Source organism: Papio anubis, chromosome 2, assembly GCF_008728515.1.
Source record: "Papio anubis isolate 15944 chromosome 2, Panubis1.0, whole genome shotgun sequence".
NCBI classification, from domain to species: Eukaryota; Metazoa; Chordata; class Mammalia; order Primates; family Cercopithecidae; genus Papio; species Papio anubis.
In genome coordinates, this window is record NC_044977.1 from 108,187,495 (window position 1) to 108,259,583 (window position 72,089).

At 40.0% G+C, this 72,089-nt stretch overlaps 1 long non-coding RNA gene and 1 pseudogene across 1 annotated transcript; one reads left to right on the plus strand and one right to left on the minus strand.

Annotated features, from left to right (window-relative positions):
* The first annotated feature begins 15,190 nt into the window (after positions 1–15,190).
* Positions 15,191–24,682, plus strand: LOC103882157. Its single transcript, XR_002520459.2, has 3 exons — positions 15,191–17,178; positions 20,668–20,806; positions 21,422–24,682. It is a non-coding gene; the product is annotated as an uncharacterized LOC103882157 (long non-coding RNA).
* Positions 24,683–42,153: 17,471 nt separating this feature from the next.
* LOC116273793 lies at positions 42,154–42,910 on the minus strand (annotated as a pseudogene).
* Between the last annotated feature and the right edge of the window lie 29,179 nt (positions 42,911–72,089).

Consider the following 72,089-nt stretch of genomic DNA (forward strand, 5'->3'; position numbering starts at 1 on the left):
TATATATGTATTTTTGAGACAGTCTTTCTCTGTTGCCCAGGCTGGAGTGCACTGGTGTAATCTTGACTCACTGCAACCTCCATCTCCGGGGTTCAAGCGGATTCTCCTGCCTCAGCCTCCTGAGTAGCTGAGACTACAGGTATGTGCCACCATGCCTGGCTAATTTTAGCATTTTTAGTAGACACGGGGTTTCACCATGTTGGCCAGGCTGGTCTTGAACTCCCAACCTCATGTCATCTGCCTGTCTTGGACTCCCAAAGTGCTGGGATTACAGGCGTGAGCCACTGCTCCCTGCCTATTTATATGATTTTTTGATGATTAGTAGCTTCTTTCCTAGCAGACTATAAGTTTCACAAAGGCAGGGAACCTGTTTATATTATTTCCCATTGCATTCTCAGCACAGTCAGTGCCTGGTGCATAGTAGTTATCAGTAAATATTTTCTGAATGAAGAAAAGAATGAATAGATTAATTGTGGGTTACAGGAGTAGTCTTTAATAAGTAAAGACATTCAGTGCCACTACACGTTCCTATGGGATTTCTCAGAAGACAGTTTGGGGTCACAAATTCTCTATATGGATAGTTGTATACTTTGGTGAGTTAGATAAATGGGAGGAACAAATGAGGGCAGAAAGAATGTTTGTAGAGATTAAAGGTAGATACTTTACATCAGATAACTTTTGGATATTCTTATGAATTATCAAGTAATGGGTTATTTTGGACAGCTTATGGGAATCAACTCATTTGTCTTTTAAACTCATTTCCTTATGAATTAATTTCCCTTCCAATTATTAAAATGAAAATTCAGTTTTCTTATAGTGCATTGACCCTTCTTCCATTAATCGTTTTCACATTGACATGTAGGCAGTATCTGACAAGGCCTGGGCTTGCTAGAAGAGTTCTAGCAATTTTTATCCACTGACACAGATATCTCCATTTGTCGTTTCTGTCTGAAACCCAAGATTCTTATTCATTTTGGTTCAATGCTATTGGTAAGCATTAGATGACATTTATTTATACAAATGAAAGCTAGAATTTCAGGAAAATCTAATCTAACATCCTCCAGCATTTATCTTTTGAAGTGACCCACATTGAAGAGTAGCATGCATGCCTTAGCACTCTGACACTCAGCGGGGATATTAGCTAGCAGTTAGGAGCCTTCACTCAAAGGCATTGTATCTAGCAAAGGAAGAGGCTGAGCAGTACTCCTACCTATCAACAAACAATGACATCCTGAAGCCTAATGACCACAACCAAGTCATTGACTGCCACCTCACCTGTAGTCAAGTGCAGCCTTAGGTAAAAAAGATGGAAAACAGCAATACTAAAGAAAACATAACCATTAAAGGGGCTTTTACTAAACTGCGAAAGGTGTCAAGCTCCTTTTCCTTCTCCCTGTTAGTAAACTCTTCATGGTTGAAGGCATGGAGGCCTAATGACAGGAGATGGACATGTCACAGACAGAAGTGGCCCTTGGACCCTGGAGGTCACAGTGTGACGGTGTGTGTGAAGGAATGCGAAAACCTTTTTGCGTCTTTGTTCCAGTGGATATGGTCCACTGGCAAATCCTGTTGCACTAAGATCGGAGGGTGCAGATAACCCAAACATAATCCAGACATGTGGACATTGTTTTTACGACATGGCGTTCCGAATCCAAAGTGTACCACCCCCCTCAAAAAACAAACAAGACTTTGGATTCTTCCTGAATGAAGAGCTCTATCTCTGAAAGTGTCTCTCATGTTCTCTCTTTCTCTCAATCTCTAACTCCTAGTCTCTCTGTTGCTTCCAGTCTCTCCTGTTTCTATGTCTTTCTCCTTATTTCTCCATCAACTAAAGACTTATACCTATAGATGTGTTATGTATATATCTCTCAGACTTTGTGTGTACATTAGTTATAGATATAGTTGACTTATATATATAAAAAATATGTAGGATGTGTGTACAAATCATGTATATGTATATATCCTGAATGCTTACAACTCTCAAGTGAAAAGGAAACTCGATTCAAGCTGTCATTGAATGGGCATACATACGTCATGTTATCTACCTTCTAAAGCCAAAGACAATATTAGTTTTGACAGAAATAGTGTGAAGATGAATTAGCATTTATGATTACTTGTCTGAATAGACTCAGTGTCCTTAACTGGGCCACAGTCATCCTATCAACAACTTTGGTTGTCTGTATCAACTTTTTGGATTAATCTGGGCCTCACCTTTGGAACCTTTCCCTGGTACTGCCTGTTATTTGTTGTTAACTTTGCACTGTGGATTCTGTCCTGTTCTCTACTTGCTCACCTAGACCTGGCTGTTTGTCCCTCCCTGGCTCCCTGTGCCACAGTCCCTAGACCTCAGCCAGTGCAGGCACCTTGCTCCCTGTGGCATTCTCTCCACTACATGTGGCTCTGACGATCCCTCCCTTCTTCCACTGCCCTACCCTCGTTAGTCACCACACTCCTGTTCTGGTCCACTGCTCGCCTGGCCATTGCACCGCTCCCCTGGATGAGTCTCTTTGCAGTGGTCCCAGACACAGTCATTTGGGGTGAGGTAGTACAGTTCTCTTAGTGTTACCTGTGGGCTCCATTCTCCCAGGGCATGCATACATCATTAGAGTGGCTGAATCTTGTGATTCAATGGCCACTATGTGCCAGGCCGCTGTTCTACATGCTGGGGCAAAACAAAGACAGGAGAATCCAAGTCCTACCCTCAGAGGGCTCACATGGCAATGGAGGAGGCTGCCCATCAACAAGTCAACAAACAAACATAAACGATGTAATTTCAGATGGTGAGAAGTGCTGTGAAGTACATGGATAGTTAGGAGAGTCGGTAGTCAAAGCAAATACTTATGAGAGAAAGGATAACAGCCTCACACATCCAATTGTCACCTGGAGTGGCCTTCTGGTGAGAAAAGTTTTTTATATTGCAATGGATAATAAATTAGGTCAGCTTTGTGAAATTCAAGGTAGAAATGTTGCAAATGTTTATTCTTTTATATAAGTACCACCTCTTAGGAAAATTTGATGTCAGTGCCTAGCAATTTAGACACAGAAACGTATATTACAGAGTTATTGTTCTGGAATAATTTTAAAAGCTAATTTACTGTTGGAATTCCAAATTCACAATATTGCCGAGTCAAGCTGAGTGCTTGTAGTCGTAGTTCATTACCTGTGTTCCCCTTTGTGTTAATGATCATGTTAATTACCTGCAGGTGTCTTTATTTCTCCCCCATTAAGGAATAGGGATTTCACTTGACTTAATTCCAATTAAAATATTTACCTTTATTTGGCCAGGTGGCAGTGGCTCACGTCTGTAATCCTAGCACTTTGGGAGGCTGAGGCAGGTGGATCACTTGAGGTCAGGAGTTTGAGACCAGTCTGACCAACATGGTGAAACCGTGTCTCTACTGAAAAAAAAAAAAAAATTAGCTCAGCGGGGTGGTGTATGTCTGTAGTCCCAGCTACTAGGGAGGCTAAGGCAGGATAATTGCTTGAACCTGGGAGGTGGAGGTTGCAGTGAGCAGAGATGACACCATTCACTGCACTTCAGTCTGGGCGACAAGAGCGAGACTCTGTCTCAAAAAACAAAAAACAAAACAAAAGAAAAAAACCTTTTTTTCTATGCAAATTCTCCCTGCAACTGGAAATATTCAAGTAAATTTTGCCTCCATTTGAGACTGTGCTACTAATATTTAGATTTGAGGAGTACAGACTTTGCTACTATTGTTTTACATTTTTCTGCACGAAGAGAACAAACATTTTCAAGATGCTTTGTGTGTAAACTAAAAAATATGTATAAGATAATAATAATGGGAAATACGAATGCAGTGCTTTTAGTTAGAAACTTCCAAACAAAAAAATATAGTTCAAAGGTTGGTCCTTGTGATATATACACCCCTTATGATACAGTTATCTATAAAAATATGCATTTCTTCTACAAAACGAATTTTCTTAAGATGGGTTGTAGACAATGAAATTATCACCGACATAGGGATACACTTTAAAAATTTATGCGCAGCTAAATGCACTGGTTTTAAGTCAATCAATGAATTTGGATAAATGTGTTTACTTATGTAACCACCAACCCAATCAAGGTATAGAACATTTCTATAATTTCAGAAAGTTCTCTCAGGTAGGGGGCGTAATTTGAAGTATGTAGACTATTCTGATTCTAAAAATAATTACAGTCAGGAATCTGGCTTATTCATGCCAATAAGTTAAAAAGATATGTTTCATTAATACATTTTACCAGCATCTTAGTTGAACAAGTCATTTTCTTCAACGTCTGCTGGCAGTTAAATATTGTCCATTGCCCATGGGCTTATCAGCAGTGCCAAAATCATTTGGGAAATTAAACTTTATTCTGAAGGTAGCAACAGCTTACTGATTAATTTAACAACGAGCTAATTATAAATAGCTTCTTATAATTAGTCCAAGGCAGGAGGTTTTGTTTCATTTACATCAAACATGTCCATCATCAGGTATCTTTTGGGCCCAGAAGGCAATCTCAGTTTTCTAGTTGAAATGAACCAAAGCCACCTGAAGAGACATGGTTTGCAGCAAGAACTGCTCCAATTTTATTTTCATTCATTCATTCAACAGATTAAACTCTTACCATGTGCCAGGAACTGCTAAGTACTGAGGTTACAGCAGTGATCAAAACAGACAAAATCTTAGGGGTGTAGCTCAGGGGTAGACCATCTGACTGCAAAACAGACAAAATTCCTCTCCTCATGGACAAAAGAAACAACAACAAAAAAAACCCCACAAAAAAATCCAAAAAAGCAAACCCAAAAGAGTCTATAATATAATGTAATGTCATGTAATGTGAAGTATGAAGAAAAATAAAGCAAGGTAAAGGGGTAGGCAGTGTTGGGGATGACGGTCAGAGTGTTATTGAAGTGTAGTCATGGAAAACTTCTTTGAATATAGCCAAGCAGGAGTTTGTTTCCAAGTGATCCGTTGAACTGTGTAAGCATTTTTGTTTATTTCAAATAAAATATATTTGTATTATTTCTCATTCATACTGTCCATCCATACCGCACTATCTTCTGTGTCAGGTAGTCTAATAGAAATATACATGTTTTGTTCTTAAAGAAAGAAAAATTGATATTTGAGTAGAGGTTTGAGAAAAATGGGACCATGTAGGTTTCTAGGAACAAATGCAAAGGCCCTGAGGTGAGAATGTGCTTGAAGCTTTTCAAGAACAGTAAGGTGAGGAAGAGGCAAGGATGCTGGAGAGGGAAGAGTGGCCAGCCCCATCAGGTCACCTGGGACATTCTAGACCTTGGTAAGAATTTTGGAACTGAGATTGTCAGAGATGTGTGGAGTCTTTTGGTATCTTTTTTTTTAAAAACTAAATATGAATAAATGTTATTCTGGAAGTATCTTTGTTGTACTGAAATGATAACACTGAAGGTTTTTTGTTGTTTATGAAAACGGGCTATCAAAAACTAAAGTTCATTACAGAAATATAAAGATAATTACATTTCTGCATGAATTTTAAAAACAAAACTTTTCATTTTGGAACAATTTAGATTTACATAAAAGTTATAAAGATAGTCCAGAAAGTTGTTGTATATCCCTTATATAGTTTCCTCTGTTAATATCATACATTACCACAGTTCATTTGTTAAAACTAGAATATTGACATTGGTTTATTACTATTATTAAACATCAGGTTTTATTTGGATTTTGCTAGTTTTTCCATCAGTGTCCTCTTTCTGTTCCAGGATTCAATATATGGTACCACATTGCACTTAGTTGCCATGTCTCCCCAGTCTTCTCTGGTCTGTGGCAGTCTTCTTGTTTTTCATGACCTTGACTGTCTTGAGGAATAGCAGTCAGGCACCCCATAGAATGTTCCCAATCTGGGCTTGTCTTTTGTTTTTCTCATAATCGGACTAGGGCAATGAGTCATCAGAAATAATACAGAAGTGAGTCCCCGTCTTATCACATCATATGAACAGGTACCTGCATCCACATGATATCTCTAGTGATGTTAACCTTTATCACTTGGTTGAGGTAGGTTTTCCAGATTTCTCCACCACGAAGTTACTATTTTCACCTTTCCCTACTCTATTCTTTGGAATCAAGCTCACTCTTAAGGGAAGGATGGTGAGACTTAAGCTACTTAGGAGTGTTTTAAGGGGAAGAGTAACATAATCCTATTTATGCTCTTAAAAGGGAAGGGCCACTCTATGTTGAGAGCAGACTATAGGGATAAGAGCAGAAGCAGGAAGCCTGGGTAGTGTCCAGGTAAGACATGGTGGCTTGGATTGGGGTGACAGTCAGGGAAATGATGAGAAGTGGTTGAGATTTGTGTATGCTTGGGAGATAGAGCCTATGGGTTTTATATTGCTCTTCTGCCTTCACCACCATGAGGGCAATGGCCGTTAGTAATGATGGACATTATCTTGTTTTACTAATTACAGTGTCACTTCCTGGAAGGACAGTGCTCTTCTTCTACTGTTGTTGGATGTTATAAAGATTGTTGGTTGATTCATTTGCATTTTCAAAGTAAGCCTTACTCATTACTGGAGTCAAGTTACAAATGTCTCTGATTTTAGAGATAAGTATTAGCATAAAAACTTAGATAATCCAGCTTAGGGAAGCTAATTTATTCAGAACCTCCTATGTACAAGGCCCCTTTTTAGATGTTTCATATTTGTTGTGAGTGTATTTATATTTTTGTAAGTATATTTATATTTCTGGTGAATTTCTAAGCCCACAAAAAAAGCAAGAATGTAGCTCTCCCTATTTTTCTTTTCTTTTTTTTTTTTTTTTGAGGCGGAGTCTCGCTCTGCTGCCCAGGCTGGAGGTGCCGTGGCACGATCTCAGCTCATTGCAAGCTCCACCTCCCGGGTTCACGTCATTCTCCTGCCTCAGCCTCTCGAGTAGCTGGGACTAGAGAAGCCCTCCACCACGCCCGGCTAATGTTTTGTATTCTTTTAGTAGAGACGGGGTTTCACCATGTTAGCCAGGATGGTCTCGATCTCCTGACCTCATGATCCTCCCGCCTCGTCCTCCAAAAGTGCTGGGATTACAGGCGTGAGCCACCGCACCCGGCCGCTCTCCCTATTTTTCTATAAGTGAACTTAAATTTTATCATAAACCAACTTTTTTATGACATAAAAAACAGTCCAGTTATATCTGTGTCAGCTCTGTTCCTTTGGTGATCACATTAGTCATTTCATATTTACACCTATGTAACTGTGGGCTTTCCTCTTCTTCCTTTTCTCCTTCCTGATACTGATGTGAAAACTGTAGAGATTTGTGAATATGCCACTTTGGACTTGGAGGAGAGCATGGCGTGTACTTCTCAATTTTGATTAGTTGAGATCTCCTTCTGTCTCCCACGAGATGTAGCCAGTCGGTTTGGTCTTTAGGCATGTCCTTGACAGGAGCAGTCTCCTAAGAAATAACTGCATTCTTCTTAGCTCCCCCAAGGGATGGTGCATGCTGTATGTATCCTTCCTGCAGCACCTCCTAATTCTGCCTTGACACTCTACAAGTCTACCAGCAGACTCTCTCAGAACAAGTGAGATTCAAGTCCTCTTTCTTTAGGGAGGCTGAAACCTACACAGGTGTTCTATCATCTCCCTTCTCCAGCACCAGCTCTTCTTAATGGGAGTTGGCCCCAAAGGGCAGGAGCTTGGCTTCCAAACCAGCATCTAACTTGTTCGTTTCACTCTCTCAGCTTGTAGAAGGTTTTTGTTCCTAAAGGGCTTGGAGGCAGAGGTGGAAAGTCCTCTGCAGAAAGAAGGGATCACTCAGTTTTTCCAAATCTATGGTTTATTAAAAATTGGGCCTTTGGAAACAAGAGAAAATCAATAATTATTTTGTTTCTCACTGTATAAAGCACTGGGAATGGGAGGCTGCAGTAGAGGTTGGGGTACAGGAGCTTTTGAAGAGTTGGGTAGAAGAGTGCAGGAGTGGAAAACAGACTAGCAGAGCAATGCATGAGCTAACACTCATAACACCAACAATTGCATGACTATTTCACATATCTTTATATTAGTTCTGTTGTACCTTCTTATCATTTGGTAAATGAGAAAGTTAATTAAGAGAATTTACAAAAAATTATGCAGGCTTATATGGAGAGTATGCATTGGTGGAGCCAAGAATCAAAGCCAGAGCTGTTCTAGCATCAAAGCCTCTGTTTTGTCTACTACAGCTCATAATCCAACTCATCTACTAACATTTTCCTTGCATGGGAATGACCCAAAGTCTTCCAGGGAGAGCAAGGACTGGCCTGGGCAGTGGTTAAGCAGGATGGAGGGCACCTCCTTGGTCAGTAGGTGTCTAGCATCTCTCTTTCTCTTTTTGGATTTCAACCTTTAACCCATAATGATTGAGTGCTTATGCTGTGGTGCAGGAATACAATGGTGAACCAGCTAGTTCTTGCCCTTAAGGAAGTTAGAGCCAGGGAGAGGAGAGAGACAAGTGAAAAGATACTTAAAATTCAGCATAGTGAAGCACCACTAACAAAGTGAAACAGATGGCTATGAGAGACCCAGAAGGAGCCCCTAACTCTGCCCTGGGAGATCCACAAAGGCTTCCTGGAACAGACAGGGTTGAAAGGACAGAGCTATATCGGTGGCTGTGGGATACAGGGTGATGGAGGAGGGAGTGTGATAGCCCATTACAAACCTCCTTTTTGTGAGTAATGTTCTCCTCCTACTCCTTCAAAGCAGAGTGAACTGAGCTCCAGTTGAGTCAGGGACAGGGGGAGGCCACCCCTTCCTGGGTCCACCCTCTAAGATAATGGAGAACTTGTCAGTAACCAAAGGCTGGCTGTCCCTATCCATCCCCCAAACAAGCACTGAATGCTCTGCAGCCAAAGCTACTACTACCTCTTATTGATTGCTTCTGAATAGGCTTCCACTGCTGCATGTTCAGCCTGCTCACCTTCTAGCCCGTGGAGCTCTTTTCACTGGCTTTGCCTTCCCTCTGGCCTGAATTAGGCAGCATTTGTGAGGTAAACACCACCAGGGCAATCAAGCACCACAGAAATACAGCAGAAACATGCAAAGCAAACTACACCATTTCCTCCTCCCTGGATTTAGAGGCCTCAGGAAGAGCCAAGGCGAGGGTACTTGTTGGAGACTGCTTATTCTCACTTGAACAGGCAGTGTTAAAAAAAAAAAAAAAAAAAAAAAAAAGAAATAAGAGAAATGTAGTTATTTTCAAAATGTGGCCTTTTCCCTCCATTCTGTCCCTCCTGCAGGCTTCTATTCAAAGACTCATTTCTCCCTCAGACATTTCAGCTTCTGAACTTATTTCACATAAAAAATGCATGACATGTGGGCTTTTTTTTTTGTTATATATTTTTAAAGATGACAGTGAATTTCCCCAATTCTCAGTGTTTTCTGCTGTTTACTTCTGCAGGGGAACACAGAACATGCTTTTAGCAGTCGCGGCTGCCAGAATGAAGCCCACAGGGCTGATGGCAGATGGATTGTGATGCTTGTCCTTGGGGGTTTAAATGCTCTGGTGGAACATCTTACCCCGATGTGCGGGCTTTTATGCTTCTGGGGACAATGGAGTCCCTGGGACCTGGGAAAAAACAGAGTGTGATCCAGTGGCCTGCATGCTGGGCTGGGCTTCAGGAAGGCCAGGGTCTAGTGCTGCCTCCGGGGAGGGGTCCTGGAGCAAGTCCCGTCCTGTCTCTGGCCATGGGAGTTTGCATCTGAGCCGCCAGATACTGTTGCCTTCAGAAATGTGATGGAGAATCTGTGCCCTCCACTCCATCACATGCACATAGTCTGGAGGCTACAGATTAAGTTGCCTGCCTTAAGAAAACTCTGAAGAGAAAATTGAAACCTGTGAAAATGATGGTGGGGAGACAGGAGAGGCAATGTTGAATATTCGTGCAACCATACCGTGCTTGTTCTTCTATAAAACAACATCTAAACTATAATTTAGTTTAAAAATTCAGTGACATACACTTTCTCCAAGGGCAGGCACATGAAGTTGACAGTAAAAAGGAAACACAGAATTCGCTGAATGGCCTTTGTCCCCTGTGACCTCATCAAGCGCTTACAGCTAGTGTATACTGCAGGTATTATCCCTATTTTTGAGGTGAGGAAATTCAGGCAGAGAGCCCGTATCATCAGCGAGTTAAGTAGTTTCTAATTGGCTAAGCCAATATTCCAACCAAGGCCAGGTCAGGTGCAGTGACCTTCCTTAGAGCCTTGCTCAAGTCAGGACCCCAAGGTTTGAGCCTGGGCTCCCCTGCTAGTGTCCTTGGCAGTCCCTTCCGTCCTCAGAGTCTGATTCTCAGGAGAATCCTGTCTTTCTGGCTTCCCAGGGTTGTTGTGACAACCATAACCAAGAGACGTGTTTTGTAAGTGACAGTGTGTTATACAAATACCAGAGAGAATCATTATTCCTCTGTTGCCACTGAAGGAGGCACACCTATTGATGAATGACTGAAATATTTAGCTAAGGACTTGCCGAGCAGTCTTGTCTTATGTAGCAGAGTAGCAAGTGGGGCCTTTTGTCACCGGGACACATTCCACATGCTGGTTTTTTGCTTCACATGGATGCAAAGTGCAGGCCATATGGTAGGCACATAGTACTCGCCAAAAGGATGTGTGGGGTAACCCTTAGGAGCAAGGCTGCTGGAGCCAAATTGCCCGCCTCTGCCACTTGCCTGCTTTGTGCCTTTGGGCACATTAGCCTCTCTGTGTCTCAGTTTTCTAATCAATGAAATGGGGATAAGAATAGGCTCTATCTCATAAGATTATGTCACATACTAGATGAGTCAGTTCATGCACAGCTCTTAGCACCATGCCTGGAACCATATTAAGTACTATAGAAGTGCTGGCTATTGCACTTGCTTGCGGATTTTGACCAGCCTTGATAGAGGTGGCAGGAGCCACGTGTTGATGGCAATGGTAAGCTCCACGGTAGAGTGCCACCATGACAAAGCTCCAGGTCAGTGCCTTTCCCTACAAAGAACATTCTTTAGGGCTCACAAAAAATAGCCTCTCTGTCTAATATTTCCTAAGTGGAACAAGTGCTGGTGACAGGCTTGGTGAGGGGCTAGGAAAGACTGTGCCCTATTTGGCCTCATCTCCATCTTCATTTCACATCATGCATCTTCCTGGGGCTCCACATCTACATGCTGAATCCTTTTAGGTCCTAGAAAGTGGTATGCTCTCTTCGCTCTTGCACACACTATTCCTTCTACTGGAAAGGCTCTTTCTTTGCTACTATAGCCCCAGGCTAGCCTGTCAACTTGCTCACACCTGTCTGCACATCCCTCAGGTCTCAGCTTACATGGCATATCTTGGGGAGGTTTGTCCTGATGTCCTTCGACTGGTTTGAAAAAAAGTGTTAGGATGCAATACAGACTCTAATAATGACTGGAGTGAAAGTTGTTACCTGGAAACTCTGTAGAGTAATAGCATTTGCTTACGCAATTGTACACTTGTTTTATATATATAATATGCTATTTTTTTTACATAAACTGAAAGTAATTTATACATTATATTATTTGCTTATACAAAGTAGTTTACTCTTTGTATAAGAGTTTTTGGATTGGACAAATTTCCTTTTTTATCCTCTTTCTCTCGTTGGCTATCTCCATTCTGGTGTCAGCTCTTGACAAAATCAGAGTTGATGCTCCTTAGTTGTTTTTTTTTTTTTTTTTTTTTTTTTTACATAAACAATGAGTTAAAGGTTTTATATCATTGAGAAGTCTAGAAAATGTCAAATGGCTTCTGCTCTTTTAAAAATTTATTTATTTTGAAACAGTATTGTGCCACATTCAGATATTGTTCATTGGTTTCAGCCCTCATTTTGTAAATGAAAACAATGGTAAAAAGACAGGAATATTTATACTTCAGCCTAATAGTGTTACCTGTGAGAGGAAAGTAAAAGTGAATTTTATTTTACTGTTTCTGTTTCCTCTGTATTCTCTAAATTTCCTCCAATTACCATACAATAATAAAAAGTTACTAAAATTTAGAAAATAAAACAAGGAGAAATTCAATATTCTATAAATTCAATTCCAATCAACAATATTTCAAACCAATGAGACTAGAAAATGGGAACATTAAAAACAATTAAAAAAAAAAAAGATTTCCAAGACAATCACTTTGAAATCTTTTCTCTATTCCTCCTCCCACGTGGTATTAAGACTCACCACTAGCCTATTTGCCATCTCCTGGGCACATCCCAGTGTTTGTCCCCCTGCCTTTGAGGAGATGAACACCCAGAAGACTAATTGCTCGTAGAAAAGCCCCAAGAGAGATTGTCCTTCAGCTGTTGTAGAAAAGCCCCAAGAGAGATTGTCCTTCAGCTGTCATAGAAAAGCCCCAAGAGCGATTGTCCTTCAGCTGGCTGTACTGAATTCATTTTCATGTTATTTTTCCTTCCAGCTTTCCTGTCTCCTACTTCTACTTCCTTTTTAAAGACACCTTTTGGTTCTTTCCTTCTACTTTTAACCAACCATCCCTGCCTTCCTGATCATCATCCCAGTCACTATAGTCCAGTAGTGTCTCTTTCAGGGAAGATTTTTCCATACTTCATCTTTTCATGCTTTCCTTATCACAATGTTTCTTCCCTGTTTTCCACTCAGTTACCCCTGAGTTTTTCTCACTAGTCGGGGAGAAGGAAAGCACAAGGGAATTTTAAAGATATTCAGGGATCCTTTTCCAATTAGTACCTCGAAACGTTCCTAAACCAAACTTTTCACATAAGTTTTTACAGGCATCAAAATGAAATTTGAGTGTGTGTTTGTTTTTTTAAAATCAACCATTTGAAATTGCGTTTCAGAGACCCTTGGTCATTTTTCCTGTCATGGACCTAAAGGGCCCTGAAACTTACCATACATTTAATAAAATATTTACCTCTGTCTTGCAAAGAGCTGGAAGTAGCAAATTGTGACTCATATCTAGGGTTGTCTGGTATGTTTCACCAAGACCTGTCTGCACCATTATCAAAAAGGTAAATTTTACATTTCAGCAAATAAAATATGTAATGCTTATGATGAGGTCCTTGCAAGAAGTCTCTGCAAAAATTGTGCTGGGTTCTTTTCTAATGCTGCAACTAAAAACCAGAAAAGAGTTCAGCCACTGAATCCATTTCAAATGAATGATAGAACTGTGCTTGAAATTTTCCACTGCCAACTGTTTCTGTCTAAAGGGAGATTATACTTTAATATATTACTTTAAAGGGGTCAGAATGCTCCCCACTTTGAAGCAAACACCCTTGTGTAGAAACCCACTGTGTTTGTTCACCCCCAAAATAGGGATCCAGATCTGTTTGAATTTTTAATAAAAAAGTGAAAACCAGTATTGTAGGTGCAATATAATTCTCTCTCTCTCTTTTTTTTGAGACGGAGTCTTGCTCTGTCATCCAGGCTGGAGTACAGTGGCGCAATCTCGGCTCGCGGCAACCTCTGCCTCCCGGGTTCAAGTGATTCTCCTGCCTCAGCCTCCTGAGTAGCTGGGATTACAGTCACGTGCTACCACGCCAGCTAATATTTTTGTATTTTTAGTAGAGAGGGGGTTTCACCATGTAGGTCAGGCTGGTCTCGAACTCCTGATCTGATGATCCGCCCACCTCGGCCTCCTGAAGTGCTGGAATTACAGGTGTGGGTCACCACACCTAGCGTCATTATTGTTTTAACTGGCATTTCTTTGACTACTTTGAACATTTTTCATATATTTATTGGTCATTTATATATCTCATTTTGAATATTTTCTATTCATACCCTTTGCATTTTTTTCTATTGCTATGATTGTCCCCATATTGATTTATATAAACTACTCATATATTTAGACACTATTCTTTAGTCTCATTTGTTTCAAAATGATCATTTTCCAAGGCATTTGCCTTTTAGTTTTGTTTTCTGTGTTTATTTTACATACAGAATATTAAAATGTATGTAGTTGAGTCTTGAGCTTTTAAAAGTGTATTTATCACTTCTTGATTTCCCTGTTTCCAACACACTAGAATTTGAGAGAGAGAGAGAGAGAGAGAGAGAGAGAGAGAGAGAGATTTGTAATGTAGCATTTTATTTTCAAGGAGTTAATAATCAGCATCTAAATGTTATTGAATCTGAGGGTTAGAGAACAATTATGTCCCCTTGACTTATTTAGAAAAAAGCCAAGTGATGGGAAAAGGGGAAGACACATGAATCAGTATTTATTCTAAATAAAAGTAGCTCTAGGTGTGCTCACTGACTCACCCCATTTTACCAGTGTTGGAATTGAAAGGGACCTCAACAGTCAAAGGTCAACTTTACAACCCCCATACCCAACGCAGGAATCCTGCCAGTACTATTTCCATCATCTCCTTTATAACCGCCAGGAGAGCTCAACTTTCCCACTGGAGTCCATTACAACTTTGAATGTCAGCGGACACACCTTTCTTATGTGGTGCTGAAATTTGCCTGCCTGTGAGTTCCATTCTCCAAGCCTCGCTCTGCCCTTTGGAGCCACATTGACAAAGTGGGCCTACCTGGGAAAATATCAGCTATTCAGTGAAAGCTGCCATATCACACCGAGAAGTCTCATCTCTTTAACAATCACCTTGAAGTCTTTTCTCTCCTCTCATATGGTATTAAGACTCACCACTAGCCTGTTTGCCATCTCCTGGGCACATCCCAGTGTTTGCCTCTCTCCTCTCTTGTAGGTGCCCAGCATGGAACATAGAACTTTGTGTGAGCCTGATAGGGGCAGAACTGGTGCAAATATGACAGCTCAGGTCTTTCTTCTCTGCTCAGACTGGTGTGGCTCATCTTCCTTTGCTGCTTTTCATTTTCTGAACTGCTGTCCCCATTTCTCAGGAACCCTGGAGCTGATGCCCATTCCTTTGCCCTTCCCTTTGCCTTTCCTTCACTTCGTTCCACCCTTGAGTGAAGGTTTATCTGTCTTTGTTTTGTTTGTTTGTTGGGCTTATTATTGTTGACAGAACCCTGGCAAACTTCTCACATAGCTTCTTGGCAAGAGCTGGTTGGGGCACCACCTACCTGCCTGCACTTCCCTTTCTCCTGGTTTGGAAGCCCGCACCTTTTGCTTACCATGGCAGCAGTTTTCAATCTGGGTTTGCGGGACAAGGCGTTGGTTTTGGACCTTGGCCTCATTATCCTGTTAGACTGGTGCTCAGGCTTGGCTGATCCAGATCCTTCTACTGAGGCTGATCCAGGGTGGCTGGGGGAGGGCAGGGCAGGGTAATGCAGAACAGGGCATGGCAGGGCAGGGCCCAGGGTAAAGGTGGGGCCAGTAGAGCTAGGTGGGGCTGGGCTGCATGGAAAATCAACTTGTTTCCTTAAATCAGTTCACCCTGGTGATGGCAGAACAATGAAAGAAGTGGGCTTAACTGAGTCCCAGTCCTGGTTAACCAGCTGGGAGACATTGGAGAAGTCATGTGTCCTCTCTAGGAGCATGGCACTGGATAGCAATGCCAACTTCTGCTGTCTGTCAAGCCATGACGCCAGCACTGTGCAGGCAAGAGTGTAATAGGCATCATCCCATTCTGTCATAGCAGCAAATTCATGAGGGAGGTCCTATTACTGTGCTCATTTTACAGATGAAGGTGTAGTAAAGTAGGTTAAAAAATTTGCCCAAGGTCACGGCATTAGTAAGTAGCTGAGCTGGGTGGAATTTGAACCCCAGTGACTTGAACACCTGTGCTCCTGAACACAAAGCTATGCACCCCCCAACCCAACAACTCCTCCTTCTCAATTGTTTTTACTTCTATGGCTTGTCATAATTCAACAGCATCTCTAAGGTCTGGGAAGGACCATGTTCAGGTCATTTGTCCTTAGTGTAGGAGCAGCAGCCTGGAGACCTGTGTGTTTCTGCTCTTTGTTTTTCTGCCTCTGAGCTAAGGCCACCTACACCCTGCCAGCTTGTCTGAAGCATCCTGCAAGCAGGTAGAAAGGGCAAATTTCTACCAGAAATAGGTTTATGTTAGTTTTGATATCACCATCTTTATATTCAGGAATTAAAAACCCAGAAACAAAACCAAGCTTGGGTTTCCTTGAGTGGAATGCCTCTCTAAAACACGGTTGTTAATTATCCAAGTTGGCTGAGGTTGTTTGCCTAAAATATTTTGTCTTCTTGTAGACATAAGAAAAATTAATTGCTCTGACTTTTTTTTTCTCTGTAATGTTCTGATGTCCCGGCATGCCAATGCCTGAGAAAACCTAAATCACAGAATGAGTAATATTCTGTAGCTGAGGACTGGAATTTTGATTGCCCAAGGTCATGGAAGTCTTATTGCAGCATAGGAGTCAACCCCAAATAAACAAACAATCCAAGCGGCCACCTGACCTCTCCGGAAAAAAAGTCCTTCTCTCTTTAAGGAGTTTAACTTGCCTTCCCTCAATACAACAGGTACGAAACTTCCGTTATTGTCTCCTTGGATTACACACAACATCAGCAGGATACAGTGATTTTTGGGTTTGTGTAGTGCCTTCCTAAGCGTGCAACATTTTCATTATTATTATCACAATGTGTGTGTGTGTGTGAGAGAGAGAGACAGAGAGACAGAGAGACAGAGAGGAGAGAGAGGACGAGAGCACGCCAGGATTAGGGGGAGGTTTTCACGTTGAAAGATAGCAGGTCTGTGGCACCAGGAATTGCCAACAAACTGGTGAGGGGCAAGAGAAGATACCAGAGAGCCTTACTTCTGTAGATTCATGTATTTTGTGTCTGGGAGAAAAAGCGCACTCTTTTAAGAAAAACACGTAGAGTCTTGGCATAAATACTACATGGCACATAATAGATGTATTCAATACATGTCAATTCTATTCTAATCTCCTCCTCCAATAATATAATCATATTTACCATAGAATTTTTATGGGCATAACAACTAAAAGTAATTGGCGCTGTCACATAAAAGTAAGATTTCTGAGCCTCTGTTTTTCTTTTAAAGTTTATTTTGAGCTCAGCTGCATCACCATGAACCCTGCAGTAGCATTTATCTAAATGTGGTTATAGCTTACATGGCTTCTCCTGGGTTCTCTCTCATCTGTTTGTACCTGTGTATAACTTAATCTTCTGCCTTTTTGTTTTCTTTCTGCCTAAGTGAAGAACAAGAATGCTGAGATTTCTCCAGGACACACCTGTGCACTGTTGCAGAGCAGCTGATCTTGGGGAAGGCTGGTTTTGCCACACAGGTGGTGACAGGGCAGTCTCAACAGGCTCCCAACCCAACCAAATAAAGGTGTGTGGGGGTTGCAAATCCAGTGTATGTGGAGTTGGGGGCTGGAATGAGGGAAAGGGACACCTTTGTCAGGGTTGTTAGCAGGTGTTGCTTAATTAGTCTGAATGAAAAATGTAGCTAGAAGACCAAGCGTCACATTTTAACATCCGTGTGCATGCTCACACATGCACACACACACACACACACACACACACACACTTTCTCTCTGAGGTGCACCCTTTCCTACATGTTCTTTCCTAGGTTAAATCAAGGGGCCTACATTTTGGGATTTTGGAGCAAAAACTCAAATGCTTTATCAGTTAGGTTTCTTTTTTTTTTTTTTTACATGCATTTGCAATTCAACGCTGTCTGGCTTGGATTAGAATAGGGATAAATGTGAGTTCATTTCTGTTTTCTACATCCTATCTAGGGCACAGAGTATGCTCCATCTTGGTTATTGTTGTTGTTTTAAGAAGTAGTATGTGAACGCTTGCCAACTACTTACTTTCTTTTAACCATCTACTTTTTTTTGGACTCAGCTTCTTCATCTATAAAGTAGGTATGATTCCTTAATGCTGTGATAGATGGATAGAAGTCTATAAAAGCAAGGGGTAGTTTTAATCTACAAAATAACGTGAAGAATTTTAACCTTAAAAATTAGATTTCATCATAATATTAATGAAATAGTCATCTGAAAAGATTTCATTTTATTAACAATCAAGGAAATTCACCTGAAAAAATAAAGGCATTATATCTAATAAGTATCTATCAGATTGTCAGAGACAAAAAATATTGATCATATGTAGTGTTTGTGAGGATGTGGGTGCATTGGATTACCTTTTCTGCAAGGTGTATTGTCAATACATTTCAAAATTTAAACTGTGTTCATGTCTTTTGATGAGGTGATCTCTTTTCCAGAAAGTTATTCTTAGGAGAAAATTAGAAAGGTATTCAAAGATGTATTTATAAGTTTTTATTTCTCCTCCTCCTCCTCCTCCTTGTTCTTCTTCTTCTTTTTTTTTGAGACAGAGTCTCACTTTGTTGCCCAGGCTGGAGTGCAGTGTGGCATGATCTTGGCTCACAGCAACCTCCACCTCCTGGGCTCAAGTGATTCTCCTGCCTCAGCCTCCTGAGCAGTCTGGATTACAGGCATGCACCACCACACCTGGCTAATTTTTGTATTTTTAGTAGAGATGGGGTTTCATCATGTTGGCCAGGCTGGTCTCAAACTCCTGACCTCAAGTAATCTACCCGCCTTGGCCTACCAAAGTACTTGGATTACAGGTGTGAGCCACTGCACCTGGCCTGTTTTTCTAAGATTTATTGATAAGAGTGAAAAATGGGGAATAAAATACGTGTCCACAAATAGGAAATTATTTAAATTAATTATGATATAACTCCAAATGGAATAAATACTCAGTGGCTGTTCAAAAGGAGATTGTAGCTCCATATTTTTCATATGGGAAGACAGCTGTGATACACTGTTAAGTGAAAATAAAATGACAGAATTGTATGTTTCACATTATTACACTTAGAAGGACATGTTTATGTTTATATCTATACTTAGATACATAAAGAATGTATTTGTATATAATGGTCTCTGGTAGAAGAAGTTAGCGGGGAAGAACATTCACTTTGTACTTGATACACTTTTCACTTGCTTAAACATATTTTTAATAGTGAATGGTATTATGTTGTATAATCAGTGAAAACAATAATAATAAAGAAGAAAAAAAATCCAAGGGGCATTACAATGAAACTCTTAATTCTATTGCTTCTACTAATTTCTCTCATTTGTAATATGACCATTGAATGGGATACCCTCAACTTCTGATCAACTAAGTAGGGACACGGGCCTAGACTATTTACAGTGGGTGAAAGAAACAGTAAAAGATAAACAAGTAAGAGATAATGTGAAGATATGATATAACTGGATGAGGCCTGCCATAAATAACACACTAATCTATTTAATGAAATAATATATGATAGGCACTTGATGGGCTTTGTGAATTGAATATCATGGGAAAAGGAGGTCGTTGAATGTTAGAGAGAGCGACAGGGAGACAGCTGGCGGAATGATAGGCGCTGTATTCAATGCTGTGGGAAGTACGATTCCCTCCAGGCTCTTTTCTTTCTGAGAGACCCAGTGGTAGGCAGTAGAGACTTTCAGTCTACTTTCCCTTTATTTTGGACTGAGACCTAGATGCTATCATGTAAAAATATCCCTGCTAATGCATATTAAGATGTGACATGCTTCCTTTTTAAAATTTTGTATGCCTTTGTATCATTAACCTGAGAAGAAAAAAAAAAAAAAAAAAAGAGAGAGCCCATATCCCTGTGTGTAACTAAAAACCTCCCGGTGGGATTTGTTTAGTGTGAGAGAGTGATTAGTAATTTTTAGTGATTAGTAATTTTCTCCCTCAGGTGGTTTTTCTGCATTCCTGTAGAGATCATGTACACAACAGGGCTGCCAAGTGAGAAGAAAAGGCTCAGGCAGAAAATATCACGCTTTAGAAAACAGTGTGTGTGCATGCGTGCGCATGTGTGCGTGTGTGTGTTTTAAACAACTATTTTAGTTACTTTGACAAATAAAGTGCTTTGATTTGGAATCATGTCTTTTATGTCTTATATAATCTCTGGTCTTGCAGCCGTCTCATTATGTAATAATTTTATTCAAGAAAATTGTATCTGTGGTCCCATCCACTCACAACCCAGTCTCTCTCTCACACCGTTTCTATTCCCCCACTGGTTTTGGAAAAGCAAGCCAATTCTAAAAGTCTTAGCTTAAGGACGCCTTTGGGTTTTATTTGCAGTTTCTTAGAGCCAACTGTGGAAATCATAAGATTGAGGCAGAAAGGGTATAGCTTTTTCAACTGGAGAAAAAAAAAAAAAAGACTGCAGATGTCTACAATGAGCGCTCCATTAAGGAGGGCCATTTTAAAATGTCTCACTAGGTCAACCCATTCTCCTTCCCAATAAAGGGCACTCACATGAACTGAAAACACACCTGGCAGCTGGGTCGCTAGCAACAGTATGCAGTTGTTTTTCGTCTTGCCACTCCCTGGGGATTGAAGTCGTTTAGCGCAAAGATTAAGCAACCTGTGTGGCCGTGGGATTCTCCCACTTGAAGCTTTCATAATTTTATTTTTGCATATCTATAGACACATATACTGGGCCCAGTGACCTCATTGGTAACTGTTAGCTCCTCAGAATGTTGCTATCTGAACCCAAGAAAGGATACACTGTGTTTGGGATACTCTTTGGTTTCTAAGGCTAAAATTGGCACTTAGAACAATTAATGAAATAAACTTTAGAGTTGAGAGGTAATGCACTTATAGTGACAAAATGATTTGCTGACCAACGTTATCAAGGTGGTAGACTTTGGCCATGTCTTCCTCCTTCATCATTGTCACCACCAGCACCACCACCACCACCACCTCTCATATATTAATTGCTCTTTGCAGTTAGAAGCACTTTTTCATGCATCATCTGATTTGGTTGTTATGGCAGTCCTGTAAGGTCCGGGAGGCTGTGGATTGTCTCACAATGTTCGATGCGGAGTCTCTGAAACCACGCATCAAGCATCAGAGCAAAGAAGAGAATCTACACTTTCCAGTTCCTGGTTCTGCCCTCTCTAAAGCACTGCAAGGTGGGTTGTAGGTGGAGCACACCAAGCACTTTAACTGCGCTGAGATCTTAGCCTGCTTTGAGCTCTAATCTTTTTTTTTTTTTTTTTTTTTTTTGAGATGGAGTCTCGCTCTGTTGCCCAAGCTGGAGTGCAGTGGTGCAATCTCAGCTCACTGCAAGCTCCGCCTCCCGGGTTCACGCCATTCTCCTGCCTCAGCCTCCCGAGTAGCTGGGACTACAGGCGCCCACCACCACGTCCGGCTAATTTTTTTGCATTTTCAATAGAGACAGGGTTTCATCGTATTGGCCAGGATGGTCTTGATCTCCTGACCTCGTGATCCGCCCACCTTGGCCTCCCAAAGTGCTGGGTTTACAGGCGTGAGCCACCGCACCCGGCCGATCTCTCATTTTGTGCATAGACTGAGGTTACCCTTAGAATACAAGAGATGGATTTGAATGAATCTACAAGTTCAGTGTAAGAATCTAAAATATATTTCCCCTCGTTTGTAAATCGGTCATGTGATCCTGCAGGGAGGTGTTCTGACAGGCTAGAGGTGTCACCCTGTGAGATCTGCCTCACAGGCTGCTTTGGATGACCTGTTACATGCAGTGAGTGATCCTGTCCCTTCTGCTGCAGAGCGATCTCCATGGAGACAAACATCGAACTCACTCCCTCCAGTTTGTAAAACTGAATGTGAATGGCCATTCCAAATCGGCTGTCTTAATCCACTCAGAGCAGCAGGAAGTATTTAACTGTTCAACATATTAAATGAACAAAAAAATACAGGTGAGTAAGACTGACTCATGGCTGGATAAGAGGCAAAAGTAGATGGCTTTCCATTGGCCTGGTTAGAGACCTTGGATGGGCTAAAGTGTATCCTGTAGTTCACCACACATCTCTTCCCATCCTGGCCAGGCCTTGCCAACCTGGTGCTGTAAGGTATGTGCATTGTGGAGAGAAGCAAGGAAGCTAGGGGTGGAATAAAGGCTCAGAACAAACGCTGGAGCCAGGGAGTTCCAGAAAACAAGGGAGAGGGTTCTCATTAGATTATGAGCAAGTCTAGAGTTAGGGAAGAACATTTATTTATTTTTATATTTCTTAAGCCTAGTGCAGTGCCTGGCACATAGTAGTTGCTCAGCAGATATTTGTTGACAGAATAATAAATAAACTGACGTGGACCTTTACTTTACTAACTTCACCACCCCTTTTTTCTATGCATCAAGATTTCAGGTTAAAGTGCCTGATGGCTGCCACTGGCATTGCCACTTCTGATCTTGTTCTCATTTGCGAACTCCCAGCTTTTTGCCTGGCTTTGGGAGCCTGGTTGGGCCTCCAGCTCTGGCCTTCTATGTCTGCTGCCAGCTCTGAGGTTCTGATGGGATCCGTGTCAGGTAGTGTGTTTCAGAATACTTAAGCTTTCCCTTTAGTTGTAATAAAATCCCAATTTTTTTCAGAAAAAATATTGTTTTTTTAAAGAAAATTGTTTGTAAAACATAATTTTTTTCGTGTGAAATATGAAACATGATTTTGTAACGATATGAGACTCCACATCTATGGTGGTGGTTTTACCAAAATTTTCGCTCCTGGCCATAAAAGTAAAAAGTTTAGATGTTTTGGAGGCAGCTTGGCAGTAGCTACCAAAATAAAGTATAACTATTTTGATCTGGTAATTCCAGTTCTAGAAATCTAACTTACAGAACTACATAAGTGTGCAAGGGCATAACTGCAAAGAGGCTAATGCCATATTGTTTGCTTGTGATAGTAACAAAAGAGAAGTCTTTGAATCTGAGATTGTAGGTCAGTATCAAAGTTCACGTGCCCATTTCTTCCTTGTTTTCTTATGATCACTAATCATGGATAATATGTGCAGCCAGGAGTAGATTAAAGAGATTTATAAATTTGAGTTGTGCAATTTCCATGCATTTTATTCATGTTAGAAGGCAGATGACTCCTCTCTCAGGGTCAAAGGAAGCCTTGAACAAAATGGCGAGAAACGTGAAGGTTGTTTGGTGTTTTCCCCTTTCAGTGCCTGTGTTCTCCTGTTGTCTTAAAATGGCAGAGATTTTCAAGTAGACCCGGGTATAAATGTCAGCTCCATCATTTACCAACGGTGTAAACTTGGTCACTCAGTTTAGTCTTTCAAAGCCTTAGTTTTCTCCTAGGTAACACAATAATATTCATCAAACTGGGCTTTCGTGAAGATTAAATGAGATATCATATGTGAAAATACCTATTTGCATACTGTAGATGCTCAATAATTGTTTTCTTCCTTCTGATTGTTATTTTAAGAATTCTCTCAAAAATGCACTGGGTTTTAGTGTTCTCAGAGCATTTTAATCTCTACCAGGTCCCTGTGGTTCAGGGACAACGGCAGTTAGATCAGCACCTCTCTTCCTGACTCGTGCCGCCCCCACCTTGCCCTTGCCCCGTTCCCCTTTCTTCCTCTCTGTCTTCTCTCCTCATTTCCTTCTTTTTCTTGCCTTGTTTTCTTCCTTTCCTATTTCCACTTGGTTTTTTCCTTTTAAAAATTCCATACCTTCTTATTTTCCAGTCCCCCATTTATTTCCTAGACTACTGGGGGAGAAACGTGGTTTAAAAAAAGAGAAAGAAACACGAAGTGCACAAGATAAATAAAACCAACTCTTTTGACTTCATACTCAAGCCACACCTCGTTTCTCCAAGCCTCTGTGTCTTTGTACATGCTATGCCTTCTTTTCCCCACTTTGGCTAAATTCTACTTATGCTTTGGGTCTGAGTCATTTCCTGGGCCTGGGTTCCAACATGCTAAGACATATGCTCTGCTCACTTTGCCCACAGCACTTCATGCTTCCCAGACCAAAATACCAGCATAACTAAGTTGTAATTGCTCGTTTAATAATCTTTCTTTTCTGCTAGACTATGAACTTTCATGCACAAGGAATGTGTTCCACCTGTTTATTTTTGCATCTCTAGAGCTTGGCTCAGTGCTTGACACTTGATAGGTGCTTGTTGAATGGATATGTAACTGTAGCTTGTTTTCATCATCAAGACATCTGGGAGAGCCAGCCTAGTTTTTCTCAAGCTGAATTCTACTCTCTGACTTCTGCCACGTTCTTGCACTGAAATTTTGGTCCACAATCTTCAGAAGGCCAAATAAAATCAGGAAGAGGTATCAAATGCTATCTATGCTTATTTCATTGGAATAAACTTCCAAACCCCCATAGCTTGGGAGATAAGTCTCCAAATTTACTTCTCAACTTTTTCTCCCTCCATGAACCTTATGGTATACTCATACCAAATCTTCCAGCTATCTTTATCTTCTTGTACTTGTTATGCTGTTTTATCAACTTCTGGGGTTTATTCTTTTCATTCTTTGCCTATGGAAAATCTTTTGATCCCTCAAGCTCCAGTTCAAATAATGGTTCTTACCTCTTGGAGTTATTGTGAGAATGAACTGATACAAAATGCATAAGTGCATAACACAGTTGTTGCCATAGAGTAAGTGCTCCATAAAGATTAGCTGTTAGTGTCTTTTCTCAACCAGATTTTAAGCACAAAGAGGGTGGGAACCATGTTTCTATTATTCACATCTGTAACCTAAGCATCCACTTGAAGGCTGATCACATAGTACATGCTCAATAAATGGTTTTTGACCAAGTGAGGGAATAAATAGTCCAAATGACCATATAATAGATCAGACCAGATAGTAAATGTGGTGTGCTACTTCTAGGCTGTGCCAATTACCAGGATGTAGTAGACTTAGTCACATGAAGAACTCCAGGTCTGGGCAAAGACTTCTTGAGCAATACCCGACAAGCAGAAGCAACCAAAGAAAACATGGACAAATGGGATCACATCAAGTTAAGAAGCTTCTGCACAGTAAAGGATACAATCAACAAAGTGAAGAGATGAATCATGGAATAGGATGTAATATTTGCAAACTAACCGTCTGACAAGGGATTAATAACCAGAATATATAAGGAGCTCAAACAACTCTATAGGAAAAAATCTAATAATCTGATCCAAAAATGAGCAGAAGATTTGAAGACACATTTCTCAAAATAAGACATACAAATAGCAAAGGGACATATGAAAAGGTGCTCAACATCATTAATCATCAGAGAAATGCAAATCGTGACTACAATGCGATACCATCTTACTCCCGTTAAAATAGCTTATATCCAAAAGACAGGCAAAAAACAAATGCTGGCGAGGATGTGGAGAAAAGGGAACCCTCGTACACTGTTGGTGGGAATGTAAATTGGTACAACCACTATGGAGAACAGTTTGGAGGTTTCTCAAAAACCTAAAAATTGAACTGCCATATGATTCAGCAAGCCCACTGCTAGGTATATACCCAAAAGAAAGGAAATTAGTCTATCGAAGATGTATCTGCACTCTTATGTTTGTTGCAGCACTGTTGACAACAGCTAAGATTTGGAAGCAACCTGTGTCCATCAACAGATGAACAAATACAGAAAATGTGGTGCATATACAAAATGAACTACCATTTAGCCATAAAAAAGAATAAGATCCAGTCATTTGCAACAATATGGGTGGAACTGGAGATCATTTTGTTAAGTGAAATAAGCCAGGCACAGAAAGACAAATATCACATGTTCTCACTTATTTGTGGGATTTAAAAATCAAATCAATTGAACTCATGGAGATAGAGAGTAGAAGGATGGTTACTAGAGGCTGGGAAGGGTAGTGGGGAGTTTGGGGGATGGGCCGGGATGGTTAATGGGCACAAAAATGAGAAAGAATAAATAAGACCTACTTTTTAATAGCACAATAAGGTGACTATAGTCAATAATAACTTACTTGTATATTTTGAAATAAAGAATGTAATTTGATTGTTTGTAAACTAAAGGATAAATGCTCGAGAGGATGGAGATCCCATTCTCCCTGATGTGCTTATTTCACATTGCATGCCTGTACCAAAACATCTCATGTACCCCATAAATGTATACACCTACTATGTACCCACAAAATTTAAAAAAAATAAAGAAAACTCCAGTTGTTTAGATACCTAGATGTGGCCTAAAAGATTTTTTGAGAATCATTAATAAATGATTAGTTACATATATGCTTAGATGCCATCAAAGCACAAAAAATATGTAGATTTCTTTGGTTAGCTGAAGGTTCTGTTTGAATGTGGAAAACGTTAGGGTGAGAATGATCAAAGGTGATTTAATGTTTAATCTGGTCTGGTTCACCAGAACCTTATAAAGAGCCAACTGTGGAAATCCTGTTTCCTCCCATTCCCCCACCCTAGTGGTACACACAGTTAGAGCCAATGTAAATAGTGAAAATCAAATATTCTGTTTTTGCCTATTGAATTTCTTTTGTGGAAGTTTGAAATGGTTAGCTGAGTATTTTAACTAAACTGAACAGAATGCCAGAAAAGTCTTCTTTGAAATGTGAAATACTTTTAGCCTCACAGAAGTTCATATAAAATATAAGAATACTATGAATGTAAGAATATGACTGTGGAGACTATTCACTCTTGTGTGCAGAATGTCGAAACTTACAGAGTCGTATACAACTCAGTCTGTGGTACTTTGTGAGAAAGTTCTCTATAGCTCCAGGTACAATCACATATGGCTTTCCCACTAGTTCTTTTCCCTTTCTCCCTCCCCCTCGTTCATTTCCCTTGCCCATTCCCCCTTTCCTTGAGTGACAGATAACTGTATAACACCAGACTTCAAAAAAAGAATTAAAGATTAAATTTAGAATGACCACATCCTTAACAATAGCTTTCCTTTCTAGCCACAAGCAAAAACCTTGAACTTAAGATGATTACCATGACTGGCACACTAAACAAATAGAAATTAATAGCAAAGAAGTGACTCTCAGTCCTCTGAGCTCAAGGCGCAGTCTCTCCTGGAGGTGACTGGGCAGTCAGGAGCCCTCAAGGTTTTATCAGATGCTATAGCAAAGTAGTAGAAACAGTAGGTGGGCCCATTAATCCTCTCTGTACTGAGGGTTATGGGGAAAATGTGTTTCAGACTTGCAAGCAGTTTGAGTATGGCTCTGGAAATCTCAAGTTATTCCTGCTCTAGAGAATATAGAGGGTGTTAAATCAATTTGTGTGGAGAGATGACCACTACTGGTCAAAGTGAAGGTACATTTTCATCTTCTCTGAGGTGCCAAAATCCCCCCTGAGGCTCTTGAGATTTAGCTATCCTCTTCCCTGGGGTCTGGATTTTCCAAGGCAATCCAGTGCTCTTTCCTTACAATGTAGCTACCTTCTGTTTTGGGGTCACCACTACTCATCATTTTCACTTTTCTGAGTCACCATCACTGATCAATCACCCTCTCATGCCCAGGAAGAGAATCTCAACACCATGGAAAGGTCCTGGCTTATCCTGGCTATGTTTTTTACTTTGTTCCTTTAGTGGGGGCTCTTGTCTAAGGAACACTGACACTTATGTAGCAGGCAGTCACTGTACCCCAATAATCCCTGAGAAAACAAGTTGACATTAGTAGCAGTAAGTCACATTTCAGTGGCTGATTTTATATTTTCCTTTATAACACAAGACTTCAGACCCTCTGTTCCAAGTCTCTCTCAGTTACTTCTGGTATCACTCAGTTTCTTCTCTGTTACTTCATGGGGCCTTTTATGAGCTCGTAACCAGTTCTATCGTGTAAGAGTGGCTCCTTGTTCTCTGCCAATCTTCATGAGACCGTTGTTGATCCTTTTCTAGAACATTCCAAAGTTGCAAACCTGTGAGATGCCAAAATGGCAGCACATTTAGCTTTCACTCCTCTAGAACCACATTGCCTCAAGCAGGAGAAAATGCACCTTCCTCAGTATGTTGTCCTTTGTTACTTGGTCATAAAGCAACGACAACAACAACAACAAAAAACACGCCATCTGTGCTCCAATGTATCAGAGTCCTCATGACAGCAACCCTTTTGTCTTCTAATTGAAGCCCTGTTTTCCACAGGCTCACAGCTGGCATTTTGGGCTGAGTGGAGGCAGAGTTTGTTCTTCATCTTCCCGCATCTTGCTCTAGGTGTCTCTACCAAAACTCTTCCTTACAGACTTTTGACTCCTGTTTGTGTGTTTATATTTTGGGACATTCCTTTTCTCTTTAAGGAGACTAGAGCTTTTCCTCTCACATTTCATGCACCAGAACCCGGTCACTTGGCTACCTCTAGCTGCAAGGGAGGCTAAGAAAATGTGGTCTTTTATGCTACCTGTATCTAGCCAAAAAATTAGCATTCTATTTTTAAAAAGGAGGAGAATAATGTATTTTGGGGCAAAGAGCCAGCAGTCTCTGCCATAGTTTTTAACTCACATTTTAATGTTTTCTCTTCTCATCCCTCCCCTTTATACATATTGTGGGGAGGACAGAGTTTGCTCATTGGTCTGAATATGGTACACATTTTCCCACCTCTGTGCCCTTTTTCATAATGTTTCCTTGCTTGAAATGACTCTGGACTCCTCTTCTCGCTTGGAGCTCTCATCCTTTAAGGTCCATATTGAAGCTACACAAAGTATGTTGTACAATTAAGATCCCAGATCTAAAATCCTTTGACTATCTTTTTAATTAAAGAGATCATTTGAGCCTATCGAATGAAGCTGAGAGATGCAGCTCAAGTTTTCCTAATTCCTACCTTCCACACTATCAGCAGCACAAAGTTCATCTGCATGAACTATGCACCCTAAATCCAGACAAGTTCTTGTCTTATATGATGATTACTCTGTATTACTCTGACCCAGGCACTTCTCCACTAATGCACTTTACACCTGTTAGCTAATTTAATCTCAACAACTCCATGAAGGAGGTGCTATTGTTAGTCCTATCTTAATAGCTAATAATTCGTAGCTAATAAATTTTATAATAAATTATAAATAATAGCTAATAAATCCTCCTACACAAAGTATGGTGATAACATTTTCTTTCGTTTTTTTTTTTTTTTTTGTCTATACCATTCATGGAAACTTTTATCTTTCTAATTTATACACAACGCCTTTCTTGTAAGCCTGTCAGTGCAAGCGCTGATAGGTTTTTCTGAAGCAAAGAAGCTAGCACAATGCCTTAGTTACAGCTAGTGCTCAATAATTATTTATTTTTGCTGTTGCTGATAACCTAGGCTAAGGTTTGATGAGGAATTTTAAGGGTTTGTAATAGTTACAGCCTCAGTATAGTTGAATCAGGCCTTGAAACTCTGTTATCTGTATAACTTTTTTCTGCAGAGTAAAAACAATACTGGGAGCGTTAGTTCATCACAGTGGGATAAGGAGGTGGATTACAGAGTTTCGAAAAGTATTTTAACCTCAATCAAAAAATTAAGCCCTCCTACTTTTGAATGACATCAGTATCGGGATAATCACAGGACATTAATTTTATTTTTATAATTTTTTGAATTGGTAATACATTCGTGTTTCAAATATAAAACATATAAAAGCTATTCATTAAAAAGCTATTTTCTTACCACTCCTTCATTCAACTGTCCCTATCCCTCTGATAGGTAACATTATTATTGATTTCTTATCATCATATTATATATGTTTTATATATATATGTGTGTGTGTGTGTATATATATATATATATTTGTTTTGTTTTTGTGAGACAGAATCTCACTCTGTCATCCAGGCTGGAGTATAGTGGTATGATCTTGGCTCACTGCAACCTCTGCCTCCTGGGCTCAAGCAATTCTCCTGCCTCAGCCTCCCAAGTAGCTGGGATTACAGGCATGCACCACCACACCCAGCTAATTTTTGTGTTTAGTTGAGACAAGATTTCACCATGTTGGCCAGGCTGGTCTTGAACTCTTGACCTCAAGTGATCTGCCCACCTTGGCCTCCCAAATTGTTGGGATCACAGACATAAGCCACCACGCCCAACCCTAGAGATATTTTTTAAATGCAAATAGAAGTTAATACAAATATATATATGTATATATTTTTTCTGTCTTTTGTCAAGAATAGAGAAATGCTATATATATGCCTTACTTTTAATTAGTGTAATTTAAAAATCTTTTCATATCAATACATTAATAGTTTTTAATTTTTTTTTACAGCTCCATAGTATTCCACTGTGTGAATATTCCATAATTTATTTAATCAGTTCTCTGTTGATGAACACTGAGTTTGTCGTCAAAATTTTTTATTACAATAATGCTGCTAGTAATATCTTTGTATTTTATTCATTTGAGCATTTCTATATCTGTAGCATAAGTTCCTAGATGTAGAATTGCTAAGTTAACGGGATAGGTAATTGAAGTTTTAATAGATACTACTAGGGCCGGGCGCGGTGGCTCAGGCCTGTAATCCCAGCACTTTGGGAGGCCGAGACGGGCGGATCACGAGGTCAGGAGATGGAGACCATCCTGGTTAACACAGTGAAACCCCGTCTCTACTAAAAAAAAAATACAAAAAACTAGCCGGGCGAGGTGGCGGACGCCTGTAGTCCCAGCTACTCGGGAGGCTGAGGCAGGAGAATGGCGTAAACCCGGGAGGCGGAGCTTGCTATTTTCTCAAGAAAAAGAGCCAAGTGAAAAACAAATGACAATTAGGCAAAAATATTGGCAACCGGAAACACAAAGGGCTAACGCCCGACATAAAGAAACAGTATCTACAAATCCCTAAGAGTAAAAGAAATATCATTCATCCGATTACAAAGTTCACAAAGATATGAACAGATCATTCACAGAACAGAATATTGATATGGTTCCTAAATAAGTGGAGAAAAATAGATGTCAAACTTCATTTATCATAATGAACATACAAATTAAAACTAGATGAAGTTGTTCCCCCGCTACCTATCAGATCGACAATATTCCAGAAGTTTAAATAATAAATTATGTTGCAAGATTGCATAAAAATAGCACTTTCATATATTGTTGGTGAAAATACTAATTAGTAGAATTCTTACGGTGGGCTATCTAGTAGTATCTTTTTTTTTTTTTTTTTTCTGAGACGGAGTCTCGCTGTGTCGCCCAGGCTGGAGTGCAGTGGCCGGATCTCAGCTCACTGCAAGCTCCGCCTCCCGGCTTCACGCCATTCTCCCGCCTCAGCCTCCGAGTAGCTGGGACTACAGGCGCGCACCACCACGCCCCGCTAGTTTTTTGTATTTTTAGTAGAGACGGGGTTTCACCATGTTAGCCAGCATGGTCTCGATCTCCTGACCTCGTGATCCACCCGCCTCGGCCTCCCAAAGTGCTGGGATTACAGGCTTGAGCCACCGCGCCCGGCCGCCTTTTTATTCTTAAAGAGTGAATCTTTTCTTCCATGGCTTCTGGATTTTGTATTAGTTAGAAGGGCTTTCAACATTCGCGGTTATAAAAGAATTCTCACAATTTTTTCTTTATGTATTTTACATTTAAATATTGAACCTATTTGGAATTTCAGACTCCTCTTTAAACCATTTCAAGCAAATATGTTGTTTAGATAGGGTCGCTAGATTTCGCAAATTAAAATACATATGTTTACTTCAGATAAACAGCAAATAAATTTTTAGTACAAGTATGTCACATGCAATATTGGGAGCTGTGCTTGGGAAATATTTATGCTAAATAATTATTCATTGTTTACTTGAAATTCAAGTTTAACTGGACATCCTGTATTTTATCTGGCAACCCTAGGTTGGGAGCCACTAGTCCATTTGCTTACATACTTCAGTTTGAGTTGAATCTCAATTTAGGCTATATATCAGGGCCCTGCTACTTTTGTTCATTTGCTGTTTAAAAGCTTAATGATATTTTCTACAGTGTCTGCATGCATCTCTTAAAGGTTCTGAAGTTTGAGCATACAACTGGTGTTAGATTGAAATAAATTAACTTATTTACAAATGTGTGGATAACTAACTCCTTTCTAACATTTTGTCCAATGTGTGCTACAAGAAAACCATTTCCAGGGGCAGGGAAAACTGTCTGGGGGCAGTGGAGAGCTACTCCCCTAACTGCTCAGCTCCAGTGAAACAATTGAGTTCCCAAGAATATTTGGTTATCAAAATAATTGTCTCAATTATTGTTTCAAGGGGTTGGAGGCTAGAGTCTCAGATACATATAACAGAACAATTTTTTGCTTATAGGAGTTTAAATAATAATAATACCATTTGAAAATTATAAGTATATTCTGTTTGATTAAATCAGACAAAAACAAATCTAATGTCTCTTTTTTTCCAGCTTTTGAAAACACATATTCAAGAGTCTTATCTCCCTTAGCACTCCTATTATGATTAACAAAGCACAATGTTGAGATAACACTCCTTTCCCCCCCACAGAATTGTAGCACAAATCATAACCATCATGATGAATCAAGACTGTGATGTCATTGAAGCAGCCAGGTTCTGATTATAGTATAGCCAAAGGAAGACAGTGCACTTCCTTCTGTTTAATTTACTTGATTGCGTCTCATTAATCCACTCATTCAGTCATTCAACACATATTTCCTGAGTGCATACTACATGCTAGGCACTATGCTAGTTGTGAGGCTGAATAAAACAGCCAGGACTCTGTCCTCATGGAGCTTTGCAGGTGTGCTAGAGCCAACCCCTACTGGCTGGTTGAAAGCCTATTTTTAAATTTTCAGGAACTTCATGAGCTTCAAAATTGGCAATGGTGAGAGTATTTATACACAGAAAATGGCAACCACAACAAATCAGGGCTTTCTATGCTGTTGTTTTGTTCTTCTGCCCACCTCTCCTTTTATTTAAATGAAGAGCTGGTTGCTGAACACTAATCAGCACAACACTGGGGTTACAGAGATGCTCCTGAACTCAGTCACCCTCCCTGCCTCTTGACCTCCACACCAGGATCCCACCGCACCAATACATTTTGCTTTTTACAAACAATAGCTTCTTGAAATGTTGAAGCAGTCAGACTATTATAAGATATTTTAGTTGACACATGTTATAAGTTGTTGGCCATATAAGCAAGCCCAAAGTAAAACTCCTAAAAGAAAATTTGCAATGTTAAAACATGTATTAGCTATTAATTTATTTAGCTATTAAGATAGGACTAACAATAGCACCTCCTTCATGGAGTATTGAGATTAAATTAGCTAATAGGTGTAAAGTGCGTTAGTAGAGAAGTGCCTGGCCCAGAGTAACACAGAGTAAGCATCATACAAGTCAAGACAAGGACTTGTCTGGGTTTAGGGTGCATAGTTTATGCAGATGAACTTTGTGCTGCTGATAGTGTGGAAGGTAGGAGGCAGGAAAACTTGAGCTGCATCTCTCAGCTTCATTCAATAGGCTAAAATGATCTCTTTAATTAAAAAGATCCTCAAAGGATTTTAGATCTGGGATCTTAACTGCAGGAAGAATGGCAAAACATTACGTCTTTAGAGTCAGGAGAAAGGCTGTACTTGCTTCTTTTTAATCATCTGATGGTATTAAGGCTTTTAATGAAAAACCCTATTTTTTTCCCCTCCCTTCTTTGTTCTCTCCTTAGCTTTCCTAAGTGAGTTAAGGCATTCTGAATATGCCACACCCTGGTTCCCTTATTCTGTAAGAAGACCACAGAAGAGAGAAGGAGCCCAGATGGCCCCAGGTGGGCCACTAATCCCAGGATTTTGAAATCTTGAGTCTGGTCTCTGGAAGAATTTCCCATTCTGTACAAAGATAAAAAGAATACACTGTTCCTTGTTCTGTTAACTTATTTTTATGAAACAGAAGGATTTTTTTTCTCCTTACTGAAGATAATTTTTACATGCAGATCCTATATGTATTTTGCTAGATATATGTCCAAGTACTTTTTCTTCTTCTTTTTTTGGGTGGTATTGTAAATGGTATTATTTTTTAATTTCAAATTCTAGTTTTCCATCGCTGGTATGTAGGAAAACAATGAGTTTTGTATATTGACCTTATATCCTGCAACCTTGCTAAACCTGGTTAGTAGTTCCAAGAATTTTTTAAAGATTCTTTGGAGTTTTCTACTTTAATAATTATGTCACCTGTGATAAAGACAGTTTACTTGTCCCTTTTTAATGTGTATACCTTCTATTTCTTTTTCTTATCTTACGGCACTGGCTGGGACCTTGAATAGGTTGGTGAAAGAGAGTATCTTTGTCTTGTTACTGATATCAGGGGAAAGCATGCTATCTCTTACTGTTAGGTATGTTTGCTGTAGGTTTCTCATTTATGCTATGCCCCCTGCCACCCCCCTACCTCTTTTTTTTTTGAAACAGGCTCTTACTCTGTCACCCAGGCTGGAGTACAGTGGCACCATCTTGGCTCACTGCAACCTCTGCCTCCCAGGTTCAGGAAATCCTCCTGCCTCAGCCTCCTGAGTGGCTGGGATTATAGGTGCCCGCCACCACACCTGGCTAATTTTTGTATTTTTAGTAGAGATGGGGTTTCACCATATTAGTCAGGCTGGTCTCGAACTCCCGACCTCAGGTGATCCACCCGCCTTGGCCTCCCAAAGTGCTGGGATTACAGGTGTGAGTCACTGTGCCCGGCACCTCTTTTCAAATTAAGAAAATCCCCTAGAGTTGTCATTCTTTGAGACCCATAGAATAGAAATGGTCTGTTTTAATCTGATCTATCAAGAGATATGATTTATGGTCATTCCTGTCAGGGTCGGGATGGTTTGGAGATGGTAGAGAGAAAGAACATTCCACCCCTGAACCCTATGGTAACTGTTCTCTGAGTCAGCTCTCTGCCGTCTGTGGCCTCCACACCTTGTCATGAAACCAGAGATCTCTAGCAGCTGCACTGGTGAAAGAGGCAGCAAGAGGTGGAGTGATTCTCTCGCCTTTAAATCTAAAGGGCTGCCACTTCTTACCTGTGTGAACTTGGATGAATCACAAAATTTCATTTCTAAAATCAGGACCTTGATTACATTGTAGGGACATGAAGATAGCCTGAAATGATAGTAACTCTAAAGTACTCTACAAATGTATCCTTTGGATGACAACTTATTAGAGGGCAGGATCCATGTCAGTGCATTTTAGTATTCCCTAAATCGTCTGGGGCACAGCAAATGCTTAATATGTATCTAATTATTGTGTTATTACATGTATTTGTCCCTCCAAGATCTCATTGTTTGCCCTTGGGCTGTGTGGGGAGTACTACAGAGCGGGTGTTACGGCAGGGGCTGTGTCAGAGTCTATGATTTCAAGCAAGTCACCAAAGCTCCCTAACCAGTAACTGGACTCTTTGGGTAACTAAGTGAGATGTCCCAGGTAAAGCTCTCTGCAAAATATCCGCCCTCTGTAAATGCTGAATTGATGCCAGCTGTTATTTTTACTTAGGTAAGATCTTTATTAGGGAACTAGGGAGGGAAAGCTGTGGGGTTTGGGGTTTATTTGCTTGTGATTATTTATTAGTATCTTCCTGAGGAAACTTTCTTCTTTGCTCATGGTTGACAACAGAGGGCAAAAATGAAGGCAAAATGTGGCCTAATGCTGCCAGTTGGCCGAAATTTTCATTTGTGCAGATTCTCTAGTTTTCTTCTTTTCCTAGTGTCCTCTAGCCCACTAGGTGACACTGTTTACTCATCTATGGTACTCCATTTAGGACTTTCCACAAATCATATTTAAAAGTAGATGTTTTGTTTGGGGTGCTGGGGAGGGGGAAAGCGTGTTGAGAAGGAAAATATAAATGAACCAGCAGTGGCTAAACTTTGAGGTACAATTAGGGGCCAATTGTCATCTATGGTTATGTGACATTATGGGCTAGTTTCAAACTATCTTTTAAGGAATTTTAAGAGCAACATGCAATTAGTTTCCAATTCTATTCCAAGAAATGAAGGAAAATTGACTTCCCCTTCCCAAGCCGTCACCAAACCAAAGGATAAAATAAACTGTTGTAGCTTTGAATGTAGAGTTGAGTAGATGCTCTTGAATGACTGTTTCCACCTCATTCTTCAATGATAGTTAATGAGGGCACAGACCACTAATAAGCAGTGGAAGCAGCTTCTAGGCTAAGCTTAAATTGGGCCTTCAAATCTAATCAAAATTAGTCACTGCTGAGAAGAAACCAAATGTGGTGTGTCCATTTGGATGTGGAGTTTGGAGAGGCCCTCCTTGTTTTCCAGGTCAGTTATGATTCCATTTCTGCATTGCTATATTGCTACACACTCACAGGAAGATGACATGTTTTTGGATCCCATCCAGTTCAAACTTGTGATGATTCTAAAATGACACATGTAACTTCTGGATAGAAAAAAAATAGAAAATGAATTTCTTGCCTTGCATTTCCAGGTTGTGAGCCACAGGAAGCGTGTCAACCATGTCAAACCAGAAGATCAAGAAATCAAAGATTCCATTCGCTTGCCTTAGAGTTTGAGGTCTGTTTTTTATTTATTCTTACCTCTTCATTGTCTATTATGACTTTAAAATTAACTTATTTATGCTGCTTCTGTTTATAAACTTAGATTGGGTTTTTTTTTTTTTTTTTTTGGTCCTTAGAAGTAACACAACTAAAATTCTCTAACAAATATTTCCCAGTTCAGAATTTTCCTAAAGCTTTCCTGGCCTCTCTGGCTAATGAGCTCCAATTTTCTTTGCTTTTCTGTGTGTCTACCAGCACGCACCACCTTGAGTTGGTGTGTGATAAACAGCTTAATATAGTCACAGTTTTGGCAGCTAACTTTTGGATGACTGTCACAAGGCCCCCCTAAAATTGGAATTAAACAGATTTAAAATGAACAGGCAAACTCCTGTGCTTGAGAAAAAAGGATATTTTCATATGTTGTGAGCAGTAGTTCCCCCAATGTCTTCTGTGTATTTATGCCCTGCTTTATTTAAGTAACAGCAATAACTTTAATCACTGTTAGCAGGAGCACTGTTAAATACTAAGCACCTCTCTCTGAAATGGGACTTCTTCCAGAAAAACTCTTTATGTGAAACCAACACTGTGTAATCAACAGTTGCATGAAGAAGTCTGGGGAGCAGACCAAGTAACAACAGCCTCTGTTCTCTACGCGTAGCAGAACGGTAGAGGCTGGAACATGCATTTTGTTGCTTGATTTGGTGTTTAGAGCACCCGGGGCATCTGGGATTTGCTCCCTCGAATCTCTACCTTGCAAGGTCCTCTGATGAAGAAAGGAGAGAGCAGAAAAAAAAAAAAAATGGAAGAGGAGGACAGAGAAACATTCAGGTCTGGCTTCAGTACATTTGAATTCTAGCTGTCTGGGGCATTCTCCCAAATATCGAATGCTAATTATGCTGAGTGTGTCCAATTGTGTCGTATTTTCGTAAATCAAACAAATGTTCCCAGGAGATAGGCGGGAGGCCACCAAACCCTATTCATTTATGATGCAACCTGAATTTAAAGCCAGCACCCTAGAGAGGATAGGTTACTGTGAGTTTATTTAATCTTCTGACATGTGCCTTGCACCTTCAATGTTACCCTGACATAAGGACTGCAGACTTTCACACAATGCTTTTATTTAAACAGTTAATATGCTACTAAGGATGGCCGTAACACCTTTTAGAGACATTGAGGATAAACAAATTGTTTTGAGGGACATAGGTTGTAGGGCTTTTCTCCGGGAAAGGAGAAATAGATCCTATTGCCACATCAGTCTTCCTAAAACACTTCTGAGAGCGTTTTCCCCTTGCTCTTCAAATCCTTCATGCTTTGCCCTTGTTTACTAAATGATGCCTAAACTCCACAGAGGCAAAGCGTTCCCAACCTGGTGCTCAGTGTCGCCTGTGTCTCACATGCTGACCAGATGGGACTCTGCCACGTTTCATGGATGGATGTCATGGATCTGACTCTCCCGGTCTTTGCTGGTGCCTGTCATTCCTAATTCCTCAGAGGCCCTCAGGGACTCTCCTCCCTAAAACCTATCTCTTAATCATTGAAATCCTGCTTGCCATTAAAGGACCAGTATAAATACCACCTTCTTCAAGACGTTCACCCTATTTCTTCTCTGTCTGCAGCTAGAAATAATTTTTCATTTTTCTTTACTTCGTCTTTTTTAATGGCACATGAATACTGCTTTGGTTGATAGGTATATCTGTATGTGGCATCTTTTCTACAAGACAACAAGCTCCCAGGAGATGGGGATTAGATAATCTGCATCTCCCTCAGATTTGCACAGCATCATGTACAGAATACGTGGTCATAAATATTTTTTGAGTAGATGAATGACATAAAACACACACTCTCTTGCTGGACTGATTTCAATGGTTGTGTCTAAGGGTCAATGATATAAAATAACAGAATCAAAAAATAAAGGAATTAGGAGTATATTTCTTTGTATAGGTTTTGCTTAAATGATCCTTTCAAGCATTTCCATTCTTTCAGATGTGCTTGACACACAGTGGGTGCTCAGTTGACCAGCTCACAGCTGGCTGAATGTAATATTAAACAAATTAGTTTCCGCAAGGAGGTAGAGAGTTTTTAATCAGACATCTTTGAATTTATAACTGGAGTTGAACTTGAGCTTATGAACAATTTTTCCAGGTTTACACAGAAACAAGAAAGCTTAAAAAACAGAATGAAATGAATCATTTCCATTTTTGATACACATGCACATTTTTGATGCACAAAGATAAGAAACATGTTTAAATGTCATATGAACTAGCATTTTTTAAGATCACTTATTGTATGCCAGGCACTCTGCTCATCAGTTTATATGCATTCTTTCATTTGACTTCTCAATAATTATTTATAATAAATAACAAAACTGAGTCTTAGAAAAGTTAAGTAGGTTGCTGAGAGACACATAGCTAGTAAGTGGCAGAACTAGAATTCAAATGCAGGTTGACTAACTCCAGCGTGTATGTCCTACCGCCTGTTTGTGCAAAGTTACATCCTTCCAGAAGAGAATGCAGTCTAGTGTCCCTTGTGCAGTGTTAGAAGTGGGAATTCTAATTCAGCTCAAACCTTCTCAGTGGCCTGTTTTACAGATGAAGGAATCAAGGCCCAGATAGGTTAAGTGAATTATTAGCATCACAGAGCTCGTGAGATCTGAGATTAGACTGTGGGCATCTGGACTCCCAGACTAGGAGATTCCTGTGAGAAGATGGTGCGTTATCACACAGGTTTGAATATACATGGATCTAGCCAGTTTCCCTTCAACATAAACCCTATGTGTAGTGAAAGACAGAGGTGGCTTAGTGAACCCTAGGATGGTGGTAGTACTGTCTGCTTTATAAAGGGGTCTGATTGCTTCTCTTTTCACTCATTGGCTAATCCAGTGACACTCATTTCAATGTGGCAACTATGTGATTTATTTATACTGATCTTTCCAGATCACTGACCAAGTCAACCAAGGGTGCCAAAGTTGACCATTCATGCACCGAAGACTGAGACATTCCCTATTTTTTGACTGACTTTGCTTTCTTATATGGCAAGCAGGGATTCAAGAGCTGGCCTGGGTGTCTGCTGAGTGTGAAGTGCCATTTGGAGGCCTTGCCTCTACTGGAGGACCACAAGTGTCTAAGATGTCCGCAATGAAAAGTCTCTTAGGGCTAAAGCATTTTTTTAGCTAAGGATGCTGAGATTGTGGAAACAAAATGAAATAAATGAGCAACAACAACAACAGTGAAGCATTTGGAATCAGAAATCTAAAGGACCAGTCTGCAAAGGGTCAGACCTTAGGGTGAGTGTTGAGTGTTGCTTCTTTCCCAGTTAAGCAGGTGATGGCCCTGCTTGTATTCCATAAGAGAGACTGACTATAAGCACTCAGGTTTCCAGATGTTGAGGCAGGATTTGAAGTCAGAAATGACTCTTAGTTCTGAGTGATCATGGAAAAGCAACTTAGTCTGTTTGGACCTCAGTTTCTTCATCTGTAAAATGCTACAAATCTGGGTTGGGAGGGCAGTGGGGTGCTGCGGAGATTAGATTAAATTGGACAATGCATCAGAAAGCTCTTGGTAAATTCAGCGGTATGTACCCACCTGTTTTACATTAATGACCAATTGATGAATTTAGGAGGTCTACATAAAAATGAAAATATACATTTTGGGAGAGCAAACAAATTCAGTTGTTTTTGCATTCACATTATCTTTTAAAAACATTAATTTCATGATAAAAATGACTCTGGGTGAATGTGAAGCAGGTAGGGGCATTTCTTTGACTGGGGTAGGTGGGAGGCAGGAGAATGAAGTCAGGAGCCAGAACCTTATTGAAGGGAGGTTGTGAACGGCTAACCCAGGTGAAGGCCATGGGGTGGGAGAAAAGGGAAGAGTAATAAGGGTGTCAATCACTTCACTGTTTGTCTCAGGGCTGTCTTTTTGCAGGTATCTGAGTTACTTCAGGTGGTCTTTCTCAGTCACTGGGCTTTTAAATTGCCAATATCAAAATTACTGTGGTGATGCAGCAACTTATAGATCTTACAGTTATCAGATAATAGAGCCTGGTATCCTCGTAGCAGGAGCATTGAGGAGAAATAAGACTGAAATAAATGTTAATGGACCTCTCTATCTTCCAATTGTGTTTCGCACACCTTCGACTTCTGTTTGGAGAGGTGAAGTTGAGTTATATTTTACGTTTTCAATTTCAGAGAGGAGCAAACCAAAAATTTTTTTTTGTTTGTTTGACACAGAGTCTCACTCTGCTGCCCAGGCTGGAGTGCAGTGGCGCAGTCTTGGCTCACTGCAACCTCCACCTCCCAAGTTCAAGCGATTCTCCTACCTCAGCCTCCCAAGTAGCTGGGACTACAGGCGTGTGCCACCATGCCCGGCTAATTTTTGCATTTTTAGTAGAGACGGGGTTTCACTGTGTTAGCTAGGATGGTTTTGATCTCCTGACCTCATGATCCACCCGCCTTGGCCTCCCAAAGTGCTGGGATTACAGGTGTGAGCCTCTGTGCCCAGCCAGAAAATCTAAATTTTTAGGGTGATTTTGTCTTTACATATAGGGTAACTCCCAACAGGAGACAGATGCAAATATCAGGTAATAGAAATCATTATGGTATTTATTCTGTATTTTATACCTTTTTTGACAAAGGATAAATTTGGAGTCTACAAAATCCTACAGCATCCATAAAATGTTTTCTATCCTCTATGCATATTTAAACCATCCTAAACAAAAATGAAGTTCTCCTCTCTCTGAGAGGAGATTCCCAGTGTCCCTTGAAAACCCTCTTCAATATTTTGCCGGTCTTCCCGCTGCATGTTTAGCCCCATTGGTGTTACTTTTTCCTTAATTGAAGATGGAGACTAGCTTATTGTCACACTTCCTGTGGTGACACTTTGTGTCATTGCATCCCTTTGTGTCACCATTGTCCCTCAATTAGTGCTTGGTGAACGAACGAATGAATGAAAAAGTACATGAATAAATGAATGATTTTCGCTTCTAATGTACTCCATTGGCATGTCTTCTTTTTAGTCAGAATAATTCTAGTACTTTCAAGTTTTATAAGGAATCTGCCTTCTTTTTGAACACCAAAACCTTTTGGTTGGCTCTTTACTTAATGCTCTCTATGTTTTTCATGTTCCTCTTTGGTTTGAAGTCTAGAATTGGAGACCAGTAAGGCCTATCAGGTAAAAATGTTAAAACTCTTAGTCATTTATAGACCGAAGTAAAAGCGTCATTCCTTTGACTCTGGCAAGCTATACTGTCAGGTCACAAGCTTATGAGCTTAAGTCTTAGAAATGTTTGAGTTGAAAGGGATTGAAGGAATGATTGTTAAGTGGTTTTGTTCTTTTGTTTTTGGTCTTGTCAGTTAGTTTGTTTTGATGTAATGATTAATTAATGTGGCTAAGGCAAAAGTCATTATCTCTTAGAAATACTCAAATATTTACAGATGAAATGTTATGATGTCTAGGGCTTGCTTTAAAAAAACAGCAGGAAAGGAGGGGCAAATTAAAGCAATAGGGTGGACAGATATAAAACGGTAGTACTGAAGGCTGGATTACTTATACTACTCTCACTACTTTTTAAAATAGGTTTTCTTTCTTTCTTTCTTTCTTTCTTTCTTTCTTTCTTTCTTTCTTTCTTTTCTTTCTTTCTTTCTCTTTCTGCTTCTTTTCGGCACCTCTATTTCTTTTTTCTTTTTTTTTTTTTTTTTTCAGAGTCGAGAACATTTATTTGTGTGCTATTTTCTTCTTATGTGCGACAGAATCTTTTTTTAAAGTAGGCCACGAAATCTCCAGATTCAAATATGTCCCTGGGCGTGGTCGGCTCCTGCAGTAGTCTTAGGAGCCTTGTATAAATGCTAGAGTTACTCATTTGGCGACATTAAACCCTAGGAAAGAAGATGCAACAAAGCAAGACTCCTTCCTCCATGGAATGTGCTGATTTCAGACGAGGCGGCAGCCAATGTGGAAAACGCTGGAATTTTTCCTTGGAACTGGACTGTGATGAGAGGTGCTTGCCATGAACATAGCTACTGTCTTTTCTTTGACCTTCCTTTCCAGTTTTTGAAGATAAAGCAAGAAACAATCTTCTCTGAAGATACTTGATAAAAATTCCCCCCCCAAAAACAAAAACACATGCTTCCATTTCATTGATAAAAATGAATGGGTCTAGTTCAGCAGGGGGAAGAGCTGATTGATGCGTTTGCCCCAATAGCCAGATATGCCCATCCCCTTGAGGATGCTCACTCTATTTTTGGTAGCATGGCAGGCCACTGAGAGGTGGAAAGGGTGCAAGAACCATGAGATCTCCTGGAAATGCTTCCCTGGGAAGGCAATTTCATGAATGAGGTCTTCCAAGCAAATGACACCAACCTTCCCCAGATGCTCCTCAATCACTGTGTTATCTGTCAGACGGATGGTCTTACTCTTGACCTGGGCTTGTCCACATTTCAAAGTGAGTTCCCGGTCACACAATTTGGAAATCCCCAGGTCACACAACGTTCCACTATATACAGCATTTTTAGGTTCTGGGGGGCGACTTTTACAAAGACACCACTAAAAATTTTCTTTAGGCGAAGTCTTGCAATGGTTCTCTGCACCAGTAAACTCACGCCATCAATCCTTTTGATGCTTACAACAAAGGCCTAGGAATGTTTATCTGGTGATTCCAAGGCGTGAGGTTTCACTTCTAGTCGTCTGAGACTCACCTTGTCACGTTTCTGCTGCCAGGAATCATATAGGAATAATTCTAGTCGCTTAAACCTGGCCCTTTTCCTTTCCTCTGCTCCTTCTTTGCCAAAAGTGCCTGCTTTGCCTGGATGGCTTTGGGGGCTTGATAAGACTTCCTCTTTTTCAGGAGATTTTCTGGAGCCAAAGGGATTTTTCTTTGCTCTTGGTCCCCCATCTTTCTAGTGTTGCAGCTACTCTAGATTTTTTCATAATACAAAGTTAAGAAAACTATATTTAGACAAACTTATTCTAGATGAGAAAAACCAAGACCCAAACATCACAAAGCTAACAAAACGGAGACTGGGACTAGAAGGCAAGTCCTCTGTCTCCCATTGACATTCTCTTTCTGGTAAACCATGTATCAGTTCAGCTTGTTGTGCTCTCCCTGTAGACTTAATTTTTGTCACCATCATCCTGGTAATAATAACTTCAACATGCAAAGGCCATTAACAATTCTAGTCTACTTCCAATCTAACTTTACCATCCCCTGTGATTTTAATAAGCATAAAAATTTCCCTACTCCAGGTAACTATCAAAAGAGAAAACAATGTTGATGTATCTCTTTGTTCTAGCATTCTTTGGAACCAAAATAAAGGATTGTTAGGGAAAAAAACCCAGACAAACATATGTGCAAGGAATTTCAAAAAAGGAATAGTCACTAAACATATTTAAACTTTTAAACAAGAAATTGCACACTGCAACAGAATCTAAATAATATCCCAGAAGTAATTACTAATTTAAGTGTGGAATGAAATGATAAAATGCTTTGATAGAGCTCTGGCCTGCGGAGTCTCTGTGATACATCCAGCATCTTGGCAGCCATCCAAGGCCCAGAGTGGCTTTGAGTTTGGAATGTTTATTTCATCAGGAGCCAGGACCACCTCAGGAAGTCACCTGTGCCCAGATCACTCAGGGTTACGTGGTTTTATTCATGTTCCCCTGGAAAAAGAAACAGTGAGCATTTCTTCCTTCGAAGGAAAGGAATAGGGGTTGGTCTGAAGAAGGGAGGAGAAGGAGAATTATGTGTGTATGGGTGGCTGAGAGTGGGTGTGGGAGGAAATAGTTGGGGAGTTTACTCATTCAGGTAACCCCAAGGTAAATACCGTGAAATGGTTAACAGCAAACTGTCAGAGTAGTGTAGCTGGAATACAAATGTGTTAGTAGGAAGCATTAAGTCAGGTGATTTACTCAGGTGAGGAGAAGTACTGCAGGGTGAGCCCTAACTAGGAAGTTGCCTTCCTGTTCAGAACCGGGGGAGATTATGAGTGAGATGGTTCTAAAACCAGTGAGTGCCATAAGGCAGAATTTCTAAACTAATGTGGAATTCAAATGGCACTCACTTCTTTAAATAGGTTTCAAAACGTTCTGGATTAGGTTTAAGACAGCTCCTTTAAGTGATTTGTATTTCATAGACAAGCCACAAGCATTCTGTCCATTTTTCCCCAATCAGAATTAATTCTCCCTCCTCATAAGATGCATGTCATCAGCATAAAATTATTCTCCTCCCCATACTTTTTTGATTGTGGCCCCCAATTCCCAAGGTGATTTAAAACTTATAAAAAGAGGTTCATATTAACGATGGATTTCAATTTTAAACAAGCTTCTCAGTGAGAACCAGTGTGACATGAAAGCATACTTCCAAGTGAATTGTGTATTCATTTAAAGTTTAGGAAAAAAATAAAAACAAACCCTGCTTTACTCCCACCCAGCGTGTAACTCCAGGTCACCACCCCTGGAACATTGTGCCTTTGAGCTTTGGACTGGATTTGCTTCTGAGGTTAAGAGAAGTGTGTGGCAGATGTTGGGAGGCAGTTGGGGGTGGGGGTGGGGAGCAGGGATGAAGGGGCTGCCAGATGTTGAGCGGGAGGGCGGAGTGTGAGGATAAAAGCCTGCCAGATGTCTGCAGTGCAGAATGTTAGGCACCTGCTTTCCATGATCTTCAGAGGATGATTTATATCACATAAGTAGGATCTCATAAAGGTTCCCCCCTCCCCAATAAATACAGAATTCAGGGCTCCAATAATGATCCTCTGCATGGTTTCTTGCCTGACAGTATGTCTTTTTAAAAATTCAAGTTGAGGGTTATGTGAATGAAAATAACACAATCAACCAATATACTCATTTGTAAATAAAAGGGGGGGCTGTACATTTAAATTTGTTGTTCTAAATTATAAAGACAATCACCTTTTATTTTCTATTTATTTTATCTTTCCAATAAGACATGATTTGCTCTTCTCTCTCCCCATGATGGATTTAATAGATTTATTCATCAAGTTTTCTAAATTTAGACACCAAACTGATGTTTTTCTCCCACTGCTTAATTTTATTCTTAGCAGCACTTACATAAAGCCAGGCAGTGAAAGATATGGCAAAACTACTGACTTGCTGTGATCTGGAATGCACTTATAGAATAAAATAATAATAATGAAGATTGATATACCAGAGAGACTTAATACCAAGTGTCCCTACTGAAATCTGTGCTGTGCTTTTGGTTTTTCCCCACAGTGCTTTTGGCCACATGTTTCCTGTGGTTTTTAGGGGTCTTGGTTTTCCTTGTGATGCCTGGACTAGACTCAGTTCTGAGAGCACAGATGAGCCATATAAAAGAAAATATGTGGATCTTATAATTTCCTTGCATTTTAGGAAACTTTAGTGTTTTCTAGGACTAGATTTGATTAAAACAGGTTAAATTTCACTCCTTGATCTTGTTTGAAAGCCTTTGAAATAATTGTATTTGCACTGTTGGTGGGAGTATAAATTATTTCAGTCATTGTGGAAGACAGTGTGGCAATTCCTCAGAGACCTAAAGACAGAAATACCATTTGATCCAGCAATCCCATTAGTGGGTATATACCCAAAGGAATATAAACTGTTCTATTATAAAGATACATGCACGCGTATATTCATTGCAGCACTATTCACAATAGCACAGACATGGAATCAACCTAAATGCCCATCAGTGGTAGACTAGATAAAGAAAATGTGGTACATAAATACCATGGAATACAATGCAGCCATAAAAAAACAAGATCACGTCCTTTGCAGGGATATAGATGGAGCTGGAGGCCATCATCCTTAGCAAACTCACACAGGAACAGAAAACCAAATACTGCATGTTCTCACTTATGAGTGGGAGCCAAATGATGAGAATACGTGAACACATAGAGGGAAGCAACACACACTGGGGCCTACTGGAAGTAAAGGGTGGGAGGAGGAAGAGGATCAGAAAAAATAACTAATGGATACTAGGTTTAATACCTGGGTGATGAAATAATCTTTACAACAAACCCCCATGACACACATTATTACCTAGGTAACAAACCTGCACATGTACCCCTGACCTTAAGTTAAAAAAAGAGAAATAATTGTATTTGGTGACTTGGAGGGTGAACTAAGAGATGGTAAGATTGAGAGAGAAGCTACATTTGTCCCAGTGGCCCCTCAATCTTCAGAAAGCTCAGGCTTGTCATTCTCCCTGCACCACAGTTGGCAGTGTTGATCATTGCTCCTCTAGGCTGCACTGGCATTCAAGCATTCAGTAAATAGTAATTGAGCACCTAGCAGGTACCACTCTGCTAAGTTCTGGGAATACAGTGCGGAAAGAGGTTTCTTTCCTCTTAAAACTCCAGTGCCCTGTGGAAGATAGACATTGAGCAGATAAGTGTTGAAATACTTATTCACAAGGGGTAAGCTCTAAAAGAGAAGTGAATAATGTGTGCTGTAAGAAAGATAACAGGGGGGACTTTGATAGATGTCATCAGATAACCATGGAATAGATTGCTTTATGACTTGGCAAATTGCTTCCTCATTTGGGATCATCAGATAGCCACTTGGTCAGGCCAGTCGGCTTTAAAATGTGATGGAATGCAAGCGTTTTGTCAGGTGGTACTTTCTTGTTTTCCAAGAAAACGAGAAAATCCTCTTCTAGCCTGTACTCTAGATTCTTCCAGGGCCAATTCCAGAGTTGAAACTCGTTTTTACTTATTACTTAGCCTGAATAGGCTCTGGATTTTGTTTTTCTAAATAAAAATTTAATTTTAGAATAGTTTTAGATGTACAGAAAAGTTGCGAAGATAGTACAGAGAGTTCCCATATACACCCCACCCTGTTTCCCCTGACATTTTATGTTAAAATGGTACGTTTGTCACAATTAATGAACTAATATGGATACACTATTATTAAGCAAAGTTCATGCTTTTATTTAGATTTCCTCAGGTTTCATCTACTGTTCCTTTTGCTCCAGAATCCTGTCCAGTTTAGTTTCCTTGACTTTGGCAGTTTCTCAGATTTTTCTTGTTTTTGATGACCTTGATGGTTTTTGAGAAGTACTGGTCAGGAATTTTGTAGGATGTCTCATTAAGGGAACCCTCAGAATTTTCTCATGATTAGACTGGGGTTACGAGGTTCTGGGAGGGAAACTACAGAGGTAAAGTGCCATTCTCATGACATCATATCAAGCGTACTTACTATCAACATTGCTTGTCATTATTGATGTTGACCTTAATTGCCTGGCTGAGGTAGTGTTTGTCAGGTTTCTCTGCTATAAAGTTACTCTTCCCCACCCCTTTTCATACTGTGCTTTTTGAAGGAAGTTACCATGTGCAGTCTGTACTTAAGGAGTTATATTTCACCTCCTTTAGGGTGGAGTATCCATACAAGCTATTTGGCAGTCTTCTGCATGGTAAACTTGTCTATTCTTCCTCATTTATTTCTTTAGTCAATCATTTATTTATATCAGTATTGACTCACGGATATTTATTTTATGCTTTGGGCTATAATCCAACACTATTTAACTTTGTGTCTCAAATTGTTCTACCTTTGGCTGGAAGCTCTTTCAGTTGGCTCTCATGCCCCTTAGACATAACTGTATCTGTGTGTGTTTGTATGTGTGTGTGTCTTCTTCAAAACTTTTTTTTCTCCAGTACTTCCTTACCTTTTGGCCCTACAAGATGGTCCAGGCTGACCTTGTATTTTTCCTGCTATAGTTCTAGAATCAGCCATTTCTCCTGTTTTTTAGAGAATGGTACTGGGAGCCAGGATCTGTGTAGTTCTGCTGGTTTGTTTTTCACGCTATAAATTGCCTATGAAATAGTCTGGACAGGAATGTGGGGTGGAGAAGGAAGTCTGAGCTTCAGAGTCAGGCCTGATATCTATTTCCCATATTTCCCACTTACTAACTGCAGAGCCCTGAACAAATAATGTAACCTCTCAGAATCTCACCTTTCTCTTCTATAAAATGGGCAAATTATTTACCTCATGTGATTATTGTGAGAATAAGAAAAAGGATTTATAATGGGCCTGACACAGAGCATCTGTTCAAAAAGTCATTTCTATGGAGCAGGGTAGGTCCATATGGGTGTCCCCCCCGGAGTTGGCTGAACACCAAGGAAAATAGATGTTTAATTTTTTAAATTACATAAACAAAACCATATTATCCATGAAGGAAATAAAAAAGAGGATGTTTTACTTACAATCCTACTACCCTAACACATGTTCCCTTTTAGTCCCTGTCAGTATGTACTTATTTAGAAAATATTTTCATCACGTTGTATATAATAAGAGAAATAACATTTTACCATAATGTATATGGTAATAATAAAATAGCCCCCCTTATTAGATGCTTATCCTGTATTCAACTTTTACGTGGATTGTTACAATTTCCATTTTATGGCTGAGAAAACTGAGGTACAAATAGGTTGACTACGTTTCCAGAAGATACACAGCCAAGGACAGGGGAAGACAGGATTTGAACTGAGATCTGTCTGATGCCAGAGTTGGAATCTTTAATCATTGTTACATTTTCTCCTTTATGTAGACACCCCCACCCTCCAGTCATATGTTCATACACAGGCATACATATTAATTTCTTTCTTTTTTCTTGTCTTTTTTTTTTTTTTTTTGAGACAGAGTCTTGCTCTGTCACCCAGGCTGGAGTGCAGTGGCCCTATCTTGGCTCACTGCAACCTCTGCCTCCCAGGTTCAAGCAATTCTCCTGCCTCAGCCTCCCGAGTAGCTGGGATTACAGGTGCCCGCCACTGTGCCTGGCTAATTTTTGCATTTTTAGTGGAGACAGGGTTTCATCATCTTGGCCAGGCTGGTCTCGAACTCCTGACCTTGTGATCTGCCCGCCTCAGCCTCCCAAAGTGCTGGGATTACAGGCATGAGCCACTGTGCCCGGCCCATATTAATTTCTTTATGTCACATATGCTATCTACCATGCTAGAGGCATTAGATGATGTTGGTTTTAAAAAGATGAGTTGCTTACATCCCCCACCTTTTTTTAAAAGGTGTTTAGGATTTTATAGGGGATATTACACATAAAGAGGGTTGCAGTGCAGTTCTTCCAGAGCTATACAGATTTTGGAGTTTTGAAAAAAGAATGCTTATATTTGCCCAGTGACACCAGAGAGAGTTTGATGGAAGAGGTGACATTTGAACTGAGACTTGAAGGATTGGCCAGATTTAAATGGGTAGGTTTGTGGATAGTAGGGGCATTTCAGTCAAATGAAATAGTAAGCATAAAATTGGATAGGCTTATGATAGACTAGATCACTAAACAGCAGATATTCATCTTATTTTCCAAACTGTTCAGGCAGGAGCATGCTCCCTTACCTCCAGTGACTTTGGGCTTAGCCCTGTAACTGTCTTGGACCAATGAAATGTGGGTGGAAGTAGCCGCATGGTGTTTGTGAGTACAGACTTCAAAAGACGCATGGTAAGTTCTGCCAGCCCTCTTGAAGCTTCTTCCGTCTGTCTCGAGAACAGCTCATCTCAGGTGATTGTTGCCCCTTCCGCCTGAGGTCTGGGATGAAGGCACGTGGAAACAAACCTGAAAGTGCTCTGGCTTAAGTCCAGCCTTGCCCGGATCAGCGCAGCTGAAATCAGTCAAATGACAGCAGCTATACAAACCTGTGAGTGAAAATAAATATTAGTTTTTATGAATTCCTGGGATTTTGCGGGTTGCCTGTTACACAGAATAATCTCAGCAGAAATCTGATTAATATTAGGCCAAAAAGGATAGGCCAAGTTAGAAGAGAAACTAGTTGTCTAGATTGGCTGAAGAATATACATGCAAGCCTGCACCAGTGTGCAGAGAAGAATTTTAACACATGAAAATAATGAATAAGATGACTCAGACTTTGTTGGATTTTGGCAGCCAAAATGGCCAAGATTATTTTACAAGCATCTTATATACGATTTATTTTAAAATACACAAAATTAAGGACTTGAAATAAAAGCACAGAATGTCTCAGGTATTTTTCCTTTTCTTCCTCACCATTTTACTCTATTTATTTATTTATTTATTTTTGAGATAGCATCTCACTCTTGTTGCCCAGGCTGGAGTATAGTGGCATGATCTCGGCTCGCTGCAACCTCCGCCTCCCGGGTTCAAGCAATTCTCCTGCCTCAGCCTGCCGAGTAACTGAGATTACATGTGCCTGCCACCATGCCCGGCTAATGTTTGTATTTTTAGTAGTGATGGGATTCCACCATGTTGGTCAAGCTGGTCTTGAACTCCCTACCTCAGGTGATCCACCCTTCTCGGCCTCCCAAAGTATTTTACTCTTTACTGGGGCCCAGCACATACTAAATCTACAATAAACATTAGGGACACGGTTCTTCCCTCAAACAACCTTACAGTCAGTTGAATAAGCAAGATAGATGTGTACACAGGAAATACAAGGGGAGTGCTTGAACACAAGAAAGCAGCAAGATTTAAAGTAAGGAAAGAATCTGATGCTTTTTTAGCTTCATGACATAAAGGAGATATGCTAGCAAGAGGTTAACCTGGCAGTATGACGGGTATGGTTAATTTATAAATACTGTATCCTGACGAAAGGTAATTACTAAGGGTTCTCTATGTTCTTTAGTTGGCTACCTTCAGAGTCCAGCAACATAAATGCATATTGCTGGTGATTGACAAGCACCTGGATGCTTAGCTCAAGGTAGAGCCCTGGTGGGAGGAAATAAAGTATTTTTAAAGCCAAAGAGGTGTGGAAGAAAAAAGATTGAGTGGGCGGCTCTGTAAGAAAGGAGGGGGGACCTTCTTAGGAAGGTCCTAGAGTATAAAACTGAAACTTTATGCCAGTTGAAGTGGTTGGAGATGGGTGGAATGGAATAGAAATTCCTTTCTTTAGTCTGTATCCCTTGTGGACTCAGGTTGGATGATGTCTCCAACTTAACAGTAAAAGAATGTGTTTTTGGTCGGGCATGGTGGCTCACGCCTGTAATCCCATCACTTTGTGAGGCTGAGGTGGGCGGATCACGAGGTCAGGAGTTCAAGACCAGCCTGGCCAACATAGTGAAAGAGCATCTCTACTAAAAATACAAAAATTAGCCGGGCATGGTGGTGCATGCCTGTAGTCCCAGCTACTCGGGAGCCCGAGGCAGGAGAATCGCTGGAACCCAGGAGGTGGAGGTTGCAGTGAGCCAAGATTGTGTCACTGCACTCCGGCCTGGGTGATATTATTTTCTACTCTCCTTCTCTCTCTTTAAAAAAATTTTGGGCAACAGAGTGAGACTTCTTCTCAGGAAGAAAAAAAAAAAAAAATATGTTTTCTCCTGGCTTTGTTTTGTGTGCTTTACTGTAAGTCCATTTGTTATGGATGATGTCACCGCAATCTCTTACTTCCAAGTCATCTGTATACCATTGTGCTAAAAGAGTTTCTGTCTCTTCTTTGCCTTAGTCCCCAGTGCCCTTGTATTCTGTGTCTCCTTTCTGACACATACTTGTAACATTGCATTTTGGGTAATGAATTCTGCACCATGGAGTAAAATAACGATGATTTCCCTTTGACTTAAAGACGAGAAAACATTTGGGACCATAGTGCATGCCTCTGAGATGCTTCTAGCATTCCCTTCAGTCTCCAATGAATCAACCCATACTCTCTCCAGGGTGGGCAGCGAAACATAGGGTCATCCATTTGAGTTTTGACTGAGCATTGCCCTGACCTCCCCTGCTGGCGTGACTACAGGGATCCTGACTGCAGCTGTAAACGAGCTCCACAGGAAGCCTTGCCACTTAAGGAACTACAAGACATATTCCACAAACATGTGTTGAACACTTGCTATTTGACAGGCACTGTGGCAGGCATAGCAAAGGACCTCAAAATGAATAATATATGATTCTTTCCTTCATGGGGGTTTATAATCTAGTGGAGAACGTAGATACGCACAACACAAGGATGCGGGAGGCTGAGTGGAGAGATAATTTGTGCGTGGTCCAATTACAGACCACCTAGCCTCTAGGTTCCGCACTGGAACATACTGCAACCGAAATCCTGTCCTGGCTGATGGAAAGTCAGAAGCAGGCCCAATGGTTTAATTTAAAACATTACCCAAGTTCTGGTCAAAGCTAAAACACCCTATTCTGCTCTAGGGAGAGAACAGACTCGACTGGATAAAAAAGCCTTGTTTTAAGGCCACATTTTAGCATCTTCTTCTCCCAGCCTCTTATTTTTGTTTTACCTCCAAGAGACACTGTCTAGCAAGCTCCTAGGACATTCTTTGCCGGTGGGATACAGGTAGTATAATTCTAGTGGGTGTCAGATCAGAACCAAGTGGGTTTGTATTTTTAGTAACAAAACTACTGCACTGGCCATGAGCTGGTTTCTCTTCGAATAGAAATGAAGGGAGCTAGCTCTTCTTTCTTCTATTAGGAAGTTATACTCCTTTCAGCTTCAGTAAGCTCCCATGAAGATCGTTCTGAAGATCTAGTGGCCAAATATCACTTGCTAATAGTTCATTCATTTTTTTTCTTAAGGAGAAGAGTCTTGGAAGTCAGCCTGGGAACTAGGCTCATAGGCTGGGAAAACAGACAGGAAGCTAGGCAGCAGCTGTTTTTAATGTGCTTGGAGACTACATATGTAATATGTACAGAACACATTGCATTCAGTAAGATCATAAAATATGCATGTGAGCGTGGTAAGAACATGACAGTAGAAATGGTGCTGCCAACACAATGGAGATACTGTTATGACGACTACACCGTGTAGCTTCATGTCTCAGAGTATGGCAGCCTGGCTATCTTCTTCTGAGTTGAAATTTGGTATAATGCTACAATCCTCTGCTTTTTCCATGTGACTAATATACAACACTATACTTGTAACTGATAGAATTGTCTGTGATAGCTTCTAACCTCTGGGGAGAAGTCAGATCTCCTCCTGGAGCTATGGAATAGTTTAAGGACTAAGTGGAGTCCTCAGACACAGGCAATTAGCTATGCTACCAAGGGGTAAAGCTTTGAGAGGGAGAGCAAATGGTATCATGACTAAAACCAGGTGAGGTAAGCAATCTGTCATATTCTTACGTTTGAGAGAGCTCCTCCTATACTGACCTTCTGCTCAGGGGAAAGAGGAGCCCCTGAAGATCATAGGTGGCCCAATATATTTGAGTGCACCTAAAAAAGTTGCTCCCTCTGCTTTTGTTTGTTTGTTTGGTTTTTGAGAGGGAGTCTTGCTTTGTTACCCAGGCTGGAGTGCAGTGGTGCGATCTGGCTCCCTACAACCTCTGCCTCCCAGGTTCAAGCGGTTCTCCTGCCTTGGCCTCCCAAGTAGCTGGGATTACAGGTGCACGCCACCACACCAGGCTAATTTTTGTATTTTTAGTAGAGATGGGATTTCACCATGTTGATCAGGCTTGGTCTTGAACTTCTGACCACAAGTAATCCACTCACCTAGGCCTCCCAAAATGCTGGGATTACAGGTGTGAACCCCTGTGACCAGCCACTCCCTCTTTTTTAAAAATAAGCTTTTTTTGAAATTTTGAAATAGTTTTATACTTACAGAAAAATTACAGATAGTATAGAACATTTTCTTTTACCCCTCAACCAGTTTCAGCTTTCCCTATATTATCATCTTATATTATCTTGGTAATTTATCAAAAGTAAGAGATCAATTTTTTGATACATTACTATTAACTCTAGACTTCCTTTGAATTTCACCCATTTTTCTAATAATGTATTTTATTTTTCTGCTACAGGATCCAATCAGGATGCTGTATTTTATTTATTTGTCATTTTTTCCTTAGTCCTCTCTGGTCTGTGGCAGTTTCTCAGTCTTTCCCTGTTTTTCATGACCTTGACAGTTTTAAGGAGTATTGGCCAGATATTTTTAGAATTAAAAAAAAAAAAGTCTCTCTTTTAACGTGAGGCCTGATCATCCCTTGCTTGGGAGAAGCTATTTTCTGTCTTAAAAGGCCAAAAAGGAATCCTGGTAGATCCTGGGGGAGAGAAGGCCTGGAGAAGGAGAATGGAGCTTCTCCCATACTGACCGTCTGCTCAGGGGGAAGAGGAGCACCTGAAATAATAGGTGGCCCAATATATTTGAGGGCAACTCCTTGAGTTAGTGGTCTCACCCTGCTACACGTCAGAATCACTTGGGGAGCTTTTCCAAAAATACTGATACCTAGAACCCACCAAGACCAATTAAATCAAAATTTCTGGGGATGTGGTCCAGGCATGGATATGTTAAAATAGCACACCAGGTGATTCTAATGGGCAGCCTGGATGGAGAACTTCAGACTTAACTAGTAATAAAGAACATACTTGCCTATGTGTCCTAGATATAGCCATGGAGAAGGAGTAGGCTCCAGGTACACAAATTAGTTAAAGATTTGGGATCCTGAAAAAGTCTCTTTATTATAGATTTAACTGATGGTATTATTCTAGTTACTTACTTTTCTTAACTTGAGAATTGAGTGCTAGGCAGTGAATTTGTTTTCTTAATCATCATCTGATTTGGGATTAAAACGAGTGAGTTGCCCTTGATCACTGAATATCCTAATTTCAGTGTCTAGTCACCAGAGCTGGCCCATCAGAGGTATTAATATAATCTATTGCTGAGACAAAAACACTACCCTGAGAGTTGGGAGACAGAATTTCAGTCTCAAGGTTTTAAATGCTATTTGGCCACTGGCTGACTGACCAAGTCACTCATATTCTTTGGAACTCAGGGAACTCACCAGAAAGGGTTTGAATTAAGTCATGACAGATCTCCTCCAGCTCTGAGATTCTGTGATTCAAGGAGTCAGAAGACTGTCTTTTCTTTTTTTTTTTTGAGATGGAGTTTCACTCTTGTTGCTCAGGCTGGAGTGCAATGGTGCGATCTTGGCTCACTGCAACCTCTGCCTCCCGGGTTCAAGTGATTCTCCTGCCTCAGCCTCCCAAGTAGCTGGGATTTCAGGTGACTGCCACCACACCCAGCTAATTTTTGTATTTTTAGTAGAGACAGGGTTTCGCCATGTTGGCCAGGCTGGTCTCGAACTCCTGACCTCAGGTGATCCACCTGCCTTGGCCTCCCAAAGTGCTGGGATTACAGGCATGAGCCACCGCGCTGGGCCCAAAACTACCTTTAAAATCCCAGTTTGTTACTTACTAAATGTTTGACCTCAAGGGAGCCACTTGATCCTGCCAACCCCATTTGTCTATCTGCTGAGTAGGGATAGGAATACTTGTGGACACTGAGATCTTCCTTTCTGAAGTGCTGTGCAATTCTACCTGTAATGTTCTCTGAAAAGATGGGTGATTCTTTCCTCTCTTGGTTGGGGAATCCTTGTATCACAGCTTTATATCTTTCGTAAGACTCTTTATCATAGATTTAACTGACAATATTATTCTATTTACTTAAAAAAAAAAAACTGGCTCGAAAAATGAGTGCTAAGCAGTGAATTTGTTTTCTTAATCATTGTCTGATTTGGGGATAAAAAAAGTGAGTTATGAAACACTTGCTCACTGAAGATCCTAATTCCAGCGGTCTAGTGACCAGAGCCGACACTTTGGAGGTATAACCTGTTGCTCAGATGAAAACACTGCACAGAGTTTCACAAGTCTCAGTGCAGTGCAAATGCCTCATACGTACTCAATAAATATTTGTGGGTTGAGTAAATGGCATAATTTGAAGATAAAACTTTAGTCAACATGGCAGTGGATTGCAATAATGGCTTCTCATTAGATTCACCTAAGTAGGTCTAAAAGTAATGACTCTCCCACAGCCATCAAATTAGAATGTCTGAAAATGGAATCCAGGTTTTGGGTTTTTTAAGTGTCTCCAGGCAATCCCAATGTACAGCCGAAGTTGAGAACCACTGCCTTAGAAGGCCAGTTTTTTTGCTCAGCAAGTTAAAGAAATGGAATGTGGCTCAGATATAAAGACTGCCCAATCCTTGAAGGATTTGCGTATTTTTACTTCTCTCTTCATCCTCCATACATTTAGCACAGGTCAGGCACATGGCAGGAACTCAATGAGTTATTTGTTGAATTGGATGGAATTAAAAATAAAAATCCCCACATTGCCGTTTCCTCCCACAGCGATTTTACTCACTATGTGAAAATATGTGAAAAGCAGGTAAAGTCAAGAGTTGTAACCCACATTTCACATGCAGTCATATTCTCATTACAACACAGGGTACAATTTTTTAGGATTTGCATAATGTAATGAGTCTCATTGAAAAAGAGTTCCTTCTTCATTTCAACCCTGCTCTGTATCTTCTTGCCTTTTCGGCCTCCCAGCCCAGCAGCTGCTTGGAGCTTGGGATTTGGTGGTGCTTCGTCGTGGAGAGGGTGGCATTTTCAGTAGCTGGGGTTGTTGCAATAAGTCCAGTGCGTTTCACTGCTTCCGGGTGTTTCCTCCACTGACCAAAAGACACCTGGTTTGATCTTCACATTCCCTCCGGTTCTCCATGCTTTATTCATCCTCATATTAGAAGCACATTTTTAAAAAGATTCTGAGATTCTAGTCTTATTATTAATACAGGTGCTTACTTAGTTCCAGATAAATACAGAACCCCCCACCCCCCCGCTTTTGAATGTGTTGTAGCTTTATATGAAGCTAATGGAGCAAGGCAATGCTCAAACGTCAAATTAAACTGCACAGCTCTGTAATCACTCAGACTGACATGGCATAAAAGGATAATTAGTAGTTCATTACATGGAACATTGTTTGTTCAGCTAAATTGATTTCTCAGCTGCCCATGTTTTCTGTTTACTTAGTAAGCGCTCCATTGCACATTTTTATTTGAGAGCTAGGAAATCCCTTCCCCTGATTTTTTTTTTTTTTTTTTTTGATCAGTGCAGTTTTAAAATATAATTTGCTCGAGCTGGGTGAACCTCCGAATGACATACAGGTGTATGGTATCAATCATGAGTGTGGATTGATGCCTGGAACATAAAACCAACTGTGGCTAGAGACCTAGGAGACTCTACCAAAAGGCTAGAACATACCCAGTGGCTTTGTACCTGGAAATGCTTTTGTGGCTGTTTGCTTTTCAACTTAAGAGTGAATTCCCCTCTCAGAAAGGGAGGGGGCGAGAAAGAAATTGGAATAGACACCAAATCCCTTGCTGTTCAAAGTGGACATTTTCCAACAAAGTTTTTCTTAAACCCTTCATGTTGCCTGTTAATGCCAACATAAAGAAAACAGTGGCTGTTTTAGGATTTCCTACCACTCTGCTCACTATCAGCAGGATTTAGAAAAAAGGCTAAATGCTGACTTCAAAACTTTCTGCACTTGCTACCTTTTAACGATAATGTGAATTTTCTAGGTTGGGGAAGCACAGCTATCCATGGCACCTTCCCCACTGGCTGTTTCCATGTCCTTTGTACTTCTGCTCTCGGAGGTATAAGGCATCCGCATAGATTTTGCTGGACAAATACAGTTGTTCAGATGCCTCCTAACACGTAGCTCACCTCGACTTTGCCATTGCTTTACTTAGCTATGCTTGGCCAATAGGTTAATGCATTGCACTAAATGACACCTTGGAGTTTTGATAGTCACAGAAGAGAGAAGCCAGTTCTGTATCTAGTCCAAACCTCGGGCACAAGATGAAATAGAAATCTGGGTAGCATCTCAGGCTGAGAGTTCAGCTACAAAGAAGTTTGTTTCCTAAAAGATTCTCAATGTTAATTTGATTTTGCTAGTCCTTGGAGGAACTTAGAAATCCGCCTTTTAAAATTAAAGGTTGTTGGCTGGATGCAGTGGCGCACACCTGTAATCCCAGCACTTTGGGAGGGAGAGGCAGGTAGATCACGAGGTCAGAAGTTTGAGACAAGCCTGGCCAACATGGTGAAACGCCGTCTCTACTAAAAAACACAAAAATTAGCCTGGCATTGTGGTGGACGCCTGTAATCCCAGCTACTCAGGAAGCTGAGGCCCGAGAATTGCTTGAACCTGGGAGGCGGAGGTTGCAGTGAACTGAGATCGCGCCACTGCACTCCAGTCTGGGTGACAGGGCAAAACTCTGTCTCGGGGTTGGGGGGAAATGAAACGTTGTCATTCTGTATTTGTAGAGGAAGACTATTAAAGGGATACTGTAGGTCAATGTGAGGAGAGGGGAGGCCTTTTAAGACTGGGTAAAGAAAAGCTCAGTGGTTCACCCTAGTTAGTAGTCTTTCCAAATACACGTGTGCAGCTGGGGTGCACACTAGTGGAACTAAAGACTATTAAATTCCACTACAACCAAGTTCTGGATTTCTTTCCTTGGCCCATGAGAACATTAGCAGCCTCATGTAACACGCACACAGCATATTGAGCAGGGGTCTCTCTGTTACCAAAATTAATGGGAAGAAATAGAGCCTTCATGAATGAAATCTGTAAGTAATCCTCAAGGCTCACCAATGCCTTTTGATTTAATCTTCTTCCCTAGCAACATTGTTAGAAGCTGCATGTAAAGTTGAAGGTATGCTTGGAAGAAGATAATCTTAACCTTTGAAGAGAGCAGGAACATATTTATGTATTCTTAGCACACAATGACTCAGTAGGAACTCTGAAATAGAATTTCAAAGTTTTTTTTTCTATAAAGAAAGTAATTTCAGGGTCAAAATCTTAGGCAGGCTATTCTCTTATAGGCTTTAAATACGGAATCTGTGATTATCTTGTATATAGGGGGGCTTTGTTCTGACTAAAACAGTAACAATAATTAATGAATGTGACTCTCATAAACTGAAGCCCTACAACGTGCCTGGTACTGTGCTACGTGCTGTATGTTTGCCATTGTGGTCTCTTCCTTCCCAACTCTAATTGCAGACTTTCTTTCCCTTCTTGGGCTTATTACAGAACTTCAGGTTAAGGCAACTGGGTAACCGTCCTTTCTTCCTGAGCACTACCTGGCACCTGATGTTTGCAAGTAGGCTTGCCTACCTGTTCTGCTCTCTTAACATCCTGCCAATCTCCTGGTTTCTCTTGGCCAGGGCTTAGACGTTCTAGTTCCTTTGTGTCATCTCCTATCTCATTTCTCCTGTTGCCATTTCCCCTGAATTTTGGCAATCAGATTAGCTATTGCTGGCCCTCCCACCCCCAATCCGTACCACTAACGTAGGCTCAAACATAGCCCAATTCCAAAGCTGATGTCCACAAGGTAGGATGTGTGTAAGCAGTCTTCCCTAAATTGCACATGCATAATTTTATTAAAGTTTTGCTGTCTCAACTAAACTACTGGACAGCACATTACAATTGCTGGGTTTCCATTTTCACAAACTCTCCTTGGCTGCCAAAGAGACCCATGGACTGCTTCTGTCAGAGCAAGCCTGGGCTCCATATATCTGTCACCTCAATCACAGACTCCCTTCAGCTCTTCAAGACACAGGGTTACAATTCTGTTCAGATGGCCCTTCTGGGTTCCTGATTGGCTGCCATTGTTACCGTCCCTTCTTAGCTTCCTTGACATCAAAATTGCTGTGTTTTCTTCCTATCTTACTAACTGTTTCTTCCCATTCTCTAAAGGTTGGGGAGACCATGAACTAATCCTATGCCAATCTCATTATTATTATTATTATTTTAAAAATTTTCTTCCCTTCTCCATCTAGGTGCTCTCATTTGGCCCTAGGGTTTAAAATCCCATCTGTACAGGCCGGGCTCAGTGGCTCACGCCTGTAATCCCAGCACTTTGGGGGGCCAAGGCAGGTGGATCACCTGAGGTCAGGAGTTCGAGACCAGCCTGGCCAACATGGCGAAACCCTGTCTCTACTAAAAATACAAAAATTAGCTGGGTGTAGTGGTGGACGCCTGTAATCCCAGCTGCTCAGGAGGCTGAGGCAGGAGAATCCCGTGAACCCAGGAGGCAGAGGTTGCAGTGAGCGGAGACTGCACCACTGCACTCCAGCCTGGGAGACAGAGTGAGACACTGTCTCAAAAAATAAACAAAATAAAAAAATAAATCCCATTTGTACACACTGATGTCTCTCCATGTAGTATCTCTAATCTAAACCTTTCTCCTGGGCTTCAGACACATATAGCCAAATTCATAATCAATATGTTAGGGTAGAATGGCCATCTTAAAAAGAACTTAGGCTTAAGAGCTTAACTTAAAAAGAACTTAGACTTTCCTTCCTGAAAACTGTTTTGCTCTTTTCTTCCCTTTCTTAGTTAATAGCTGCATCTAGCTGCTAAGGTTAAAAACCTAGGAATTATTTTTGATTATTCTCTTTTCCTTACCCCCATATCCAATCCATCTGTGAGTCCTGGTGTTTCTCTATCCAAAATGTATTTCCAATGTGTCACCTTTTGTTTTGTTCCAAGCCCCTCTTGTCTCTCCGCTAGACTATGGTAACAGCCTCCTGACTAATTTTTCCTGATTCTGCTCTTGCTCCTTCAGTCTGTTGTCCACAGAGCAGGCAGGGTGCTCTTTTAACAGCAAAAATACATCAGGATCATATCATTTCCTGTCTTAACCCCTATGGCTTTCCACTGCACTTAGAATAACATCTGAACACCTTTTGCTGACCCATAGGCCCCACCTAATCCAATCCCTTCTCACTTTCTGGTATCATTTCATGCTTTTTTTTTCTTCTCCTCCCTGAAATGGTCAGGTTTCTCCTACAGCAAAGCTCTTGCATTTATTGCTTCCTTCTTCCAGAATGCTCTTCCCCATATGATTGCATGGCTGCCTCTGCCTTGTAGTTAAGGCTGTAACTCAAATATCGCCTTTTCAGAAAGGCCTTTCCCGAAACTTACCTAAAGTCACTCTCATTCAAATTATCCTGTATTTTTTTCTCTCTAGTGTGAATCACTGCTGACTTTCTAAAAAATTGTTTTGAATTGTTTACACCTTTATTGTCTGTCTTCCTCTGTAAGAAAGTAAGCTTCATGTGGGCACAGCCTTTGTTTTGTTCACAGCTGTATCGCCTGTGCTTGGAACAATGACTGGCATGTAAGAGATACTCAAGAAATATTTGAGATACATCGGGGCACACCCAAGATGACTGAATAGGAAGAGCTCCAGCCTCCAGCTCCCAGCATGAGAGACACAGAAGATGGGTGATTTCTGCATTTTCAACTGAGGTACCGGGTTCATCTCACTGGGGCATTTCGGACAGTTGGCGCTGGTCTGCGGGTGCAGCCCAACCAGCGAGAGCTAAAGCAGGGCGAGGCATCGCCTCACCTGGGAAGCACAAGGGGGAAGGGAATTCCTTTTCCTAGCCAAAGGAAATTGAGACACACAACACCTGGAAAATTGGGTAACTCCCACCCTAATACTGCACTTTACCAAGGGTCTTAGCAAATGGCACACCAGGAGATTATATCCCACACCTGGCCCGGACGGTCCCATGCCCACGGAGCCTCCCTCATTGCTAGCACAGCAGTCTGAGATCTAACTGCAAGGCAGCAGCGAGGCTGGGGGAGGGGCACCTGCCATTGCTGATGCTTAAGTAGGTAAACAAAGATGCCGGGAAGCTCGAATTAGGTGGAGCCCACCACAGCTCAAGGAGGCCTGCCTGCCTATGTAGACTCCACCTCTGGGGACAGGGCATAGCTAAACAAAAAGCAGCAGAAACCTCGGCAGAGGTAAATGTCCCTGTCTGACAGCTTTGAAGAGAGCAGTGGATCTCCCAGCATGGAGGTTGAGATCTGAGAACGGACAGACTGCCTGCTCAAGTGGGTCCCTGACCCCTGAGTAGCCTAACTGGAAGACATCCCCCACTAGGTGCAGACCGACACCTCACACCTCACATGGCTGGGTACACCCCTGAGACGAAGCTTCCAGAGCAAGAATCAGACAGCAACACTCACTGTTCAGCAATATTCTACCTTCTGCAGCCTCCGCTGCTGATACCCAGGCAAACAGGGTCTGGAGTGGACCTCAAGCAAACTCCAACAGACGTGCAGCTGAGGGTCCTGACTGTTAGAAGGAAAACTAACAAGCAGAAAGGACACCCACACCAAAACCCCAACAGTACATCACCAGCATCAAAGACCAAAGGCAGATAAAGCCACAAAGATGGGGAAAAAGCAGTGCAGAAAAGCTAGAAATCCAAACAATCAGAGCGCGTCTCCCCCTCCAAAGGAACACAGCTCATCGCCAGCAACAGAACAAAGCTGGACAGAGAATGACTTTGACGAGCTAAGAGAAGAAGGCTTCAGTTGATCAAACTTCTCAGAGCTAAAGGAGGAACTATGTAACCAGCACAAAGAAACTAAAAACCTTGAAAAAAGATTTGATGAATGGCTAACTAGAATAACCAATGTACAGAAGTCCTTAAAAGAACTGATAGAGATGAAAACCATAACAAGAGAACTACGTGACGAATGCACAAGCTTCAGTAATCGACTCGATCAACTGGAAGAAAGAATATCAGCGATTGAAGATCAAAAAAATGAAAGGAAGTGAGAAGAGAAGTGTAGAGAAAAAAGAGTAAAAAGAAATGAACAAAGCCTCCAAGAAATATGGGATTAGGTGAAAAGACCAAATCTACGTCTGATTGGTGTGCCTGAAAGTGACAGGGAAAATGCAACCAAGTTGGAAAACACTCTGCAGGATATCATCCAGGAGAACTTCCCCAACCTAGTAAGGCAGGCCAACATTCAAATTCAGGAAATACAGAGAACACTACAAAGATACTCCTCGAGAAGAGCAACTCCAAGACACATAATTGTCAGATTCACCAAAATTGAAAGGAGGGAAAAAATGTTAAGGGCAGCCAGAGAGAAAGGTCGGGTTACCCACAAAGGGAAGCCCATCAGACTAACAGCAGATCTCTTGGCAGAAACTCTCCAAGCCAGAAGAGAGTGGGGGCCAATATTCAACATTCTTAAAGAAAAGAATTTTCAACCTAGAATTTCATATCCAGCCAAACTAAGTTTCATAAGTGAAGGAGAAATAAAATCCTTTACAGATAAGCAAATGCTTAGAGATTTTGTCACCACCAGGCCTGCCCTGCAAGAGATTCTGAAGGAAGCACTAAACATGGAAAGGAACAACAAGTACCAGCCATTGCAAAAACATGCCAAAATGTAAAGCCCATCGATGCTAGGAGGAAACTGCATCAACTAATGAGCAAAATAACCAGTTAATATCATAATGACAGGATCAAGTTCACACATAACAATATTAACCTTAAATGTAAATGGACCAAATGGTCCAATTAAAAGATACAGACTGGCAAATTGGATAAAGAGTCAAGACCCATCAGTTTGCTGTATTCAGGAGACCCATCTCACATGCAGAGACACACATAGGCTCAAAATAAAGGGATAGAGGAAGATCTACCAAACAAATGGAAAACAAAAAAAAGCAGGGGTTGCAATCCTAGTCTCTGATAAAACAGACTTTAAACCATCAAAGATCAAAAGAGATAAAGAAAGCCATTACATAATGGTAAAGGGATCAATTCATCAGGAAGAGCTAACTATCCTAAATATATATGCACCCAATACAGGAGCACCCAGACTCATAAAGCATGTCCTTAGAGACTTACAAAGAGACTTAGACTCCCATACAACAATAATGGGAGAATTTAACACACCACTGTCAACATTAGATAGATCAATGAGACAGAAATTTAACAAGGATATCCAGGAATTGAACTCAACTCTGCACCAAGCGGACCTAATAGACATCTACAGAACTCTCCACCCCAAATCAACAGAATATACATTCTTCTCAGAACCACATCGCACTTATTCCAAAACTGACCACATAGTTGGAAGTAAAGCACTCCTCAGCAAATGTAAAAGAACAGAAATTATAACAAACTGTCTCTCAGACCACAGTGCAATCAAACTAGAACTCAGGACTAAGAAACTCAATCAAAACCACTCAAATACATGGAAACTGAACAACCTGCTCCTGAATGACTACTGGGTACATAACGAAATGAAGGCAGAAATAAAGATGTTCTTTGAAACCAATGAGAACAAAGATACAATATACCAGAATCTCTGGGACACATTTAAAGCAGTGTGTAGAGGGAAATTTATAGCACTAAATGCCCACAAGAGAAAGCAGGAAAGATCTAAAATTGACACCCTAACATCACAATTAAAAGAACTAGAGAAGCAAAAGCAAACACATTCAAAAGCTACAGAAGGCAAGAAATAACTAAGATCAGAGCAGAACCGAAGGAGATAGAGACACAAAAAAACTTCCAAAAAATCAATGAATCCAGGAGCTGGTTTTTTGAAAAGATCAACAAAATTGATAGACCGTTAGCAAGACTAATAAAGAAGAAAAAAGAGGAGAATCAAATAGATGCAATAAAAAATGATAAAGGGGATATCACCTTCGACCCCACAGAAATACAAACTACCATCTGAGAATACTATAAACACCTCTATGGAAAGAAACTAGAAAACCTAGAAGAAATGGATAATTTCCTGGACACTTACACTCTCCCAAGACTAAACCAGGAAGAAGTTGAATCCCTGAATAGACCAATGGCAGGCTCTGAAATTGAGGCAATAATTAATAGCCTACCAACCAAAAAAAGTCCAGGACCAGAAGGATTCACAGCCGAATTCTACCAGAGGTACAAGGAGGAGTTGGTACCATTCCTTCTGAAACTATTCCAATCAATAGAAAAAGAGGGAATCCTCCCTAACCCATTTTATGAGGGCAACATCATCCTGATACCAAAGCCTGGCAGAGATACAACAAAAAAAGAGAATTTTAGACCAATATCCCTGATGAACATTGATGCAAAAATCCTCAATAAAATACTGGCAAACTGAATCCAGCAGCACATCAAAAAGCTTATCCATCATGATCAAGTGGGTTTCATCTCTGGGATGCAAGGCTGGTTCAACATACGCAAATCAATAAACGTAATCCAGCATATAAACAGAACCAAAGACAAAAACCACATGATTATCTCAATACATGCAGAAAAGGCCTCTGACAAAATTCAACAGCCTTCATGCTAAAAACTCTCAATAAATTTGGTATTGATGGAAAGTATCTCAAAATAATAAGAGCTATTTATGACAAACCTACAGCCACTATCATATTGAATGGGCAAAAACTGGAAGCATTCCCTTTGTAAACTGGCACAAGACAGGGATGCCCTCTCTCACTACTCCTATTCAACATAGTGTTGGAAGTTCTGGCTAGGGCAATCAGGCAAGAGAAAGAAATCAAGGGTGTTCAGTTAGGAAAAGAAGAAGTCAAATTGTCCCTGTTTGCAGATGACATGATTGTATATTTAGAAAACCCCATTGTCTCAGCCCAAAATCTCCTTAAGCTGATAAGCAACTTCAGCAAAGTCTCAGGATACAAAATCAATGTGCAAAAATCACAAGCATTCTTATACACCAGTAACAGACAAACAGAGAGCCAAATCATGAATGAGCTCCCATTCACAATAGCTTCAAAGAGAATAAAATACCTAGGAATCCAACTTATAAGGGATGTAAAGGACCTCTTCAAGGAGAACTACAAACCACTGCTCAGTGAAATAAAAGAGGACACAAACAAATGGAAGAACATACCATGCTCATGGATAGGAAGAATCAATATTGTGAAAATGGCCATACTGCCCAAGATAATTTATAGATTCAATGCCATCCCCACTAAGCTACCAATGAGTTTCTTCACAGAATTGGAACAAACTGCTTTAAAGTTCATATGGAACCAAAAAAGACCCCGCATTGCCAAAACAATCCTAAGCCAAAAGAACAAAGCTGGAGGCATCACGCTACCTGACTTCAAACTATACTACAAGGCTACAGTAACCAAAACAGCATGGTACTGGTACCAAAACAGAGATATAGACCAATGGAACAGAACAGAGCCCTCAGAAATAATACCACACATCTACAGCCATCTGATCTTTGACAAACCTGAGAAAAACAAGAAATGGGGAAAGGATTCCCTATTTAATAAATGGTGCTGGGAAAATTGGCTAGCCATAAGTAGAAAGCTGAAACTACATCCTTTCCTTACTCCTTATACGAAAATTGATTCAAGATGGTTTAGAGACTTAAATGTTAGACCTAATACCATAAAAACCCTAGAAGAAAACCTAGGAAATACCATTCAGGACATAGGCATGGGCAAGGACTTCATGCCTAAAACACCAACAGCAATGGCAACAAAAGCCAAATTTGACAAATGGGATCTAATTAAACTAAAGAGCTTCTGCACAGCAAAAGAAACTACCATCAGAGTGAACAGGCAACCTACAGAATGGGAGAAAATTTTTGCAATCTACTCATCTGACAAAGGGCTAAAATCCAGAACCTACAAAGAACTCAATCAAATTTACAAGAAAAAAACAAACAACCCCATCAAAAAGTGGGCAAAGGATATGAACAGACACTTCTCAAAAGAAGACATTAATACAGCCAACAGACACATGAAAAAATGCTCATCATCACTGGCCATCAGAGAAATGCAAATCAAAACCACAACGAGATACCATCTCACACCAGTCAGAATGGCAATCATTAAAAAATCAGGAAACAACAGGTGCTGGAGAGGATGTGGAGAAATAAGGACACTTTTACACTGTTGGTGGGACTGTAAACTAGTTCAACCATTGTGGAAAACAGTGTGGCAATTCCTCAAGGATCTAGAACTAGAAATACCATTTGACCCAGCCATCCCATTACTGGGGGTATACCCAAAGTATTATAAGTCATGCTGCTATAAAGACACATACACACGTATGTTTATTGTGGCACTATTTACAATAGCAAAGACTTGGAATCAACCCAAATGTCCCTCAGTGACAGACTGGATTAAGAAAATGTGGCACATATACACCATGGAATACTATGCAGCCATAAAAAAGGATGAGTTCATGTCCTTTGTAGGGACATGGATGCAACTGGAAACCATCATTCTCAGCAAACTATCACAAGAACAGAAAACCAAATACCGCATGTTCTCACTCATAGGTGGGAATTGAACAATGAGATCACTTGGACACAGGAAGGGGAACATCACACACCAGGTCCTATTGTGGGGAGGGGGTGGGGGGAGGGATAGCATTAGGAGATATACCTAATGTAAATGATGAGTTAGTGGGTGCAGCACACCAGCATGGCACATGTGTACATATGTAACAAACCTGCACGTTGTGCACATGTACCCTAGAACTTAAAGTATAATAAATAAATAAATAAATAAATAAACAAAATGGAAATGAAAAAAAAAGAAATATTTGAATAAATAAATTCCAGAATCCTTGTCTAGTTGGGAAAAGGTCCCAGTCTGAACCTATTAACACTTATTTCTCTGCCTTTGTCTTCAATATAATTAGGAACTCTGCCCTTACGTCTTGCCTGACTTCTAGCTAGTCATCTACAATTACCTTTGGAGCTGCTTTTCTGAGGCCCATTTCACTTTGCCTTGTCTTGCTTATGTGGCTAAGAGAACTATGGTGTTTCACCTCTGAGTCTACAAAGCTGAATTACGACAACTTTCCCTCCAGTTTGTCACTGGAATCATTTGGCTTTCATCCGTGCTCCAAGCCTCAGGCTGTAGCATCTGTTTCGATTATTGCTTCTCACATCCGTCTTGAATTTAGTTTGTCTCTCTTTCTCCTTGGTGCTGGCCTCCTGTCAGGTCTTACAAGATTCTCTAGGGCTATTTACCACATTTTGGAGAAACAGGGCATCAAGAAAAAGCAGTGTGAAGCTAAATGCCAACAGAGGCTAAGGAAGACAGGTTCACTTTCATCTCAAGCACAATTCCACTACAGCTATGATCGTGGATATTTCACCACCACCTTTCCAAGAAATTAGTGAATCAGGATGTGTGCTATTTTCTCTTGACCCTTCCTGAGGAAGAGCAATCATATAATTAAATATATTAAGGCTCATCAAACTGCAAAGTCTGGTGAGGCAAATGAAGAACAGCGAAATTTACACGGTTGCCAGCTTGAGACATAGCATAGGAGAACCAATATGCAAAAAGAAATGTGATACAAGCCTCACAATTTAAAAAGAAAATTCCACTCTTATGTTCTAGCTATTGTTTGGCTTTTTGATAGTAGGTATGAATACATGACTGTAAATAATTTGCATATATCTGTACTCCAATGACAGGTTTATAGACGATGTATGCAATGTGTAGGTGATATTTATATTTCGCTTTAATGAAAAGTTACAAAATGGGTGATATTTATTCAAGATGCTGAAATAACTTCTTTGGGTTTATTTGAGTGATTAGGCCAGGAGAACATTCATATATATATGAAAAAAGTGCTAGTTGTGTAGCATTTCAATCTGTCAAGCAAATATCCATGTACGTTTTTTTTCAAGAACATATTATTCTGTGCCCAATAAATCAAATGAGCTCTTCCAAGTAACTTACATCTGTCAGATAAAATTTGATCCTACGCGCACACACACACACACACCCCCCTCACCTATTAAGCAAAATCCAACTTGGGGACAAAACTAATTTAGTTACACAATGCCTATAAAAATAAAATAGGTGTTTATATAGTGAGGTAAAAGAAAACCTATTTTAGAAAAGAATTGTTTTCCATCATCTAATTATTCATAATTTATTTAACTATTCTGTTATTGATAGACATTTAAGAGTGATCTATTATATGATTATAGACAAGGTTTATATTTGTACCCAGGTGGAAATGTTTCTATAAGATTCTATTCTGAAAGTGAAATTGCTGTTTTAAAGGGATTGTGTATTTTAATTGACAGATTTTGTGAGATTTAACCTTCCATGAACACAGCATGAGAATCTTCATACCCTTATATTCTCCACTGCTGGACTCTTAGGTTTTGGTCATTTGATGAGTGAATACAACTTCCTGTAGTTTCATTTTTTTGTTTTATAATTTTATTGAAGTATAATTGATATACAATAAACTTGACTTGTAATTTAATGTGTGTGTGTGTGTGTGTGTGTGTGTGTGTGAGAGAGAGAGAGAGAAAGAGAGAGAGAGAGAGAGAGACAGAGAAAGAGAAACTATTACCACAACCAAGTTAATAAACATTACTATTACCTCTAAAGGTTTCTTTGTGCCTTTTGTAATTCTTCCTTATTTCCTCCCTCCCCCCCGCTGCCACTGTCCCCAGGTAACCAATGATCTCCTTTCTGTCACTATTCTATTTTCAAGTCTTTCTTTAAATGGAATCAAACCTTATATTTTCTTGATAGTCTGCTTCTTCCCTTTAGCATAATTATTTTGAGATTCATCCATATTGTGTGTTAATAGTTTATAACTTTTTAATTGAGGAGTAGTATCCCATTGTATGGACATACCACAATTTACTTTCCACTCACCTATTTATGTACATCTGGGTTGTTTTCAAATTTCTTTGCTATTAGAATTGTGTGTCTGTATACTTTTATTTCTCTTGGGTGCCTAGGAGTGGAAGGGCTGGGTTGTATGGCAGGTTTATGTTGAACTTTTAAAGAAACTGTCAGATTGTTTTCAAAGTGATGGTAACATTTTACATTCCCACAGTGAGAGTTCCAGTTGATCCACATCCTCTTCAACACTCAATCTTTCAAATTTTAGCTATTCTATTAATAGTAGATGTGTAGTGGTATGTCATTGTCATTTTAATTTGTATTTCTCCAAAGACTAATTATATTGCACATCTTTTCAGCTGCTTATTTTTCATTCATATATCTTCTTTGGTGATGTATCTGAATCTCTTCCCCATTGATTTTTTCAATTGTATGTCTTATTATGGAGTCGTAACAATTCTTTATATATTCTAGATACAAGTCTTCTGTTGGATCTCTTTTGTATATATTTTCTTCCAATTTGTGACATGTCTTCTTTTTTGGCAATGGTGTCTTTCAAAGAGCAACTGTTTTTAACTTTCATCAAATTTATTTTATTATTTTCTTTCATAGTTTGTGCTTTTGTGTTGTATTTAAGAAATTATTGCCAACCTCAAGGTCACTTTCTGGCTTTGGAGGTAGAGAATGTGGTCTGCAATCCAAGGAACCAGAAGCCTCTGGAGCTAGAAAAGATTCACTCATACTTCCAGAAAAGAAAACAGCCTTGGCAACACTTTCATTTTACCCCAAATGAGACCCGTGTCAGACTTCTAACATACAGAACTTTAAGATCATAAATTTATGTTGTTATAAGCCACAGAGTTTGTGGTAATTTGCTACAGCAACAGTAGAACTGTTTTTCTAATTTTGGTTTCTGATTTTCTCTACTAGCATACAGAAATAAAATTGATTTTTATATAGTCACCATGTCTCTTTCAAATGTACTAAACTTGTTAGTTCTAATAGCTTTTTGTAGACTTCTTTCTAATATGGAAGATTTTATTTCATTTTCTTGACTTACTGTATTGTCTAGAATATCTAGAATAATGTTGACTAGAAGTAAGAGTGAACATCCTTATCGCTTTCCTGATTTAGGGGGGAAAGCATTCAGCCTCTCATCATTAAATTTTAGCTATAGATTTTTCTATGTTAGCTACAGATATATAATATATATGTATATTATATAAAGATATTCATATATTCTATGTTAGCTATAGATTTTTCATAGAGGCCCTTTTGAGAATTTGAGAAATTTGCTTCTGTTTTTAGTTGTCTGAGAAATTTTAATCAGTAATAGATGTTGAATTTTGACAAATTCTTTTTTTTTTTTTTTTGCATTTGTTGAGATGATTATATGATCTTTTAAAAAAAGTTTGTTAATATGATAAATCACATTGATTGACTTTGGATGGTATATCAACTTTATATTCCTGGAATAAGACCACTCCACTTGGCCATGATGTACTATCTCTTCTGTTTATATTGAATTCAGTTTGCTAAAACTTTGTAAAGGATGATTGCATTTATGTCAGTGAGGGATAGTGATCTATCATTTTCTTGTTTTGCAATGCCTTTATTAGGTATTGATAACATGGAAATGCTCACCTCATAGAATAAATTGGAAAACACTACCGTCTCTTCAATTTTCTAAAAGAGTACTTAAATGATCAGTGGAGTTCACCAGTGGAGACTTCTATGCCTGAGGTTTTTTTAGTGAGAAGATTTTAAACTATCCACTTAACTTCTTTAATAGATATAGGGCTGCTCAGGCTATTTCTTCTTCAGTGAGCTTTGGAAGGCTACTTTTTCAAGGTATTTGCCTATGTTATCTAAGTGGTTAAATTTATCGACATAATTTTTTAAATAACATTCCCTTTCTGTTCTTTTATAATCAAAACTATCTATAATTATGTCATTTCTCAAATTCTTGTTATTGGTAATTTGTGTCTTCTCTTTGTTTCCTGATCAGCCTAGCTAGAGTGTTGTTAATTTCATTTGTCTTTAAGAATAACCAGGTTTTTAATTTTATTGATGGCTTTCTATTGTTTTTCTGTTTACAAGTAATTTGTCTCTATTCTTTTCTTTATTATTTATTTTTCTCTGCCAACTTTGGGTTTAACTTGCCTTTCTTTTTTGCTCATTGTAACATGGAGAACTCTTTGAGATCTTTCTTCTTTCTAATATAAATGCTTAGTATTATACATTTTTCTCTAAGTTCTGCTTTAGTAGCATATGACAAATTTTGACATGGCATGTTTTTGTTTTTATTCAGTTTAAATTACATTCTGATTTCTCCTTTGATTTTCTCCTGATATATGGATTATTTAGAAGTATATTGTATAGTTTCCAAATATTTGAAGATTTTTCAGTTGTCTTTATGTTGTTGATTTCTAATTTAATTCTGTTTTAGACAGGGAATATATTTTGTATGATTTGAGTCTTTTAAAATGTATTGAGACTTGCTTTATTGCACAGAATATGGTCTATTTTGGTAAATGTTCTGTTTGTCTTTGGAAAAAAATATATTCTGGTTTCATTGGTTGGAGTCTTCTACAAATGTTAATTAAGTCAAATTGATTGATAGTGTTGTTCAAGTCTTCTATGTCCTTAAAGATTTTCTGTTACTTCTTTTGTCAATTCTGAAAACAAAGTTGTTAAAACAAATTTTATATTGTGAGTTTATTTGCTTAACATTTTAAATAAAATATTTATTTAAATAATTAAATTATTTATAAATAGTTTATTTTTAGTTTCATCAGTTTTACTTCATATATTTTGAAGCTCTATTAGGTGCATAAACACTTAGGATCATTATGTCCTTTTAGTGTATTGATCTTCTTAGATTAATGTAGGGACTCCAGATTTCTTTCAATTAGTGTTAGCCTGGTATATCCTTTAACTTT